Source organism: Oryx dammah, unplaced genomic scaffold (genome assembly GCF_014754425.2).
Source record: "Oryx dammah isolate SB20612 unplaced genomic scaffold, SCBI_Odam_1.1 HiC_scaffold_15, whole genome shotgun sequence".
Lineage (NCBI taxonomy): Eukaryota > Metazoa > Chordata > Mammalia > Artiodactyla > Bovidae > Oryx > Oryx dammah.
In genome coordinates, this window is record NW_024070199.1 from 26865944 (window position 1) to 26937761 (window position 71818).

At 42.8% G+C, this 71818-nt stretch overlaps 2 protein-coding genes across 6 annotated transcripts; one reads left to right on the top strand and one right to left on the bottom strand.

Annotated features, from left to right (window-relative positions):
• Positions 1-2332: 2332 nt before the first annotated feature.
• Positions 2333-40804, bottom strand: SIAE (sialic acid acetylesterase). Of its 3 annotated transcripts, none has more exons than XM_040255710.1 (10): positions 40690-40804; positions 36036-36197; positions 26848-27023; positions 17774-17912; positions 13756-13933; positions 12047-12156; positions 11166-11299; positions 7104-7261; positions 5956-6148; positions 2333-3541 (listed from the first exon to the last, which is right to left on the bottom strand). In XM_040255710.1, exons 1-10 carry the CDS (start codon positions 40754-40756, stop codon positions 3290-3292), a joined length of 1569 nt encoding a protein of 522 aa, XP_040111644.1. In that variant the 5' UTR covers positions 40757-40804; the 3' UTR covers positions 2333-3289. The 3 variants fall into 3 exon arrangements, with proteins under 3 accessions (XP_040111644.1, XP_040111645.1, XP_040111647.1); XM_040255711.1 differs by having other exon boundaries at positions 2876-3541; positions 26848-27020; XM_040255713.1 differs by having other exon boundaries at positions 3093-3541; positions 40700-40804.
• Positions 40805-40897: 93 nt separating this feature from the next.
• Positions 40898-53606, top strand: SPA17 (sperm autoantigenic protein 17). 3 transcript variants are annotated; one of them, XM_040255779.1, is made up of 5 exons: positions 40902-41020; positions 42105-42285; positions 47959-48029; positions 49804-49878; positions 53294-53606. In XM_040255779.1, the coding sequence occupies exons 2-5, from the start codon at positions 42132-42134 to the stop codon at positions 53435-53437; spliced, it is 444 nt and encodes a 147-aa protein (XP_040111713.1). In that variant the 5' UTR covers positions 40902-41020; positions 42105-42131; the 3' UTR covers positions 53438-53606. The 3 variants fall into 3 exon arrangements, with proteins under 3 accessions (XP_040111715.1, XP_040111713.1, XP_040111714.1); XM_040255780.1 differs by having other exon boundaries at positions 40908-41082; XM_040255781.1 differs by lacking the exon at positions 42105-42285 and having other exon boundaries at positions 40898-41020.
• Positions 53607-71818: the final 18212 nt, after the last annotated feature.

Genomic DNA, 71818 nt, shown 5'->3' on the forward strand with positions numbered 1-71818 from the left:
TGGGGAAGGAGTGGTGAGAACTGGGTTGTCACTGTGCTACAATCCATAGCCACTAATGGAGAAAACAAACAGGGGGCCTGGCATTTTAATGGACTGTATCTGGACAGCCGAGGGATGGATCACATGCAGCCTGTAGAGCACATTGCACTGGCTACCATAACGTATCAGAAGCTAAAGTGACCAATGTTGGTTTTATGACTTAATTATGGTCTTACAAGTCTGTATAACTTTTACAGTGCAAAAATATAGTAAAATATGGATAATAGCAAATCAGGGATAGAAAGGTCACTCAAAACTGTTGGATGTTTTTCATTTTTCTTATTTCTCTACATCAGATGCCAGAACCCATTTGCACTTAACACAGAAATGGTATCTGCTGCTTTTATCACATAACCTGTATCTTTTCATTCTGTTACAGCCCAAGTTAATTACAAGTTCACAGTGAGCTTCATTTTAAGAAAGATACTAAAAAGAGTTTTTATAAGGTAGTGCATGAAGTGAAGTCAAAGTCACTCAGTCGTGTCCAACTCTTTGCAACCCCACGGACTGTACAGTCCATGGGATTCTCCAGGCCAGAATACTGGAGTGGGTAGCCTTTCCCTTCTCCAGGGGATCTTCCCAACCCAGGGATGGAACTCAGGTCTCCCGCACTGCAGGCGGATTCTCTACCAGCTGAGCCACAGGGGAGCCCATAAGTCAGTGCATGGTTTACTTCAATAAGCATTCATTTGTAGCTTCCCCAGAAGTGTTTTTCAGACTACAAACCTCAGCCTTGTTTGTCGTTTTCAACTTTGGCAGTCAAGACCCACATCTTTTAAAATTAAGTTCAAAGACAGAACATACTGGGATGCATCCCATGCTGAAAGGTTGAATTCAACTATATTGTGTATATAGGTGTTTATCTCCCATTCACACAGTACACATGGGGATATGTGGAATGGTCCAAAGTGTTTTTACTATCAATTGTTGTTTTAAATAACTTGAAAAAATACTGTCCTAGCTATACACTTACATTTTTTTTTTCATCTATTGGATTGTTAAAGATTTCTTAACTTTGACAGTATTCAATGTTGGTGAGAATAGGGGGGATATATGGGACTCTACCTTGGTGGGAATGTCAACTGTTGAATCCTTTGGAAGGGTTAAGCTGTAGGTATTAAAATGTTAAACGTATTTATCCTTAAACCTGTTAGTTCACATTAAGGACCCTAAGAGATTAAGTGCAGAATGATGATGTCATGTAACAGTTATCACAGTTTAAAACCCTCTGTGTCCACTCATGGCAAATTGGTTAAAGTATGGGGCACCCACAGACTGAAGCAAATGAAATCTCTTTTCACTTTACCTAGGCAAATTATTTTGTTAGAATAAGTCAAAAACACCAATTACAGAATAATATATGGTGTAGTGGTATGTAAAATGTGACCCAAACAAATCAAGTGATGTTCACCAAAACACTGTGTCCAGATGATGAATTTCGGAGTGATTTTACTTGCCTACACTCTTCTTTAGCATCCAAGTCGTCTACAGTGATCATAAATTTCATTTTCAAACAGTATTATTTGCATTTGGGAAATAAACTGAGTTCCTACAGAATGTTTTAAATTATTCAACCATTAAAAATAAATTAATTTTCACATGACTTTGCATGAAGATATCCACTACCTAAACCTAACCAATTACACGGTGTGCCCTAGGTTACTAGGAGTGAAGGGAACATTGGCCTAGAGCCCTTGGCTGTCTCCTGCGCCTTCCAGGTTAGAACAGCTGCTGAGTGCCTGTATGCTGGGGGTAGACAGTAGACTGATTTTCTTCTCAGGAGTTGGTGCAGGGTTTGTGGTTTCTGTCAGGTCGAATGAATCAGAGGCCAACGTGCAGGAATGAGGAGTGAGTTGTACACTAGACGTCCTCAAAGGAGCCAAAGTTCCTTGCATGCTGCATAGCTGTTTTGGTTTTTGCTAACTAAAATCTTGGTACTGGGACTTCCCTGGTAGTCCAGTGCTTAAGACTGCACTGCGGAGGGCACAGATTCAATCCTTGGTCGGGGAATTAAGATTCTGCTTGCTGTGTGGCACAGCCAAAAAATTTAAAAATAAATAAAATTTTAAATAAAATCCTGGCACTAACAAAGCATTCCTGCTGTTCAGTTACACTAGGAACCCCCCTGGGGCAGGTGTGGCGAGTGATGAGTGTGCTTCTGTGCTTGTTTTTCACATTAAGACAATGGAAACTACTCGCAGATAAATCTCGCTCCTTTCTCAGCTTCAAAGGACAATTTCCAAGCCTGTTCCAAACCCAGTTTTGTGTAGAGATCAATGTGTATCCATGACTCAGGATGTTACTTTTATTTCCAGCTTCTTAATAGATGACAATTATCAAGTGCCTTCAGCTGTTTTTAATCAGCCAGTAAACACCATTATGATTCTCAACAGTATACACCAAAGCCCTCTTTCACATTTGTCCCATCTGGATTATTTTTCTAAATGCTTATCATGTAGCTTTACTTTCAGACTCTCTTTGATCTCCCATCTGGATTATTTTCGTTGTTAAACCTCTTACCTGTCAAGAGCCCAATAGCGCTATCTGCCCTCCGTGACCTCTGCGGTCGTGTGCTTCCTGCACAGGCTGCTCTACCTCGCCCTCTCCTGCCGCCTCAAGGCCGTCCCTTTGCCTCCCAAAATCCCTGCACATGGTTGTGGTTTCTTTGTTTTAAACGTTCACATTATCATTTAGACTGAAGGAACAGAATTAGTTTTGGCTGAGCACAAAACAGGGCCATCTTCACTTCTCTGAAAGACTGTTGTGTACCAGAAGAAACATTTCAGTTCCACATGAGGAAAAACTGTTGGGAAGCTTAGAATGGAAACTATAGAAATTTGATAACCACTTGTCAGATTTTATTAAAAAACAAACACGTAAATGCTAGTCCGCCTCCACGGCCTTGAAATCTCTTCCAATCCTGAGTTTCCACTGTCTAGAGGTAACACAAAAGTGTTAAAGACTGTTCACTCCAAATAAGGAAGTGAATGACACGGGTTCAACTTGTTTGTAGTTGGTAATTAGTCTACTATGGATACTTAGCCTGGCTGAGGGCAGAAGGCAAGCGTTCCATTCACCTACCAGTCCTGGCATCTCAGAATATGGAAACAGCCATGTGCTAGCCGGGTGCTCTCAATGAGGCAGTTTGATTAATTTCCATTAAAAATCAGTAGTTGTCATTTAAACTCCTAAATGCCCAAATCTAAAGGATCCACACTTGTGTCTAAGACGTGTTTACACTGCTGTGAAATCATTTAGCAGTCCTGCTGTGGTAGCCAGGGCTCAGGTTTGTAATGGGAGCAATGAAGGGAGGAGCTGGCAGGGTACTGGTGGGGTGGTACAGGGGACACTGCTTATATTCACAAGGCCATGGGGTCCAGGCATACCGAAGAGCAGCGGGGCTGTCATGACAAGACGTGATGCTCAGGGCCAGGGTCTGGGTGGAAAAGGTGTCCATGGGAGCTGGAAGCCACTTGCACTGGTGGTCACTGCAGCACGCGACCTAAACAGGAGCGTCACAGGAACGGGTTAGGATAGTTGAGAGGATGTGCCAAGAGGTGTCTGCTCTGCAGACAGCCTGAAGGGAGAGAGGGGGCTGCTCTTGGCCAAGGGACATGTTTTCTACAATAACCAAGACAAACTGGGTCTGGTTATCAGCCACAGATCGACAATAAAAGTTTACAAGATTAATAGCTGAGATCAAGAAATAAAACAGCAAATTACCGAGAGAGACAAGACAGCATGGAGACATGAAGCATTTAGGAAAGGCTCCCCTGAACAATCTTCCTGTGGTCCTCCCACCAATCAGGCAGGAATCTGGGTGACCAAGCCAACCTCTGGGCTGCTCTCTGGCTCCCAGTGGAGCTGGGGGAAGAGGAAGGGGCATACGGAACTGTGGATGGTAAGCTATTCTCAAGTCAGAAAGTGATTCTGGTGAAGGGAGTATTAAAATACCCAGTTCCCAAAGGTTCAAATCTGTCCAGGCCCCAACTCCGACTCCAGGATCAGGCAGTGGGCAGGTTGCCAGCAGCTGACTACAGAGGGGAACTCAGAATGCACAGATTCCCGGGAGCTGGGACTCACCTAAAACCCAGCATCCAAGGAAGCTAAGTGGAGTTAGGTGCTAAGTAAGCACCTGAGGCAGGAGGATTCCAGAGGAGGAACAGCCCCATGATCTCTTGTGTAATTACAGTTTGTCTTCGACATTCTTTCATTGTCCCTCCAATGCCCTCTTTTCACTCACCACCCCCCACTGCCTAAGGGCCTCAGGACTCCCAAAGACACTTATTTAAATATTCCATCTGGGGATGCCTCTAGTCACCACCCTGGCCTTGTTGATGTTGTTGACTTGCTCAGTTGTGTTCGACTCTTTGTGACCCAATGGACTGTAGCCCACCAGGCTCCTCTGTCTGTGGGATTTCCCAGGCAAGAATACTGGAAGTAAGTTGCTATTTCCTTCTCTTGAGGATCAGAATCCCTGACCTAGGGATTCAACCCGAGTCGCCTGCATTGGCAGGCAGATTCTTTACCATCGAGCCACCAAGGAAGGAAGCCTCAACCTAGGAGACTTCTAAATAAGCTGTTTCATCAACAGCCCCAATTCTGCAGTGAAATGATCCTCACCAGGTATTAGAAGCAAGTACAAAGTTCCATTACAGTGAAAATGAAAGTCACCCCGCCATATCTGACTCTTTGCGACCCCACAGACTACAGTCCACGGAATTCTCCAGGCCAGAATACTGGAGTGGGTAGCATTTCCCTTCTCCAAGGGATCTTCCCAACCCAGGGATGGATCCCAGGTCTCCCCATTGCAGGCGGATTCTTTACCAGCTGAGCTACCAGGGAAGCCCATTACAGTAATTCAAACTAAGCTGCAAATCACCACATTTAAATCTCTTAAAGGAGAGATTAAACTCAAAAGAAAATCAGAATTTAGGATAGTGTGACAAAAAGATGTCCAAGGATGAGGGAAATATTCTGCAGCCAGGATCCTTTCCTTTCAAATAGGTACCCACAAATAATGCTACCTGTCCTGAGCAAAAATGTTTGCTCTGGGAGGAAAAATACAAAAGGAATATCTTTTTAATAACCATTAAAAAGAATACATTTGAATGAGTTCTAATGAGGTGGATGAAACTGGAGGGAATTATACAGAGTGAAGTAAGCCATAAAGGAAAACACCAATACAGTATACTAACACATATATATGGAATTTAGAAAGATGGTAACGATAACCCCGTATGCGAGACAGCAAAAGAGACACAGATGTATAGAACAGTCTTTTGGACTCTGGGAGAGGGAGAAGGTGGGATGATTTGGGAGAATGGCATTGAAACATGTATAATGTCATATAAGAAACGAATCGCCAGTCCAGGTTTGATGCAGGATACAGGATGCTTGGGGCTGGTGCACTGGGATGACCCAGAGGGATAGTATGGGGAGGGTGGTGGGAGGGGGGTTCAGGATTGGGAACACGTGTACACCTGTGGCAGATTCATGTTGATGTATGACAAAACCAATACAATATTGTAAAGTAAAAAAAAATCTGAAAAAAAAAATGGACTCTTAAATTCATTTGTTAATTTTAATAATTTTTTATTTTTAATTACTTATTTAATTTAATTGTTCAGTTTATTTTATAAATTTTAAACAAAATTATATATTTTTATAAAATAAAAATATTTATAACATTTATATATTTTTTATTTAATATAGATTTAATTTTTAAATTAGCTTTTGTCCCATCAAAATTGCCTCTAAGTGAATGAATCAAGAGCTGCTTACCTGTCACTCTGAGTAAACTTAGCCCCTGACCAACCAAGACCCACCTCATATATAATTAGAGATGAGCCTCGGTGTGGAGGAAATCCTGATCCCCACGCAGGATGAACCCCTATTGTTTTCTGCAGCTCTCACCTCAAATATCTTGTCGTCACGCCTCTGCACCTTGATTGGCTGGGAATATGTGAGGTTGAGCAGCCCCGTGTCAGCCAGAAGTTCTATCTTCTGAGGCAGTGGTCCTTGAAAGATCAACTTCTCCCCATAAGCCAAGGCACGGGCCCCCAAATGCAGCCTGTAGGCCACCGTCTGCTTATCTCGAGGGTGAATACTACAGGACGAAGAACAGGGAGAGAACTTAGGGGCTCAACAATAGTCACTTTAAAAAAAAAAAAAAGGAAATCTTATACAAAGAACCCTTTAAGAAGGTGAGACTGAATCTAATAGCCAGTGGCCTGAGGCTAGTCAGCCTAAGAGAAATGGTGAATTGTAACCACAGACAGGTCTATGGGTCAACAACCCTGAGATAACTGATGGCCTGGAAGGAAGGAATAAGGGAAGAGGAGGGAGGGAGGGCAGACTTTGGAACTAACCTAGAAGAGCTCTCAGTCAAGCATTCAAAGTTCTCAAAGTGTTACATCTGAATCAGGTTTTCACTCCTTGGGGCCCTCCAGGTTTTATGTGTTCACTCAACAAACATTCATTCTTTCAAAAAACAAATATTCATTCAAGCTCCTACTGTAATCAGGACACTGCACTGGGCTCCAGGTCACACTGCCACTCCCTGGTATCCTAGTAGGCGGTAGTCATCGGGGCTGTCCACCAACGTCCTGCTAGTCCTCCTCTGAGTCTCTGGTGGAATTCCACTCCCTACTCTTACTAACAACAGACACGGCCATGGGACTCGCCGTGGCCAGTGCAACGTGAGCAGAAGAGACTTGTGTTGCTTCGGGTGGAAGCCTCCGGCTGCGAATATGAGACCGTCAGGCAGCTGTGGAAACACAGATCCCCCCAGAGCCTCTGTCACTGGATCTGTGAATGACAACGACAGCAAAGCCCCTCGGTGGACCTTCTTTGGACATGGGAGTGTCAACATGAAATAAGGTTCGGTGGCATCAAGGCCCTGGCGTGGGGAGGGGTTTTAGTTACTGCAGCACATCCAGGTGTGAATGATGGATTAACCATGCTTCTAGGGTCCATTCCTTAGGCCCCCTCACAAGTGAACATCAAGAGAAGGCCACAGAGAACACGTATTACTGTTCACGCAGAGCCCGAGAAGCACCCACCTGCCAAAAGGTGAGTTCCTATCACAGAGATCCACGGAGGCAGCCATGAAGGTGTTGGGCATCCTTTGGTTGGGGACGTAGCCAAAGTCGGCTGTCTGATGCCAACGGATCTGGGGAAGTCCATCATTCGGGGCTTCACCAAACAAATAGGAAGACAACTAGAAGGTAGACACTGTGCGTCAGAACTTCACTGCATCGGAAACCTACACTTCAAAAGAGCTAGAAAAACACTAAGAAGAAACCTACACTGGAGTCTTTCACAAGCAGACCCTGCTTCTGCTTCACTCACTCGCCCACGGGCTGATCCAACACGTAATCTTACCGAGTCTCTCACCCTCATGGCTGAACCGCTCATCCCACAAGCCGTGGTGGAACTCCACCCTCCAGCCCCCTCCTCGCAGCAACACCTGGAGTCTATTTCTCCTCGCACTGAACTTGGGCTAAGCCTGCGATTTGCTCTGACAAACAGCATGCAGCCAAGGTGATGGTGAGCAGCTACTGAGTCTCTGCCTCAGGAGTGCTTGCCTTCTGGTTTCATCTTCTCAGAACCATGAGATGGCCACGGAACAAAAGTGCTGCTACCCTGCTGAAGAAATGTGGAGACAGCGGCCTTGGGAACTGGAAGGTAATGAGGAGAGAGGCGTTCATGTCCCAGCCTTCCCAGCTGAGGGTCCAGTCACGTGAATTCTGGATCCTTCAGTTCCAGCTGCAGGCACACAAGCAAGCCTGGCTAATGTCCCAGAGCAGAAATGAGCCACTCCGGGGGACCACCTCTCCCTGCCTGGCCAACCCATGGAACGAGGAGCAAACGCAGTGGCTGCTGTTGTCGGCCCCAAAGTTCTGAAGTCGTCTGTTACAAAGTGGTAGGTCACTGACCTATTGTACATCTGTGTACAACACAGGGCAAAGCTCTGTAGGGAAGTGGAGAGGACTCTGCCCTTGTTGCTAAGTCGTGTCCGGCTCTTTGCAACCCCATGGACTGCAGCATACCAGGCTCCTCTGTCCTCCACTATCTCCCAGAGTTTGGTCAAATTCATGTCCATTGAGTCAGTGATGCTTTCTAACCATCTCATCCTCTATCGCCCCCTTCTCCTTTTGCCTTCAATCTTTTCCAGCATCAGGGTCTTTTCCAAAGAGCCAGCTCTTCCCATCAGGTGGCCAAAGTATTTGAGCTTCAACTTCAGCATCTGCCCCGAGCACATAGCAGACTTCATCAAAGACCCCAGTCCTTCGCACGTTCCAGCACCCATGCCCTGTTGCCACCTGGTCGTGAGGCTTCTCCCACTGAAAGAAAGAGTACATTTTCCCCACCACTGATTCTTATTAAACTCTTCTATGCAAATCAGCCTTAACACATGAAGTGATAAAAGGTGGTGGGGCTTCGCAATGAAATGTCATGAAAACTAGAAAATGGCAATAAAAAGATCCACTGAGTAACCCTGCTGCTTCCCACACAACACCCAGGAGAGAAGGCTGAAAGTGGGGCCATGTGCAATGGGCGCCATGACGCAGATCCCTGCAAGAACCCCCTGGAAGAGTCTAGGGGGAGTTCCAGCCTGAAGTGCTGAGGGAAAAATGCTACCAAGAGCCACTCAAGCCAAGGAAGTTGTTTGAAAATGGCAGTTGGCTGAGAATTTCTGCAGTCATTCCCCACTACTTCATCAGCTGTACTACTACAGATTGACCACATGGGGGCACCAGCAGACTCTACACCCACAGGAAATTCCTGCGTTTTTCCCCTGAGATATAAAGCAGGCCAGTAGCAGGGATTAGGAGAAACACTGCTGCTAAAGAAGGCATGTCACAGCCACAGAATATAAAAGTGGCTGCATTTGCAGGATTCTACAATAGTATCTGTGGTTTGTAGTCTGGTTCACTGTTTCTCCAAAATCCTTCTGAAAAAGCATATATTCCCTCGAGACTGGCAGTCATGTCCAGACGTGAGAGATGGACTATAAAGAAGTCTGGGTGCCGAAGAACTGATGCTTTTGAACTGTGGTGCCAGAGGAGATTCTTGAGAGCCCCTTAGACTGCAAGAAGATCAAACCAGGCAACCCTGTAAAAATCAACCCTGAATATTCACTGGAAGGGCTAATGCTAAAGCTGAAGCTCCAATACTCTGGCCACCTGAGGCGAAGAACTGACTCTAGAAAAGATCCTGATGCTGGGAAAGATTGAGAGCAGAAGGAGAAGAGAGCGACAGAGGATGAGATGCTGCTGCTGCTGCTGCTGCTAAGTTGCTTCAGTCGTGTCCAACTCTTTGAGACCCCATGGATGGCAGCCTACCAGGCTCCTCCGTCCATGGGATTTTCCAGGCAAGAGTACTGGAGTGGGTTGCCATTGCCTTCTCCAAGGATGAGATGGTTGGATGGCATAACCGACTCAATGGACCTGAATTTGAGCAAACTCTGGAAGACAGTGGCGGACAGAGGGGCCTGGCGTGCCGCAATCCATGTGGTCACAAAGAGTTGGACACACTTTAGCAACTGAACGACAACAATAATAGGGTCTCCAGTCCTGAACTCCGGCTCCTCTCTCTCTCCCCATGCCTCGGATCATACATCAGTATTAGACTTGCAGACACATGGGTATAGCCCTGCCCTCTCCACAGAGCTCACGTCCCCCATCTAACTGCGTGCTCCAGTTACTGCCACCACGGTTTCACACGCAGCCCTTTCATCAAGCCAATTCATCTTCCTTTACAGACCAACTGTCCCTCCAGATTTTCCGACTTCTCTCATTAATAATAATAAACACAGGCATTTTCTCACTTGTGCCAAGCTTTACATGGACTAGCTCATTTAATACTTAAAATAACAAAGAGGTTCGATGTCTTATTTGAAATCACACAGCTAAGGAAGTGCCAGAGCTGAGATTCAAATCCCCGGACTACGCTCGGAACCATTAAACTGTTGTATTTGACAGTTCCCTTTGAAGTTAAACATTTATGGTCCCCGTTTTTCACAAGCAACCAACATACTGTTGTTGATGATGATAAAGCTGGCGCCCGAGGCTAAGGCACTTCTGCTAAACCAGGGGTCCAGGACAAGGAGCAGGGCTCTGTGCTTCCTGCTATGTATTTCTAGTAGCTCACACAGTTGGTGGCATATAATAAACACTTAAACGTATTTTTGGCCTGAGTTGATTGAAGTCACATTCCAATCACCATGTACACAGGCTGAGAGGCAAAAAAAGTACCTCCAAGGACCAAATGTAGTTTCTACCAACAGTAATACAGAAGTGGTGACAGGCGTTGCTATTTTGAAAATAATGAGCAGAATATTCTCGTTCAAAGTCAAAACAAATGTTAAGAAAGGAGAAAGGAAATGATTGTAAAGTAATTATAAGTGGAAAGCAGGTCTATAAAAATCTTTTATCCAAAAAAAGGCCTGTGAACTAGGACAGAGTAGAGGAACGGGGTTGGGGGGAGGCAAGGGGGTTGGTGAGAGGGAAGTCTCTGTGGGCTACCAGATGCAGACGCCCACAGACAGGGGTGTCCAGCTCAAACACTAACGCCTGATTCGTGCCTATGTTGTGAGGCGGGTCTTCTTTTTGTCACACCTTACTTGTTTAATTCCTATGTTCCAGAAAAGTCAGAACTACCGCACCGCTAGGACATCTGGGCCCTGGAGGGGTCATGTGAACAGGCGAGGTGAAGCACTTAAGAACTTGGTTGTGTGCGTGCTAAGTTGCTTCAGTCATGTCTGACTCTTTGCAACGCCATGGACTGTAGCCCACCAGGCTCCTCTGTCCATGGGATTTCCCAGGCAAGAATACTCGAGTGGGTTGCCACTTCCTTCTCCAGGGGATCTTCCTGACCCAGGGACTGAACCAACATCTCCTGCACTGCAGGCGGATTCTTTACCACTGAGCCACCTGGGAAGCCCAAATACTGGTTACTTATTAATTTTTTTAAGATTTAATTGTCCTGTCAGTGAGCCAAGATGAACAGCAGGCAGGCTATGAGGGCAAAAAAAAAAAAGGAATACAGATTCCAGGGAAGAGATCTCAGCAGCATCTCCCCCACCAAAGCCCACAAACCCTCTTCCTTTTAGCACCTACCTGGACAAATCCGAATGGGAAGAGGCGCTCTGTCTGCCCCTGGGAGCCATCGTGGAAGGTCTGGCGCCAGTCATCAATGAGCAGAGGGAATGTACAATTGTACAGGTCCCTGTTAAAGTTTACATTGGACTCCCCTGAAAACAGTCCAAACTGTGAGAGGGAGTTGGGGTAGACGCAAGATGACCCCACATCGCTCCCTAGCCTCCATCCTGAGGTCTCGCTGGACTGGCCTCCAGTTTGCTCTGGCCGATGGGCCATCAGCAAACACGACTGCAAGAGCAAATCGGCTCTGGAGTTTGCTCTCTCCTGACACCCCTGGAAGCCTGACACTGCCATGCAAATGATAAATAAGGCTGAACTAGCTTGCTGAAGGTCTTCCGTGGTGGCTCAGACAGTAAAGAATCCACTTGCAATGCAGGAGACCAGGGTTCAATCCCCGGGTCGGGAAGACGCCCTGGAGGAGGAAATGGCAACCCACTCCAGTATTCTTGCCTGGAGAACCCCATGGACAGAGGAGGCTGGTGAGCAACAGTCCATGGAGTCACAAGGAGCCGGACACCACTGAGAAATAAACCATCACTATAACAGCTTGTTGAAGGACAAGAGGCCACATGAGAACCAGGAGCCCCAGTCAACAGACATGAGGTAGAGGCCATCCTAGGTCACCCAGCCACCAGACAACCTGCCAGGCTGCCAAAGACGCACAGGAGAGCCCAGCAGAAATGAGCCAAAGCAGCCCCGACAGAAACACTACCCTGCTAACCCAAAGAATAGTGAGCCAAATAGAATTACAATGGTTTGAAGTCACTGAGTTCCAGGGTGGCTTGTTATGTGGCAACAGCTAACTGATACAATGGAAAACCAGGAAAGTGAACACTCACCCTGGTACCATATTACCCCCTTCAGCGTCATGTTACGGAGTGGATGGATCATGGCGTTCCAGAGAACAGAGTGCGCACTAGGACCAGTTATAAGGTCAGATGGCATGGACCTAAAATGAGGAAGACACACAAGTGTCAGGAGAGTGCCAGGAACTGATCCCATGACAGGCCCTGAGCCAGGTACCCATCCAGCTTCACTTGGGGCAAACCCGTGATGAAAGCAGCTCAGAGTCCAATTCAACCACTCTGTTTCCATGAAAACATGTGTCAGTTGGCTCTCTGTGAGTTCAGTGCACCGTCCCCGGATTCATCTAGTGCCTGAGACCAGGGGCAGGGCGAAGGGCGCAGAGGGCAGGTGTTAATGAGTCTATCACAGAGGCGAAAAGTTTAGTTAACCAGCACTCGCTGAATGGACGCTTTTATAAGCAATGCCATGATTATCTTCCTGAGAGTTGAATCATTACATACAGTCTTCATTATTTCTTTAAGCTAAATTCCCAGAAATGAGATGGCCAGGTCAGAAGGCACGTTTTCTGATGACTTGGAACGTGGCCTTAAGTTGTCTCTGCAGAATACTTGTGTGGATTTCTCTTGGAGCGGCTGTGTGTGAGAACCCCCATGGCCCCTCGGTATGTCCCTGCCATGCCCCCTGAGGTCTGAGAAGCCTGGCTTTAGATTCTTCCACCTCTACTGAGAGTAAGTCTTTCTGTTCCAAAGCAGGATGACTTCACTCCCCAGCAGGGTGGCCTTTACCCAAGACACACTAAGAGCTCAAATCCATGCTCTTGCCAGAACTGATGAGACAAGTTCTGTGAAGGCAGCTCACAGAGTATCCATCTCTATGGAAACATCAGTGTCAAGAAGTTATCAGCTAGCCTCTTCTCTTCACTACTATTCTGATCCAGCTTGTCCTGAGTGTGCTTTCACCATCAGTCTTCCGATACCGTTTTCTGATGACATGGATACCGTGTTCTTCCAAACTGTGAGATTGGGTTTATTCTCATAGCAGTTAAGAGCACAGACACTGACACCAGACTTCATCACTTACTAGTCGTGTTCCCAAGCAAGTCACCAAACCCCTCTCCCAATTAGTCCCTTTATCCTCATGTGTTAATAGTACCCACATTTCAAGAGAGTGTTGCATTAAATGAGTTAATACTATATACAGTGCTCATGACAGTATCTGCCATTTAGAAAGCTTCTATTAAGTATTAACTTATCCCTACTGACAGTTCGGGAGTTTGGGATGGACATATATACACTGCTGTATTCAAAATGGATCACCAACAAAGTATAGCCAAGGAATTCAGCTCAATGTTATGAAGCAGCCTAGCCAGGACGGGAGTTTGGGGGAAAACGGATACATGTATACTGAGTCCCTTTTCTATCTACCTGAAACCATCACAACATTATCTGTTAACTGGCTATATCCTAATACAAAAAGTTAAAAATATCTGATTAAAAAAATAAATTTAAAAAATATATTAGCTCTCCTTATTATTAAGGAAAAGGGTCATAATTACTTCTTGACATAGTGTCAAATGACTGTCATCATGATGACAGTGAAAATAACACCTGAATAAGTCACATACATTTAACACATATTTGTACATTTGGCTCATATGTGACTTCCCCAAGGAGACTGTGATCCTGCTCTCTCACAGAATTTCCTGGCAGGCTTTCTCCTGGACCAGAGGACGCTTTCTTACCCTGACCTCGGGACCCCACAGGCTTCAAGGGACCTTCTAGACGACCACGCTTCAATGGGCGTCCCACTCCACGAGGAGGAGAGCAGCCCCACAGGATACCGCAGGGTGTCATACAGGAAACGCCCGAAGAGCCAGCACACTGCTGACATGTACGTGAAGTTGCCATGGCCTAAGTTTTCTGTTCAGAGAAACAGATAGAGACAGTCAGGGGGAAAGTAGGTGGGCATGGCCTGGAGCTCCTGGGTGGGCCTAGGTGAGAAGCTCGGGTGTTGGGTCAGGCCTTGCATTCCTTTCTAAGACTTTCCAAGGGCAGGAGAAGACAGAGAGGCAGCTGGCTGGCTAGCAGAAAGCCGAATATACATGTATATTCAGCCAGGCAAGGAGGTTTCCCTGCCACATGCAGGGCCCTGAGAACCTAGGAATATTGATAGCCCCCTGCAACAGGTGAGGAGCAGAAAGGCTGCCGGCCCCCAACGCCCCCCCCACCTACACTCCTACCCAACATCCATCCCATCCCCACTTAGCTCTGTGGAAGGAGACCAGAAAGCACAGAGAATGCCGAGAAGAAAGGTATATTTTTTTCTTTTCTAGGTGGTTTTATATCCAAGCTAATAGCCACAGTAATGAAGACAAGAATAAACAAGTGACGGGGAGTTTGGCTGAAAGGGAAAGCAACAGAAACCAAAACCAGCATTTCAGAGTTCAGCACCATCGAGCTCATTCGTCCATATAGTAGCCGAGGAACCAACACAGACCAGAAAGGGTGATTTCCACATCAAAAGAAGGCTGCTGAACGGGGGAACAGGCACACACACAACTGGTGGGATCAACCCAACCCAACAGCTGTGAAAGAACCACGAGGTGTAAGTCACTGCCTTGGCGTGTGAAAGATCCAAACAACACATTTCTGGCTCTGGAAACGTGAAAAGTGTGATAGCAGGAGTTGAAAATCAGTTTCAAATCAATTAAAATGGATTGAGCACCTACCAGGTGCCAGGGACTTCTAGATGATTGTGATACAGAAATGAAAAGGAAAAGGAAAGACAGGGAACCTCTCCTCAGAGGTCTTCTATCCTACAGAATGAGACAAATATTCAGCAAAGTCAAATATATTGCAAAATATGGTTTAGTGCTTTAAGAAGTGTGTTAAGGGGTTCTAACAGCAAAATAATGAATAGCAAACGAAAGGCAGACCGTAACATGCCCAGGAAAGGCGGCTCCTTCTCTGTGCTCCAGTCCGGCTCTGTGCCTGGGGTTTCCCTCACCTCGCTAAACCATTAGGATTTCTGTGTTCTCAGCATCTGGGACCCAGTGCAGAGTCAGTGAATGTTTGCTAGCTGGTGTTGGGTGGCAGTGGTGACTGGAATAAGGGTGGACTCGCTGATGGGGAGGTAGAGGGAGAAGGTAATTAAGAAGGGAGGGAGGGAGGTAGGGAGACCTTGGGAGACAGGAATGCAGTAAGCAGAGCTAGCATTCTGGGCAAAAGAAACAATATGTACAGACACATGCAGAACTGGAAAGCTTCTCAAGTATTTGAGTAGAGTATCAATTACAAAAGGAGAATAGTCTAAGAGACAACTGGAGGGGAGGCTGGAGTAAAGAAAATGGAAAGTCACTTGGAAAGGCGTGGGAATGAGAATGTGTGGTGAGCAGCAAAGGTGTCTGCAGTCTAAGGCCTGGACCCTGTGAGTGAACCGTATGTGGCTAAACGGACATCACAGATGTTTCAACAGGAAGGACCTGAAGAGAGGCAACTGTACTCAATTATCCAGAGAGGTCCAAGCTCAACACAAGAGTCTTTAAAATCAGAGGCCCTGGGGACTTCCCTGGTAGTCCAGTGGTTGAGAATCTACCTTGCAATGCAGGGGACGTGGGTTAGATCCCTGGGTTGGGGAACTGAGATCCCACGTGCCACAGAGCAGCTAAGCCCATGAGCCACGAGTAGAGAAGCCTGTGTACTGCAGTGAATACCCAGAACAGCCAAAAATAAAAAATAAAATAAAATCAAAGACCTTTCCCAACTGCAGTCAGAGATACGAGGACAGTAGAAGAGGCAGGAGAGACTAGAAATATGAGAGGCTCCTGACCTACCAGGCTCTTCCCCAGACACCTGCATGCCCTCACCTCTGTCAAGCCATTACAGAAATGCTGCCTTTCTCAGGCAGGACCTCCACGTCCACTCTGAATTGGAAACCACCAGCCCACCCCAGCCCCAGCAGTACTGCCCCCTGCTGTAACTTATTTCTCAGCACGTACCAGCATCTAGCCTATCCTTTGACGTTCAAACATTTGAGTCTCTGAGTTCAGAGACTGAAAGGGAACCGATAGCAAGGTATAATACCTTGTCCGAATCTAACTGATTCCTGAGTTTTGGAGGACATGCAGGAAGAGTTCATAGACCAAAGGATTCATTTAAAAAATTTTACCCAAATCTATTCAGTTCCTGAGTTCTTAAAGGGAAAGTTCAGACAGCATGATACTCAATAGTGTAATACTTTCATATATAACTTATTAATTTTCTTATTCATCGTCTGTACTCTCCCACTAGACTGTAAGCTCCATCCAGGAGACCAGGCATGCCTGCCTGCTTTATTCTCTGCTATCACCCTCAGGACTTAGAATAGTGCCGAGAACACAAAAGGCACCCAGATATTTGCTGAATGAATTAATACTTGAAAATGTAGGAGTAACTGAGGTTACCAAGGTAAAGCATGTACAGGTGAAAAGGGGGACTATAAAGAGCACAAGGGACCTCCCTTTGGGAGGAAGGGATTGGAGAAAGCCAAGAAACAGGCAGAGTGCAAACAGAGAGGGAGCATGACGGAGAGGAAGCACCTCTCAGGCTCAGAGGGAGGCGCCGCTTCTAGGAACAGCCGTCAGCAGAGCCGATGCCACGGGCTGTCCAGAGCACATCACAGAAGAACAGTAGAAACCCTGGGGGAACCAGCTGTCAACCTGGACACAGCAGCCAGATTATAAAGGGTTAAAGAGTGGGACCAACAGAGGACGAGATGGTTGGATGGCATCACGAACTCAATGGACATAAGTCTGAACAAACTCTGGGAGATGGTGAAGGACAGGGAAGCCAGGCATGCTGCAGTACATAGGGTCACAAAGAGTCAGACGCAACCTCGTGAACGAACAACAAGAAAGAGTACACACTCAGGATGGCAGTGAAAAGAATGGAAAGATGTCCTAAGAAGGTTTAACAAAGCGAAGGAGAGAGAAGCTGTTCCAGGAGAAAGGGGTGTGTTCCTTACAGATAAGTGAAGCCCTGAGGGTGGGGACTGGGTCCTGATCACAGCTGCACCCTGGGGACCCAGAACAGAGACCGGCACAGAGCAGCCTGGAGTAAAGGTTCCCTGCAGGCCGGAAGGTGGGGTGAAAGGAGAGAACCTGAGGGCTAAGAGGAGGCCCTGGAGAAGGTAAGAGCCCGAGTCAGAGGCAGCCGTGAGGGAAACAGTCAGCTGTGTTCAGACAGAAACGGAGGAAGAAAGAGGAGAGGAGAGCTTCCGGCACTGAGGAGATGCTGGATGAGTTTGTGCTGAGTGGCTTCCATGAGGCCGATGAAGCTGGAGGAAGTGCCATCTGCTCAGAGCAAGGGGGCAAATTCACTGTGGAGTCCTGGGAAGAAACGCATGAAATGAGTACCATCAGGAAGTGGGGGGTGGTGGCTCAGTTGCTCAGTCGTGTCTGACTCTTGCAACCCCATGGACTGTAGCCCATCAGGCTCCTCTGTCCATGGGATTTCCCAGCTAAGAATACTGGAGTGGGTTGTCATTTTCTACTCCAGGGGATCTTCCTGTCCCAGGGATCGACCCTGCATCTCCTAAATTGCAGGCAGATTCTTTACCACTGAGCCACCAGGAACCAGGGCAGGGCAGGGGGGTCAATAATAAATGAGTAAATGGATGGGCAAATTCTGACAGACACAACAGAATCCAATTCAGGCTCAAGGATGCCCACAGGGCACCAATCACTCACAGAGGAGTTGGCATGCGCTCCAGCCATCACTTACTCGAGGTGGGCTTGGACCATCGCAGGTCAACCTTGGCGAGGTCCTCCAGCTCCTGCTGAGCCTGGGTGGAAGACACGGAGAGGATGCGGACAGACTGATAGGCAGTCGTGTTCGACAGCTCACCTGTGGCGTTAAATACCTGGAAAAGAAGCAGGGACGTCGATTCTTACACCAACCAAGTGGACGGTTGATGATGCTGCTGCCCCCTCATAGACGCTACCACACCCCCTACACACACCTGCAGCTCCTTCTGCGCCTTCAGGATACAGAAACCGAATGCATAATCGAAACCCATGACGGGCTGGTCCAGACTGCCTGGATCCACCTTGACCCACAGACACCATGATAAGTCATATCCCCCAAGAAGGTGGGAACACCATGACATCTGCAATCTCAAGGACAAGTCTGTATTGGACGAGAGGATCTGTGGATGGGTTTGGGCTAAACAAGGTCAACACCTTGAAAGTAAAATACTTCCATTCAGGAAAAGTATCCATTAAAGCCATAGCATCATCTTCTTAAAAAAAAAAAAACAATGGAGCCAAAAAGGCCATGGAGAGGTAGGTTTATGTAATCCATACCCCATAAGAACTTCCCTGCTGGCTCAGACGGTAAAGCATCTGCCTACAATGCGGGAGACCCGGGTTCAGTCCCTGGGTCGGGAAGATCCCCTGGAGAAGGGAATGGCAACCCACTCCAGTATTCTTGCTGCCCTCCCCCACCCCACCAAAAAGTGACTCAAAGAAATATTTTGGGCTTCCCTGGTGGCTCAGACAATAAAGCGTCTGCCTGCAGTGCGGGAGACCCAGGTTCCATCCCTGGGTTGGGAAGATTCCCTGGAGAAGGAAATGGCAACCCACTCCAGTACTCTTGCCTGGAAAATTCCATGGACTGAGGAGCCTGGTAGGCTACAGTCCATGGGGTCGCAAAGAGTCGGCCACGACTGAGCGACTTCACTTTCACTTTTCACTTTCTTTCATACCCCATAAGAGATGTGTATTAAAAAGAAACACAATTGAGAAACGATTTCTGAACTCCTGAAACATCCTGAAATCAGTCTCAAAATGCTTATCTTCTCATCTCAGTCCTGGAAAATCTCCCAAAAAAAGCACAGAGGCCGGGAAGTTTGGAAGGCGGAGTCCAGGGTGATTGCTGAGATCAGTCCCAAGAAACCAGGCAAAGAGAAGGGTCTATCCAAAGGCACATCATTTTTTCCCAAACTACTGTATGAAACCTCACCATTTGCCAAGAACGTGACAGGACTGGCTTAGGGTTCCTCTGGACATGAATATGTGTGCTACACCTAATAGCTTCTTTGTTAACCTATCAAGCATCTTTCCTCTCAGGGCTCACACATAAGTGCTATTCCCTTCAATCCTGATGTTGAGTAGGCATGTTTTTATTTAAAAAAAAAAAATGGGGTGGAGGAGGATGAATTGAGAGAGTCGCATTTACACTGCTGCTGCTGCTGCTGCTAAGTCGCTTCAGTCGTGTCCGACTCTGTGCGACCCCGTAGACGGCAGCCCACCAGGCTCTGCCGTCCCTGGGATTCTCCAGGCAAGAACACTGGAGTGGGTTGCCATTTCCTTCTCCAATGCATGAAAGTGAAAAGTGAAAGTGAAGTCGCTCAGTCAAGTCCGACTCTTTGCGACTCCATGGACTGCAGCCTACCAGGCTCCTCCATCCCACGTGTAAAATAGGTATCTGGTGGGCAGCTGCTGTCCAGCACAGGGAGCTTAGCTCGGTGCCCTGTGATGGCCTAGCTGGGTGCGACGGCAGGGGCAGGCTCAACAGGGAGCGAATGTAAGTATACTTATAGGTGATTCTCCTTGTCGAACAGCAGAAACCAACACAACCTTGTAAAGCAATTATCCTCCAACTAAACATTTTTTTTTAAATAAAAAAGATTGTGTCATAAAAATATTGTTTTGCTTTTTCATGAGTGTTTGTTTTTTCTAGTCTCCTCTCCACCCCTCTGGACAGTCTGGTCGTCCCAAAACAAAAGCCTAATAGGAGCCTCAAGAAGGCCAGTTATCACTGGCCTCAGGGAACCAGAGCTCCAGCTGAGACAAGACTGTGGAGGCTGCAGGAGGCTGGGCCGCTCTCCACTGGCCGCTGGCCACGGGGTGTGCAGCTGGCTCGCCTTCCCTCCCACCCACCGCAGAGAATACAGCTGGCCCTGCGGCCCACCACGCAGGAGCAGCCGCAGTGCCCCCACAGAGCATGTCATTGAGATGCGCTGCCCCTGGAATCGCCTTTTGACTGCCACTGAGCCTGCTGTGGCCAATAAGCCGGCCAGATGCAAAGGCAATGGCGCTCTGGTCCCAGTGGGAGCCGCAGCTTGTAGTGCTCCCTGGGTGACGTGGCTCTGGGCTGCCAGGGTTACTGGGCTTCCACACATGGTCTCAGGAAAATTCCACAGGAAGTCCACACTTGCCCGTTCTGGATCTTGCCTGGCAAGTTTCATGCAGAATAAACACTGAAGACGAAGAACAGGCTAATGCACTCAGTATATTTTGGCAGGGAAGTTATTTTTCAGCGGCAAGTACCTGTAAAAAGTCACCTCCCTTGAAATTCAGTTCAGCACCGAGCGCTAAGGATCGTATGCTGCTTCCATGGAAACGGAGGATGAAACCGCTTTCGCTCCCTCCACCCACACCAGCTTCCGCACCGACTGAGAACTGCAGGGCCAGCTCGGGAGGTGGCGCGGTGACCCGTTGCTAACACTCCAGTGTATGGCAAGGCCAAATGAACTGGGGGAGGGGGTGGCATCGTCCTCTATTGTTACCAGCACACACGGAACTGAATCCAAAGCACTGGCTGAATCCAAAGCACTGGCTGGAAAACTTCCATTTTCAAGCTCACACGTGTGCAGTATTTCAAGCCAAAACTCAAAAGCCACAGAAAGTGTTAGCAAAAAATGGGGGTGCGGAGAATTCTTGCTGGACCTAATGACAATTACTTCTGAAATGGGAATCCTTTCCCAGAATCACCAAGCCTTTAAAAAAAAAAAAAAACTTTGTATTTTATATCAAGGTATAGCTGATTAAGGAACAATGTGGGTTAGCTTCAGGTGAAGCTACTCAGGGTGAAGGGACTCAGCCATACATATACATGTATCCATTCTCCCCCAGACTCCTCTCCCATCCAGGCAGCCTCATAACACTGAGCAGAGAGTTCCCTGTGCTTACAGTAGGTCTCACCAAGCCATTTTTGATGGAAGCATTTCCTCGGGGATATTGGCAGCAAACTTAGGAATAAAGAGATTTCAGGAAGATTTTCATTTAAATGACACTTGGTTTCCCTGCTGATGAAAGGGGAAGCCTTCCTCCATCTGCTGAGATCAAATTTCATCTCATCAAACACCTCGGTGTAATTATTTTTCTACCAAGTATTGAAATGAGGATGTAAATGAAGACCAAGGTATTTGAAGTCATTAAGGCTGCAGCGATGGGGAGAGCCCTCCACCTCTCTGGGGACCCACGGTTCACCATCAAAGCAGCTGCTCGCCGATGTTCATTTTGTAACCTTTACACCACATTCTTGAATTAATGAAGAAACGTCAAGAATCTATTTCCTCAGAGAGTCATAGTATGGGGTCTGCACAGGGGAGCAAGGCACGTGTGTGTGTGGGGGGGGTGTGCTCAGTTGCTCAGTTGTGTCCGAAGGGCAGTGATGGACTGTGTAATTATTGTGTATAATAATAGTTTACAAAATAATATCAGCTTTTGAAGTAAGGGTGTTAGTCACTCAGTCGTGTCTAACTCTTTGTGACCCCATGGACTGGTAGACCACACCAGGTTGCCCTGTCCCTGGGATTTCCTAGGCAAGAATACTGGAGTGGGTTGTTATTTCCTTCTCCAGGAGATCTTTCCGACCTAGGGACTGAATCCGTGTCTCCTACACTGGCAGGTGGGTTCTTTACCATGGAGCCGCCAGGGAAGCGCCACTTTACCTTCTACCACATTACAATATGGCAGATTTAAAGATGAGAGAATAACTATAAATAAGCCAGTCATCATACCTCTGGGGAATCTTTTATTGTACTGTGGCACCAGCCCTTCTCGATTTGTAAAGCAGGAACGTGGGGACTGCTGAGATATGGAAAACCGGGTTTCCCATCGAACACTGGCCATCTTCTTCTGAGCCTAACTAGAAATAGCCAAGTCTTAAGATGTACCCTGACTTAGAAGGTGACAGATGAGCATTTAGACTTTCCTCCATTTATAAACATCTCACTCGGTGTTAAAAATAACACTCGATTTTAAAATTCCACTTTACCCTAACAACAAGATGGGCACACAATCTGCCATTTCCTTCATTCGACTGTGAAGAGTGGTTGGTTATGGTGGAAATTTTGTCTCCCCAGAAATGTCACACGCAGGGAGAGAAGGGGAAAGAGAGAGGCACTGTGCGCATGTGTGTGAGTGTGTGTGTGTGTGTGTGCGCATGTGTGTGAGTGAGTGTGTGTGTGTGAGTGTGTGTGTGTGTGTGTGTGTGTGTGTGTGTGTTGGGAGTCTTCAGGGGAAGGGAGGAAAATGAATAAAGGAGGAGTCATGTCAAGCATCTTTATGATCCAAAAACAAAGTTCTACAGAGTGTTAAGAGACTAGAAAATTTGGCTTTTGGTACTGTCAGCACCTAAAATGCTGTCTTGCAGACTAAGCGCGTGATTTTAAAACAAACAAAATTAACATTTGGCTTTTTCAGATGGAATCTTTTTTCTATTTTCTTGTATCTCAGAGCTTGTATAGCCTTAGTTCGATATAGAAGATGCTTAAGAGTAAATTCCAGGCAGGAAAAAATGTGTTCGGTCTTAACAATCAAACTGTGACTTAGCTTTTGACAGAAAATGGGATGAGATTCCCTGGCACAGAGTGCAGCTGAGAACCTGACTGTGCAGATACAAACAGATCTGGTCCATGCCTCTCTGTGCAAACAGGGAACTGCAATTAAAGCATTAAGGAAAATACTGTTTTCCTTAATGAGTTAACAGCAATCCCACTTCTATATAAAACCATGCTTTCTATCAAGAGATGAAACTTCAATTTTGCTTCTATTCACTGATCTTAAAATGGAGCCCAGTTAAGTCCAATTTAATAAACATTTAAATTTAAAAGGTTTCCATATATTTAAGTAGGGCAGAAAGCAAGACTAAGTAAAATATTGGTTAGGAAGACATAAATGCAAGAATTTAGACTTTTAAATTAGAAAACTAATAATGAAAGGAAATAGGTATGTCCAAAGTAGAATATTTTTAAAAGCATTATTTATTAACTGGTTTTTTTTTTAAAAAAAAAGAAAGAGAGAAAAAAAGAAGCCAGAAGGGGCAGAAGCTATAGAAGCAAAACAAGAGACCTTAAGTATGTGAAAGGGCTCAATTTTATACATTTTTTTTAAAAGATTAATTGAGATCATGGTCTAGTTGTAGAGTTTTTTTAAAACTCAAACTTAAATATCTCTCAACAATGAAGAAGTAGATAATGAAAAAAAGGCAAGAAAATAAAAATCAATTTAAGGAACTGAGTTTTAGAGAAAGAGCGACTAGGGAAGATCATAATCTTTTCAAGATCTTAACCTATTAACAGGAACAAATAAAAGTATATGTCAAAGTATAAACATTAGTTCTGATCCCTAATGCAAGTTAAATCATTTACTCCTATTTATATAATGTGCCTCTTTATTGTAAATTGAGCCTTTGATAGATATTTAATATTTGATAGATATTTAAGGTATCAGTTAAGTGAATATCAATTTCTTGTTTTTATAACTTTGTCTTAAAAACCATAGTTATTTCATGCTCATTATAGAAAAATCAGATAATAAAGACAAGCAACGAAAATCAACCCTAATTTCAAATGTGTCAAAGGACTTAATTCACATGAATTTCTCTGGAGGTCTGAGAGTGAGTAAAAAAAATATTTTCTAATCTCTCAGCAATGTTTTAAGCTGACAAACTTTAAACATAACTATGAACTTGCTACTGTCCAGCCCTGATCCTAATATAATTGAAACAGCAATGATTCCCTTACTTTTATTTTTAAATCAAATAGCTTGCACTAAACAAACAAAGGAAGGACAATTCTGAGGCCCCAAAGCAAAACCCCATCCCACTCTATCCAGAAATCCACTCCCTTTATTCTAGACTGTTTTTGTGTTCAACCAGAAAGCAGAGTTGTTTCAGAAAGAAATCTCAGAGCCCCAAGGCTTTTGTTCTACCACTGTTGTTTTGCTAGAGTACCAGTAAACAATTAAGAAGTTTGCTTCTTTGATGACCTTCTTTGATGTCCTTTTCTTTAAAAAAAAAATTGTTTGTAAATGTATGTTTGGCTGCACTTGGTCTTCACTGCTGTGCATAGGCTTTCTCTAGTTGTGGTGAGCAGGGGCTACTCTCTAGCTGTGCTGTGCGGGCTTGTCATTGTGGTGGCTTCCCTTGAGAATGGGCTTTAGGGCAAGTGGCTAAAGTTAGCTGCAGCTCTTGGGATCTAGAGTACAAGCTCAATTCTTGTGGCTCATGGGCTTAGCTGCTGTGCAGCATGTGATATCTTCCCAGACCAGGGATCAAACTTGTGTCCCCTGCGCTGGCAAGCAGATCCTCAACCACTGGACCACCAGGGAAGCCCTTTTGATGTCCTCTTTATCCTGCTTCACTTAAGAGACTCACTCATTATGTGTCGGACTCACTCATTGCTCTAACAGCAATGGAGGTAGGAATACTTCAAGTTGAGTTTCCTCACTGACAACATTTCAACAGGCTGGCATTCCGTCTGTTTGCACTGGGCTTTCTGTTTACTGAGTATGCCCATCTCTACCTGGGAGCCCTTGTAGTACTCTTCCTCCTGATCTCCTATCAGGTTTAAACAGACCTCAGTGAAGCCTCTGGGAGAAAAAAATGCTAGTTTTCAAAATTTAAGAAAAATTTATCTACAAGGCCATGACTAAAACAGAGAAAAACTGACACTAACAAAAGAAATTCTTGCTGGAGACTTACATGTCCCAACTTTGAAACTTACTACAAAGCTACCATAATTCAACCAGTATGGTACTGCCATAAGGAGAGATATATAGACCAATGGCATAGACTAAAAAGCCAAGAAATAAATCCTCATATATACAGCCAATGAATTTCTGAAAAAAAGTGCTATGACCATTAAATAGAGGAAGAACCATTTTTTCAACAATTGGTGCTGAGAGAACTGGATATCCACTTGCAAAAGAGTGAAGTTAGACCCTCACCTTACACTACATATAAAAAAGTGATCAAAAAGACTCAAAGACCTAGAGTTAAAACTAAAATATTCTCAGAAGAAACACTGGAAAAATCTTCACGTCACTGGACTTGGCAAGAGTATCAAGAAGATGATACCAAAAGTATAGACAACAACAAAAGAAAACACAGATAAACTGAACTTCATAAAAATTGACAACTTTTATGTATCAAAGGACACCCTCAAAAAACGAAACTGACAAACTAGAGAATGAGACAAAATAGTTACAAATCATGCATCTGACAAGCGATTAATACCTAGAAGATATTTAAAAATTTCTACAATTTAACAATAAGCAACCCATTTCAAAAATGGGCAAAAGGCCTAAATAAACATTTTTCCAAATAAGACATACAAATGGCTAATAAGTACATGAAGTAATACACAACATCACTAGTTGTTAGAGAAATGCAAATCAAAACCACATTAGGATACCACTTCTCACCTACTAACGTGGCTATAATCAGAGAATGAAACCCAACACCTGTCAGTGAGGATGCAGTGAAATTAGAACCTTTGTGTATTGCTAGCAGGAATGTAAAATGGTACAGCCATTGTGGAAAATGGTTTGATGGGTCCTCAAAAGTTAAATATAGAACTAACCCAGCAATTCCAGTCATAGGCATATATCCAAAAGAACTGAAAGCAGGAACTGAAACAGATTATCTGTAAATCAATGTTCACAGCATTGATTTAATATTGCCATGAACATTGCTCACAATAGCCAAAAGGTGGAAACAACCCAGGTGTTCATCCACAGGTGAATGGATAAACAAAATGTGGCCTATACAATGGAATACAATTCGGCCATTAAAAGGGACAAAAGTTTGATACATGCTACATGCATGGGCCTTGAAAGCATGGTCCGTAGAAAGACAAGTCAGACACAGAAGAACAACTACTGAATGATTCCACTTCTAGGAGGTACCAAGAAGAGGCAAATTCATAGAGAGAAAGCAAGATAGAGGTTACCAGTGGCAGGAGGAAGGAGAAAGGGGGATTTATTGTTTAATGGGTACAGAGTAAACGTTAGAGATGATGATAAAGTTCTGGGGACAGATAGTGGTGACTGGGTACACAAAGCACTGTGAATATATTTAATGCTGCTGAACTGTACACTTACCAACAGTTAAAATGATAAACATTATGTTATATTCATTTTAACCACAGTTTTTAAAAGCATGTTTTAAAAACAAAGTTTCATAAACACCAAGTGATTTGCTCCAAGCCATACAACTAGTAAGAGGCAAAGCCAACATTCAGTCTCAATTTTTAAATCTCCATGGCAACAAAAGACAGAGTGTGTTAGCTGCTCAGCATCAAAACAAAATCTAATTGTTTTGATCTCCTAGGCTGTCTCCAGAAGCTCATCTTCTAAGACCATTCAAAAAGAAGAGTAACCTACATGGCCCTCAATTTGCTATTAAATCTCCACTACCATCAGATACTGCCTAGCCTCTGCCTTTAGCCCAGGAAAGTGAGAAAGTAGTGCCCCACACACTGACAGCACACTGGTCATGACAAGCAAAGCAGGATTTGGGGTCACATTCACATCCTGGCTCCACAGTTATGCTGTGATCTTAAGCAGGAGCTTAAACTCAGCTGGGCCAGTGTCCTCGTCTGTGAGATATCAATGTCTTATAAGTTTTCACCCTATGAAGTTGTTCAACTGAATTAATTAGCACATGCAGAGAAAGCACTTAGAACAGATCTGGGCTTCTACCTCCTTCTCCTCTTCGCCCCTTTCCTCTTCCTTCTTTTTCTTCTTCATGATCAACGTTATTATCACTGAGACTTTGCAAATTACCTGTGAAACTGTCATCTTCATGTTACTTTGCCCACTGCAAAGCCAAACATCTCCAAACAAGACATCATGAACTCTCAGAGTGAAGTTTATCTTCCCGAGACTCTGCTGTGCCATCACTTCATAAGGTCCACCAGGCTTCATAGGATCCAGTACCACTGTCCAGGTGTTAGAGTCTGCTGAAATAATAACAAGGCTCCAAGGAATTAATGAATCAATCCACCAAAATGAAACTGAAGCCCAGAGTCATGCATCAGACTTATTTGTGGCAATTCCCCTCTTCTGTGATGAACTGGATCCAAAGCTATGAAGACCAGCCAAATTTGGGACATGTCAACAGAAATAACAAAAGCAGTAGTGTGGCTCTCTTTAATCTGTACCAATCCCTCCTTACTTTTAACTGAAGCATTTATAAGAAAAGTAAATCACCCAGTTATAATCCTAAACGAGGACAGACAAAAATACAGATATTAAATGCAAGGGAGTTTAATACAAAAATGCGAGATGGAAATTCTTACTATACCACCAAACTGTCAGAATCAACATAATCATAATCTAATAGATTTACAGTGCCCCAAACTAGTAACTATCCAATCAAATATGAGCACAGGTTAGAGAAAACCATTCATCATCTGAAACTTACATTGACGGTACCATCCTTGTCATCAACACCCCCACCTCCTCCCCATGTTGCTCTTGGGGATTAAAAACACCAGGGGTTCTGGGCTCTTCTATCTACAGTTAAACAGGTGAGTAGACAAATGGACACAAAGAAGTAGTAGGAGGCAAATAAATTCATCTCTCTTTGAAGAAGATATTTAGACTTGCCCAGTTAATTATTTTCACAGAGTTATTTACCAGTCTTAATGTTTTCGGACTCAATTAAGGAGATGAAAAGCCATCCAAGGCCCTATTTCAGAAATTCATAGCATAGGAACCACCCCCCCACCACCTTCCCACCTCTCACCCACTCAAACCACCACCACTGCCAACATCATACTCAGAAACCTAAGAAGAATATCTTCCAAGTGGCAAAATTATGCCTAGGAGAACCAAACCACACGAACAAAGTTGAAGAAGTGGAAGGAGAAAATAGATAAAACAGAGAGATGACCATTTTAAAAGAAATATTCTTGGCATAATGTTAAAGAATATGGACTGATTGATAATTTGTGCCCATCAGATCAATGTCAATTCAAAGGGAAGGAATGGCAAGAACTGCAAATGAAGCATCCTAAGGTTATCGTTGTCGTTGTTGAGTCCACTATGTCCAACTCTTTTTCGACCCCATGGACCCACCAGGCTCCTATGTCCATGGAATTCTCCAGGCAAGAATACTGAAGAAAAAAAAAAGAATACTGGAATGTGTCGCCATTCCTTCTCTTGCCATTCCTTCTCAGGGGATCTTCCTGACCCAGGGATTGAACCCACTTCTCCTGCTTGGCAGGATTCTTTACCATCTGAGCCACCTGGGAAGCCAAGGTTATTGTACCAACCAGAAAAAAAATATCAATTATAAAAATACTAAAAAACAAAAATACTAGCCAAGTGCCTACTCTGTACCACATGCTAAGATCCTCCTAGTCAGTAAGAGCTAAAGGGAGAAGTCCAGACATGGCAGGAGATGGGTAAAGGCTGAAATGGTAAAGGATTACTCAGAGTCTGGGAGAAATATCCAAAACCCTTAGGCAACAGTGAAAGGGCTCACGGTCACTCCTCTTAGAGGCAGAGCCAACTGAGTCTGCTATTCCCACCTGTGAGAGGTCAACTGAGCTCAGGACCAAATGTCTGCTACTGTTTTTACACCACCAATCACCACAGACATCAACACATTAAATGCGGAATGCACCTAAAGCACAAAAACCACTGTTTTGGAAATAGTGGGCAGTGAGCACAGATTGCACCACACAGGTGTGAGGTGATCCGTATGGCGCTCTCGTCTGAGCAGGCAGACTCTCCAATCTGTCCCAACCACAGCCTTGCCAAGGTCTTCCCAGGCTTCTTATCGGAGCTCTGTCCTCCTGCCATCAACGTTACTCATTTGTGATGAGGTCAATCCCTGGAAAACCCAAGACAGGGTTATTTTTTAAGGCTTCTACTACAGTACATGCTATTCTGAGTCACTGCTATTAATTAGGTGTTTGCACTTAGTCTCCATCCAAGCAATATGGCTGGTGTTGAAAACCACCTTCCCCAGAGTTCTGAAAAGCTCTGCTGCCCAGCAATAAAAAGGCAAAGAAGGAAAAGGGGAGGAAGCTGGGCAAAACACAGCACCACCCCCCTACCTCAGCCAGAGGAGGCACTCAGCCTAGAGCCCAAAGCATCTGAAGAGAACCAGGCATCAAGATCTGAGCCTTGTTCTCCAGAACCACTCCCTCTAGGAAACCTCTCAACTTCCTCAAAGACCTTGAGAACTTCCTTCTGTTCTAGTTCCCGAGTCTTTTAGTTTCTAGCTCTTTTCCTCTCCCAATTCATAAAAGAAAAACTCTGACACAATGAGGGTCAAGTAAAGTTAACTGCCACACAAGGCAGGAGAAACCAGCTCCACTACAGAGAGGTTATTAATGGTCAAACTAACTCAGAAACAAGCAGTTTCAAACAATGCAGATTTACTTCCATGGGCGGGAGAAGACTCTTGAGAGTCCCTTGGACTGCAAGGAGATCAAACGGGTCAATCCTAAAGGAAATCAGCTCTGAATATTCACTGGAAGGACTGATGCTAAAGCTGAAGCTCTAACCCTTTGGCCACCTGATGCCAAGAACTGACTCACTGGAAAAGACCCTGATGCTGGGAAATACTGAAGGCAGGAGGAGAAGGCGGTGACAGAAGATAAGAAGGTTGGATGACATCACTGACTCAATGGACATAAGTTTGAGCAAACTCTGGGAGACCATGAAGGACAGGGAAGCCTGGCGTGCTGCAGTCCATGGGGTCACGGAGTCAGACATGACTGAGCACCTGAACAACAAAGTGTATGCAAAGGAGAGCAGCCCTCGTGAAGACCGTTTCTTAGACTGAAAGCAAGGGTGGGATGGTCCATGGGGAGCACTGATTCGGCCTTGGCCCATCCATTTAGGACTGCCTGTTTAAGTGGAGCTGACCAGAGGCCGGTGAAGTCCAGTTGTAGATTTCAGAAACCACTGACCCACCAAGTCCATTAGGTTGAGTCCAAGTGATAAAACTGAGTGACTGACCACCAAGAGTTGAAGCTCACTATTCAGCCGGCATTTGCTGACCCCAGTGGGCTTTCTGAGCAACAGCTGTTCTGGGTCCTTCCTCTAGGCCCCCATCACTTGCCGTCTTGTAATATCTCTTACCAATCCAGCCCCAGGTTTCTGTAAATGCTCATTTTTGCTGCAATCAAACATCTGCTTCCTCCATTCTTTCTTCTTCCACACAGGAGGATACATGTCCTTCCTTTATCGTGCTCACCATGTGCCAGGAGCGTCACCAAGTGAAGGCATAGAGCAAACCCCAGTGCTGGGTTATACTGACAAGAAAGCCACGCAAACTGACTGGGGCTCTGCGTCTTCCTGCCCAACCACTAGCATGTCTGGTGGCCTATTTCTCACTGTCCCTCTTCTCTTCATTTTCCAGCCAGAGGCATAAGGAAAGAACTCTCCCCATGTTTTCTCCAAGGAAATAGCAATCCACTCCAGTACTATTGCCTGGAAAGTCCCATGGACAGAGGAGCCTGGCAGGCTACAGTCCATGGGGTCGCAAAGAGTCTGACACGACTGAGCGACTTCGCTTCACTTCACTTCCGGACCAGCCCCCACCTCAAAATGGGAAGAATCAACAAATCAAAGGCAAAAAAAAAGGAAAGAAAATAATGGGTCTAGAGACATGATTAGTCATAAAGCACATGTTGCTTTTTTCCTCTTTGCCATTCACATCAGATGTTAATTATTTTTCAGGTTATTGTGCCAAATCTCAGCAGCCAAGAAGAGAAAAAGGAAAATTATCCAACAACTCTTCCCTTTCCAAGAGGAAAAACCTAGATCAGAAAGAAGCCCCCAGTCACTGTTCCCCCACAGAACCCTGGCACCCCACCAACCGCAGACAGGCTCACTGGTTTGCGGAAGTGACCTGGAGGTAAAGGAGGCCTTACTGCCCAAACTACCCCTTCCAGACCTGCATTATTCTGTATAAAGATCATCTCTACCGCCACCATGAATGAAAAAAAAAAAAAAAAAACCTTAAATATTTTCTTTCAATAAAACTTTTCCTATAAATTCCTTAATCTATAGCCTGCTATGGCAGACACAGCCAAAGATGACCCCCAATAAGTCACACCCTTGCAGAGTTCCTCAAGTGCTGGCAGAATTCATGATTTGCTTCTAATCAACAGAAAATGGCAGAGGGGATTCGATGCCATCCACATGATTAGGTTATGTTACCTGGGAAGGATGAAGGGGGTTTGCAGGTATAATGAAAAATCCCTTCATCAGTTGACTTGAAATTAACTCAAAAGGGAGATTGTCCTGGGTGGGCCTGACCTAAAGAAGGTGAGCCCTTTAAGTAGGGTCTAGAGGTCAGAGATGTGAAGCTTCAGAGATAGGGCCATGAATTCTACAGGCACAAGGACAGGACTCTGCCAGCAACCTAACAGAGCCTGGAAGTTAAGCACTCCCTAGGCGAGCCTCCAGATGAGAACTCAGCCCAGCCAGCACCTTGATTTCAACCTTCTGAAACTCTGAGTAGAGAACCCAGCTAAACGATGGCCAAGTTTCAGATCGACAGAGATAGTAAAAGTAAGTTGTTTTAAGCACCTAAGTTGCCGATAACTTACTATGTGACACAGAAAACTAGTGCCGGAGATTTTTGACTTTCTAAGAGGCTTAGGCTTTTTGTGTTTTCCTGTTTACCTCAATCATGATGACAAATTCAAGTAGATACACTTTCATTTTATCACCTGTAGGTGCATCCCCCACGTGTGTCAAAGTGAGAGGATACAGACTCCACGCCCCAAGTTTACGCCTTGGGTCTGAAAGAAGCATTATGCGTCACCAGACGACATACCTTGAACAGGCCCAGAACCTTACCAAATTCCCAGCCATCCCTCAGGTCTCAATTTTCCCAAAGCTCAAGTGTCAGTCTACTGGACAAAACCCTTTATGTCATTAAATTCCGCTTTGCTGTGGGCACTTAGGGGATTATAGGTAATTAGTTAAATATCAACAGAGATGGACAGAGTGGCCAAATGAGGTAGTCTGGCTGAAAATCCAGGGTCGTCATCAGAATCTAAATAGAAGTCAACCCTTCAAAATGCCCCAGAGTATTTTCTTGGAGACACATTTTCTTCACTGCCCAGTGAAATTTGCTACATGTCTATCTTTTTTATTCCAAATATTACTTTATCCATGTTGCTTCATGGGCAGAACAGAGCAAGCTGTCCACTGAAGTTATTTTATGCATCTGTATAAACTATTGTACCTTTTTTTTTCTACCAAGCCAGTGTGGAGAGCCTACCAAATAGATCTGCCCCCTTCCCGACCCCATCAATAACAACAATCCCTTTTCCCGTGCAATTCCCATCAACAGTCCATGAATCACTTGGTTCCCTTCGCTTGCTGCTATACATCCAAACTCCAAATGATGCGTCACTTTTCAGTGATGTGACTGAAGCTGAACCTAAACTGCTAAATGGGAAAGGAAAGGACAGCATGAGCGAGTGGGTTCCTGGAGGGTGGACACGACTTACATTCTTCTTTGAATTCTCTAGGGTTTCTAGCTTATTATAAATAATAAGCACTGACTCGATGGACGTGAGTCTGAGTGAACTCCGGGAGTTGGTGATGGACAGGGAGGCCTGGCGTGCTGCGATTCATGGGGTCGCAGAGTCGGACACGACTGAGCGACTGAACTGAACTGAACTGAACTGGCGTTTACAGAATTGAACTCAAGATAAGTGAACAGGTTCGCTAAAGAAGGAGAGGGGCTCATCTCCTCATTATCAGCTTTTATTTCTTCTTGTCACCACCTACTCTCCTGCGTTGTCTCTGTCTCCAAATAGTGGTCCTGCAACAGCCATGAAAGGGTAAAAAAACTAAAAATAATGCATAAGGACATTTTTAAGACTGAAAAGCTACATAGTATGTGCTTTCTCTATTTCTACAGTAGTATGCAATCTCTGTCTCCTAAGTATTAATTGGTAATGTTAATTATTAGCACCAAAGAAATCCTATTTCTTATTTTTAAACTACATCAATTCTTGGGACTTCCCTGGGGGTCCAGCAGTTAAGACTCTGTGCATCCAATGCTAGGGGTGCAGGGGTTGGGGGGTGTGCAGGTTCAGTCCCTGGTTGGGGAACTAAGATCCCACATGCTGTGGGGCACGGTCAGAAAAATTTAAATAATGGTTTTAAATTGTTTTAATTATTAAAATTAATTAAAAATAATCCTGACCCAGGGATCAAACCTGCATCTCCTGCATCCCCTGCACTGGCAGGCGGATTCTTGACCACTGAAGCACCTGGGAAGCCAAAACTTAATTAAACTGCATCAATCCTTTAGCTCCTTTAAGTCAACATCATTTCACTGAGAGTACCACTACCTGTACTCCATATTGCTTATTTCTGAGATGACACAACACGAAAAGAAAGCACTACTAGTCTCCCAACTTCTTCACTTTCAGTATATCCTACAAGTCACCAACAGCATTTATATCTAACGGAGAACAACTTCTCAGTCAGCTTAAGCTTCCCTTTCAGCTCTCTGAATTTCACCCAGTAAGCTTCTTCTGCTAGAAAGTCTTGTTAAAACCCAAGAACCAGAAGCACTTACCTTGCATCTATGCCTAGTACTTAGTACATACTTTCTTTATGTTTGTTGAAAGAAATGCATTATTTTTTTTATCCTTGGCTGTCCTGTGTCTTCGTTGCTGCGCGGGCTTTCTCTGCTTGCGGCAAATGGGGGCTACTCTCCAGCTGTGGTGTGTACACTTCTCGTGGTGGAGGCTTCTCTTGGTGCAGAGCACAGGCTCTAGGGCACAGGCTCAATAGTTGTGGTGCGCAGGCTTAGCTGCTCCATCGCATGTGGGATCTCCTCTGCTCAGGGACTGAACCCGTGTCTCCTGCATCAACAGGCAATTCTTTACCAGAGCCACCAGGGAAGGCCCTGGAAATGAATTCTTAAAAGTCTGCACCAGCGTCTGCATCACTCTGGTTGAATATTGGTCCTGTACATTGACAAAACTAATCAGGTAATCTTTGTTTTCAGGGACCAATAAAATTTTCACAAGCTTTGCTGTCACATGTATATTCAAGTCCCTTATCAAGCCACCAACCCCCACATTAACACCACCCACCCCAGAGAAGCCTCCTCACCTGTCTGACTCTCACCTCAACATCCCACAGCTGTAGAGAGACGTCTAACTGAGATATAGTACAACCAGGTCTCCACTTGACCCAGCCCTGAACCTGCCTTCCTGCATCCTGAAACTTCAAGCTTCTCCACACACTACCTAATACATCCTTATCTCTTCTAGGCAGAGACACCTCTGCATGACCTCTCTGCTCATGAAGTCTGCTAACTGCTAATTCTCACCTTGTTGAACATCCCCTCACAGCCACTACTTGGGGTCAGGCCTTCCCTGTCTATCACCTGAATATTGTAACAGCCTACTAACAGGCCCCACCTACCTCTCGTTTCATCCATCTCCAATTCTTCTTCCCCAGTGGAGCCAGAGTAATCTTTCTAAAATACAGATCTGGTTGTGTTCTTTTGCTGCTTAAAAGCCATCTATCCAAAGTAGTGTATATACTCCCTGGCAACGACAAACAAGCCTCCCTCCATTTCCAGCCTTATCTCCTGCCATCCACCATCACACACCCTAGTGGTCCAGATAAAGCAACCTGCCTGTCGCTCCTCCAGTGACCAAGCTCACTCATACCTCCATGCCTTTGCCCAGGTTGCTCCCTCTAAGTGGTCTGCCCTGCTCAGCTTTCAAAACAAGCCTTGGTGGTGGTGGTGTAGTCACCAACTTGGGCACAGCTCTTGAGACCCCACGGACTGTAGCCTGCCAAGCTCCTCTATGCATGGGATTCTCCGGGCAAGAACACTGGAGTGGGTTGTCATTTCGTTCTCAAGGGGATCTTCCTGACCCTGGATAGTTGGACTAAGTTTACTATCCCTCCTAAGCACTCCCACGGCACTCTATAGTTCCCTACTGTGGCATCACGCTTCACTGTAATTGATTATTATTTTTCTGTTTCCTCCCCTCACCTCCAGGCTTTTCTGTTTTGCTCATCACTAGATAACCAATACCTAACCCTGTATCTGACACCTAGTAGTGACTCAGGAAATACCCGAGTGACTGACTAAATAACATAATAATAATAATGACAGCAGTAACAATGTTGTTGCTGTTTAGTCACTAGGTTATGACTGATATTTGTGACCTCGTGGACTGTAGCCCACCGGGCTCCTCTGTCCATGGGATTTCCTAGGCAAGAATACAGGAGCAGGTTGCCATTTCCTTCTCCAGGGGATCTTCTTGACCCAAGGATCGAACCTGCGTTTCCTGGAGTGGCAGGCAGATTCTTTACCACTGAGCCAGTGGGAAGCCCAGAAATAACAACAGCTAACACTTACTCAGTACTTACTATGCACCAGGCACTGTTTGAAGTACTTGATATGTGCTAATTCATTTAATCTTCAAAATAATCCTAAATATTATTTTTATCACTGTTTTAAAGTAAAGAAATTGTGACGCAGAGATGTTAAATAAAATGTCCGAGGGCATATAGCCATTAAGAAACAGTTAGGATCTGAACACGAACGGTGAATCCCAGGGCTTAGGTTCTTAACCCTCCCCGTACGACGACCTCTCCTTTACACATGATTCCGTTCAAATGTCACTTCCAGTGGAAACCTTCCCTTACCATCCAACCTGAGTGAGGTGTTTCTCTTCTGCATCCCATGACACTCCATATCCACCTCCCATCAGCACTGACCACACTCACTGTGTGCCTTTATGTCTATTCCCATTACCGCACGAGATCCTGGAGGACAGGGGCTTTGACTTGGTCTTATTTTTCTTTGTATCTCAGTGCACATGGTAAACATTCAAGTAACTTGGATGGATGGATGGATGGGTAGCCTGAGCTGGACTATTAGCATTCATTTTCACATCATCCAGCAGGTGGCAGAAGAAGACAAAAGCTGAACAGAGGCTGACCTGTCTTACCTTTCACACTGGTCACTTTCTTCATGATGGGTTCCTGCTGTCGGCACAGCGTCACTGTCACTGTGGCTCTGGGTGCGCCATAACCCCAGATCACCGCCCCTGCAGGCTCCCGCTGCAGCACCATGTAGTCATCGATGTACGAAGCAAAGCGAAAACCAACATCTGAAAAATCCAGCAAACATTCAGAAGAGCATCATTGGACAGATTCAGAGCCAGACTGAATCTGGTGAAACAGCGAGGAACACACAGTCTTAATACGTGAGAATTCCAAGTTACCCTGTCCTTTCAGTTTTCTAAAACGAGATCTTATTCCTCCTAATTAGGTAAGCAGCATTACAAGGACAGTTTCCAGCAGTATGCATCATAGAACAAGATGACCAGTAAGGAAAATTCAAAGAGCCTGGGACAACCCATTTAATACATGCCTCCTCCCCTTCAAAGCTCCTCATGTTCCTTTGCTCTCAGACCTGGCCCCAACGCTTGACTCCCTCCCCCCAAAATCACCAAACATGCTCTTTTTATGCATCTCACAGATGGTATTTATGAGAAAAATAAACCACTTCCTTTCCCTACTTTCCATTACCACTCGCACTCCTCATAGCTTGGAATAAAGAGGCTGCCTCTCTCCATCACAGCCCTTTCTAATCTTTTCCCTCCACTCTTTATCTCCCCTCTTCCATTCTCTGTGTCAATTTCCCTCAAATAACTCTCCTTATTGTGTTTCTTTGACAACCCACTGAAAATTCTAAATAAACCTTTATGAGTATATGTGACAAGTCTGACTCCTTCTAAGGTAAATTCAAATCAATTAAGATGCATGAGAGAGAGAAGGTCAAAGTATCTGAACCAAAGGTCTTTCCTTGCAATTTGCCCATTTTGCAAGCTAAATTATATGAAAAGAGAAAGAGCCTTTGAAACTGTGGATTCTATTCTAGACAGTCACTAACAAGGCTGAATAAGAATTCACTTTAACGAGATCATTCCTATTTTTAACCTCCAGCCTATATTGAAGTATTTTATTAATAACAAGTATCTATCCAAATTATCTCAGTGAATTCATCAAAACTTAATAAGGAAAAAAAAAAACATTTTCACTTACATCCCACTTTATCTCAAGAAAACAAACCAAAACCCCCTAGAAGAAAATAATTAACAAAATTAAGATTTTTTTTTTCAAGTGTTTTAAATAAAAATGATAGGCAGGAAAGAGAATCAGAACTAACAAAGTTGACATTTTTTTCTCCCTGGAAGCTCCAAATGATGACAGCCCCTCAGGCTATACTTAACAGGGCAGCAACACTAATGGTCTCCTACACAGACTTGGTGGCCTATTTGTCCTGCACTTCAAATAACAGCCCAGTCCCTAGACATCCTCAGCTCTCTCTTAGGAGTTTGTTCCATCATAAATCTACATGACAATCAAAGATCATCCAGAAGACCCACTGGGCTGGAGACGCACAGCTACCAGAAGCAAAATGCTCTAAGATGAGACTACAACAGTCTAGAATTGCATAAGCACTTTTGGCAGCCTGCTGGAGGGAAGGGAAGAGGCGCATGTGTGGGAAGACCTAGTCTTGGGTAAGTAAGTACTTCAAATGGAACAAAACCTGAAAACCCAAGGCCTAAGAGCTAAGCAGAAAGAGGATGGGGTAGGGAAGAGATTGAAGAAAACTGGCTGCTGCAGGCGTTATTGTTGTTTAGTCAGTAAGTCGTGTCAGACTCTTTTGTGACCCCGTGGATCATAGCCCACCAGGCTCCTCTGTCCACAGGATTTCCCAGACAAGAATACTGGAGGGGGCTGGCTGCAGGCATGAGACCATGCAAATGAGGGGTTCTGGGTGTGTGCAGCCACCTGCTCAAACATTGGGGGGAAATACCTTCTCCCACCCCCTCAGTTAGTCTGTTGTTGACCACATACATCCGTTGAACCTGTTTGTGCACAACTCTGTTCTGAATTATAGAATTTTAGACATGGAAAGGATCTTTTACACCCTAGGGTAGAATCACGTTATTTACTCAACAGACTGAGACCCAAGTAGATTAGGTAATTTTTAAAAATAATTTGCATATTATTTATTTCAACAAATATTTTAAGTTGCCCACTATGTTCACTTCATGGCAAACAGATGGGGAGACAGTTGAAACAGTGGCAGACTTTATTTTTCTGGACTCCAAAATCACTGCAGATGGTGACTGCAGCCATGAAATTAAAAGACGCTTACTCCTCGCAAGGAAAGTTATGACCAACCTAGACAGCATATTAAAAAGCAGAGACATTACTTTGTCAACAAAGATCCATCTAGTCAAGGCTACAGGTTTTCCAGTGGTCATGTATGATGTGAGAGTTGGACTATAAAGAAAGCTGAGAGCACTGAAGAATTGATGCTTTTGAACTGTGGTGTTGGAGAAGACTCTTGAGAGTCCCTTGGACTGCAAGTCCATCCTAAAGGAGATCAGTCCTGGGTGTTCATTGGCAGGACTGATGTTGAAGCTGAAACTCCAATATTTTGGCCACCTGATGCAGAGAGCTGACTCATTTGAAAAGACCCTGATGCTGGGAAAGATTAAGGGCAGGAGAAGAAGGGGACAACAGAGGATAAGATGGTTGGATGGCATCACCAACTCAATGGACATGGGTTTGGGTAGACTCCAGGAGTTGGTGATGGACAGGGAGGCCTGATGTGCTGCGGTTCACGGGGTCGCAAAGAGTCGGACACAACTGAGCGGCTGAACTGACTATGTGCCGTGGAGAAGGAAATGGCAACCCACTCCAGCATTCTTACCTGGAAAATCCCTTGGACAGAGGAGCCTGGCGGGCTACAGCCCATGGAGTTGTAAAGAGTCAGACACGACTGAAGCAACTTAGCATGCACTATGTGCCAGGCACAATTTTAGGCACTGAGGATACAACAGGGAAAGAAGTAGGGGCAGGGGAGGCAGACAAAATTTCTTGCCAGCAGGAAGCTTACATGCTACTGGGGAGCTTAACTGTGGCAGGCAGAGAACTAGACACGTGACAGATGTTAAACTTCTTTGGCTCCAAATCACACAGGGAGTTCAGGACAGGAAAGGAAATCAAGCCACCCAATTCGAAGATTACTGCAATCACTACTCTGCCACAGTTAGATACTGGTGGTAAAGCAAAGAAACGTCATATTCCTTGTCGTTATAAAGCTCACATTCCAAGCTGACAACAGTAGACAGTGGTCCATTACCAAGGAACGGAGCAATGGACAAAACAGAACGAGAAAGGTGGTGGGACTGGTCAGTGTTTTTGTCAACTACAAGACCCTTAAGATTTGAATTTTTTGTTTTAGGTCTTCAATTTTTTCTTCATTTTGGTGTCAGAGTAGAAAAACAGGAATTAGTGTTCTGGGATGGTAAAAGTAGTCATTAAAAGACTGACAACATGAGGGCAGTGGTTACTTCTGGCTCCCTTGAGAAGGAATATCCTTGGAGTCTCAATAAAACTGCAACAGTCTAGCTCTTAAAATGTGTGTAAAGCCCTTGGGTGTTCATTTTATTGCTTCACTGCTACATTTGTTCATGTACATTTCAAATATTACATGATAAACATGGGAAGAGAGGGAATGATTTGAAGAAGTCCAGATACGCAACCAAATACCAAGGAAAGAACATTTTGAGCATCAATGAATAAAAAAATAAAGTCATTGTTAATGAAGGTTATGTTACAATATGACCCAAAGGCAAAGATAAATAAAATACTGATGTTAAAGTTAACAGCCTTTAACATAAAAACTAATAATGGCCCTCTTTCCCTTCTCCCCACTTCATATACTGGACTCCAACGTCACTGTGTGGGGATGAATCAGGAAATGATACACAGAGGCTAGTTTATGCCTTTGTTAAACCCCGAAAACCCCTCATGAGCTGCAGTTTGTCTTCATCTATGTACTTGGCGGATTCATACACAGAGCAAGACTCCTTTTTCTGCACGCAGTCTGTTCTCCAACTTAAACTTTCTTCTCTGTGACCCAGCGTCCAACCCGGGGTCAAACGACACGATATGACCAGGACAATAGTCAAAATGAGTCATCCTCCTCCCCAAGAAAACTGCTATTATCCCACTATCAACGCCCGCGAGCAGGAATCAAAGCTGAGTCTTAAATACTCCGAGCTGGTGTGGGGGCTGTCTGTCTTAGCCATCATCACCACTTAAACTAGTAAAGTTAATTCCCCCAAGGAATCCAGCCCGGGGCAAACCCTCCCCAACGGTACCACTGAGGGGGCAGCACTGAAACGTTTTGGATGACTCAGTCACCCGTTTCCAAATATTATCTAACTAGCTGCGCCCCCTACCCTTCGAGTTCCCCCGCAGTTCTTTAAAGACCCTGAGAGCCTCGGTCTGGGCACACCTGGGCCTCCCCTCCTGAGATAAACCCAACTCTCTCGCTGCCCCACGCTAGGCGTCATAAGGGCGCTGGAAGGGAGTGGAGGAAGCAGACGGGCCGGAGTTCCGGCCTAGCAGACACCTGCAACCTAGGCCTGTGCCGTAAAACCCGGTTCCTGCCCGGGGATCCTTGCCCGACCTAGAGAAGCAGGCGCCGGGGGCGGTCCTGCGGAGGACGCGGAATCTCGGAGTCCTCGCAGGCCGACGGATGGGCAGGGGTCGGGCCGAGCGCGGCCTCCTCACCTGCACTTACGTGGGCCTGCAGGAATAACCGCAGCACCAGACCCAAGACAAATTCCGACGCAATCATGTTGGCAAGAAGCCGTCCCCGCCGCGCAGGCCTCGGGGCATGGACGCCAGCGAGGGCGGGGCCGCGGGGCGGGGCGGAAAAAGCCTGACTCCGCCCTTCCCAGGCCAGTCAGTTCGCGAAGCCGTCCGCGGCCGCTGGGCGGGCCCGTGCCTCTCTTCGGCCACCGTAGTGGAATGAGGGCGTGGGGACGAGGGAGGAAACGGTTTCCCGGCAACGAGAAAAAACAACCGGAACCATCGGCTCCAGCTCTGAGAGAACGGAGAGGTGAGGCGGTTTACCCCATTTCCTCTTCGAAATAGAGACCTCGCCTTTTCCCTTCGTCTCAGGTATTTTCTCAGGATCCGCTCCCGCAATCTGGGAAGCCGAGGTCAGGCTGGGAACCCAGTAGCCCATTCTGCGAGTCTGAAATCCGAGATCCTCGACGACCCGCCCCCCAGGAGACCTGTGGTCCCTCTCCGACCTCCCTCCACTCCTCACGTCGGTCTAGGGTTTCTTCCTCTTCACAACCAGTGATCCAATGCTTCAACTCTTGTTCCGTCAAAAAAGAAAAAAGAAGAAGAAGAAGAAAGTCCACAGATTCGGCATTAAGCTTTCTAGACCCTCACCGAGACCCCTACCGCGACTTCCGGGCTTATTCGGCAGTGACGGTGTCACAAACAGGCCAGGTCCCTGAGTGTTGTTTGCAGACTCAGTAGCCCAACCCGCTGCTTAGCAGCTATCCTTATCTGGCCCTTGTATACTAAGAGAGAAAACAAAACAAACAAAAAAGTAAAAATCCCAAACCTTTTGAGGCTGGAATTGCTATGTCGTGACCTCGCCCCCAGCTCTCTCGACCCACTGCCTCTTTCACAAATATAGAGATGCTTCGACGAGGCATCCTAGGTCATACTTCAGAAGTGAAAACCAGGGGAACGACTTAAGTCCGAAACATATTCTTTCGACAACTTAGAGTAGTTTCAGTGACTTACTTTTTTTTTTTTTAAGACCTTAAACGGAGTTTTTTTTCGGCAATTTAAGATGAATTTTTAGCAATCATTCTCTAAATTCCTGTGGGATAAGAAAAATTACCCTTTTAAAGGGAGAGAGGAGAAAGTACTTAGTATCATAGTGAAAATTTGTGATTTTTGTAATTTTTAAAAAATTATTTCACCTATTAAATATTTTTAATGTTCTAATAATGGAAAATTTCAAAAACTCTTTGGAAGAAATTGACGGACTTGGATTGTACTGGGGGGAAGGATTGAAATCCAGAAATTTGGGGGTCTCAGAAATAATTTGTGGTCTTAATTGTGATTATCTGAGTGAAATGAGACAAATTTAAAGACAGAACTCTTTCATGCATCTCTAGGTACAGTAGACAGTTCCTCCCAAGGAGATGTCGATTCCATTTTCCAACACCCACTACCGAATTCCACAAGGATTTGGAAATCTTCTTGAAGGGCTCACACGCGAGATTCTGAGGGAGCAACCGGACAATATACCAGCTTTTGCCGCAGCATATTTTGAGAATCTTCTAGAGAAAAGAGAAAGTAAGCTTTTTAAAAATAGGCTTTAAAAAAAAACAAGAGAGTGCGACTAAACGTTTGATTATGGTGAGACTTTTTAAGACCAGCAACGTTCCACAGAAATCCTTTATGAGGCAGGGAGCTTTCAACTAACAGTTCTTGTTATTTGAAACAGCCTTTGAGGGGCTTCCCAGGTGGCACTAGTGGTAAATTACCCAACTTTATACAGTAATACAGGAGAGTTAAAAGACACGGATTCGATCCCTGATTTGGGAAGATCTCCTGGAAGAGGGCATGGCAACCCACTCTAGTAGTATCTCATGGACAGAGGAACCTGGCAGGCTACAGTCCATGGGGTCGCAAAGAGTCTGACACGACTGAAGTTGCTTAGAACACACGTGGGTGCCTTGAATCACATTATTCACATTATTGAAGATTACCAGTTTATCACCCAGACCTGCTTTGTATTTCTCATGGACAGGTAGGGTGGAAGGGCAGCTCTTGAAAACACCCAGCCTAGCTCTTTTCCTGCATACTGTGCCTATGCCTCCCAGGCAGTTGACAGTCTCTTCTTCCCGGGAGGAGGGTTTGTGGTTTTCTTTATATTTTGACTCTCCTTACTTGAAAGTATTATCAAGTGTTGTAAAAAAAAAATTTTTATACTCCTTAGATTAAATAAGTTGGTATTCGCAGGGGTATATGAAACTATTCCTCAATAAAAGTACAGAGGAAAAACTGCTTTGAAAAGTGAACTTCCAGCTTGGGAAAGTAATTTATATTCTTTTTCTGTATTTCCAAGGTCCCATACTGTCCAAAGACCAAGATTCATGCTAACTCTTAAGCTGAGAGCCAAAGCAGAGTTTCTTCACTTCCATAAGTAAAATTTCCAAATTCTCAGCTATTAAGTTTCTATTAAAAACCCTGACTAGAACAACCATTTTGTTTAAGCTGTTATCATTACATTTGATAACAGTATTCCAACAGAGTAGTAAAGGTGTCCCGGGTGTGGCTCAAAGGCAAAGAATCCTGCTTATGCAGGAGATGCTGGTTTGGATTCCTGCATCAGGAAGATCACCTGGAGAAGGAAATGGCTCCCACTCCAGTATTATTGCCTGGGAAATCCTTTGGACAGAGGAGTCTGGCAGGCTACAGTTCATGGGGTCGCAAAGAGACACAACTTAGTGGCTAAACAACAACAAGAATGTCAATGTATGGCAAAACCAATACAGAATTGTAAAGTAAAATAAATAAGTTTTTAAAAAATAAAAATCCATTGCATCAAAATAAATAAATAAATAAATTACTGAGCAAAAAAAAAACAACAAGAAACAAATAGTCAAAGCAAATAAACATTCCATTTTAATCGTTTTGCAGAGGGAGGAAACCTGCCATGAGGCTTGAACTGAAATAACACCCATACAGCCTACATGGCTCCACCTCCTTCCCTTCTTTGCTCTACCTTAACCAAGCTCAGAATCTCTGCCAATTTTCTGAATTGCTGGTCTTTTCCATTTCCGGTCAGTGTGAATATTTGTTACCCAATCTGAAACTTAATGCCACTAAAAAAATCTATTAAGAGAAATCATTTAGAGTAATAGGTGAATTGCAATGAACATTAATTTTCTTATTATAACAATTTTACAAACACGTGACTAAAAAGTCTTTGTTTATTTGATTTTGGACCTCAGAAACATCCCATTACAAAACCATGAGAGTCATTTGTCACCAGATCATGATAATTAAAGTAACTGGTGATTCAGATTGATGGTCTCAGAATACAAACTTTCTAACTAATAAAAAATGGGTAAAACTATTTTGAAAAATGTAAGTACCACACCCATTTCCACTCATATAAATGAGGTGATACAAGGATCAGAAGTTAGCCTTTCCAAAAAGACAGAAAAGAGTCCTCTAGCCTAGTCTCTCACAGAGTGCAAGAATTCCCTTGCCAGCATTCCTCATACGTAATTACTCATCTTAATCTTGAAGATTTCTTTGTGACAGGAAATGTTTTAGTATATGACATAAAGTGGTATCAAACCTCTAGGGAAAAGGTGGGCTTTTATTAAATGATCTTGAGATAAAGATGTTAAAAGATTAAATTGGATCTATTTCTTACATCCTATACCAGGATAAAGTTTCAAATTGATCAGAGATTTAAATATTTTAAAAAATGAAACCATACAAATACTGGAAGAAAGCATGGATGAATTTCTCTGTAACATAAGAGGAAAAATTTTTGCTAGCTAAGTTACTATACTTTAAAAATCCAAAAGCAATTAAAGAAAATATTGATAAAATTGGCAACATAGAAATAGATTTTTACTTTTACAAAAATCACCACATGGAAAATAAAACTACAAATGACAGGAAAACAATTTGCAAATTCTATTACAGTGGGTTAATAAATGTACTGAATAAAAAGCTTGTCAAAATCATGAGAGGGAAACAACAACCACCTTATATTAAAAATGGGCAAGTGATATGTACAGACAATTTGCACAAAAATAAGTGCAAATGACTCACCCTCAACATATCAAAATGTATTCAAAATAACCCATGATAACAGAATAACAGAAGCCTAAACCAAAACTACAATGAAGTTCCACCACCCACCAACAGGACTCCACTCATCAAGTTGACAAAAAGCCAAAAGTGTGTCAGTTAATTGTAGGCAACACTAGAGAGGAAATAAGCACTCATATACATTGCTGGAGGAGTTGCAAAATGATAACAACCACAAGGAAGGGACTTAGCAATATCTACCAAATTACATCTATTTTTACCTTTGACCTGTATTTTATACACTTTTCATTGTATTGTTACTTGAGGAAGCAACCCAAATATTCATCATAGGGGATTTTTAAAAATAAACTTAAGTCTACACTTAATAAATGTGCAGCTGTAAAAAACAAGCAAAAATGAAATGAGGATGATCTCTATGATGCTATAGAGTGACCTTCAGGGCATATTAAGTGAAAAAAGTAAGATAGAAGAAAATATGTTTAGTATGTACCAATTATCTAACAGAGGTATTGATATGAAGATATAACTCTTCACTTATATTTTTAAATGGAGAATAAATCTTTCTAAAAATTAGTTTTTACCCCTACCCGGGTAAAAACTCTTCTTCCTACCAGGAGAAGGAAGAGTGGAGGGAATAGCATAGAAGCTAGACTTCTCTGACTATATCTTAAATCAAATCATGTATGTTTAACATAGTTATAAAAATAGAATTAAAATTGTACAGCAATTTCTAATTTTAGAAGTAAAATGAAATAAATGAACCTAACTGGTATTAAATGGGTAATATGACCACAGAAAAAAGAAATTATTCATGTTACTTTATAACACAGTGCTTTGTGCATTCCTGATGGATATAGCCTAAAAACAAAATGATGTTTAAAAAAATATATTAAATTGTTTTCATCACTGTTAATAATATTACAGTATAGTTATTTCAAAGTTTTTATACATTGTAGGACATAGCAAATAATTAACTATCCTATTGGTATTAGGAATAGGATTTTTAGTGTAAGAAAAAGTATATACAAATACAAAAATGAAAGAAGTTAATAAACTCCCATAATTCTAAATTTGAGTTGAAAAGTGGTAATGTGACTTCATGGAGTATTTTCTCTTTAAAAAATGACAATATTATTTTCTAGCTCTATACAGTTTTTTAAAGGCCTCAAAACAATGACCAGCCCAGTACCAGTGAGCCCTTGGTCCCTAGACTGTGGCTTCTAACTACCATTTTCCAAAAACCAGGGCTTCCTGGAGAACTAACCAATCCGGTGAATTGAACAGAAAGTATGCAAGATTAGCCTCATCACCTTGTTGTGCCAGAAAGTAAGAAAACGATCAAAAATTATTAGAGTTGTTTCCATAGGACTCAGGAACATCTGAACACCTGAATAAGCTCATACTGGCCAATTTTGGACAACTAGAACATCAGTAAGATGAATAAATGCAGGGGATTGAAATTCACTCCATTTCTTAAATGTTCATTAGTTCATAATTATTTACTGGGAAACAAAACAAACAACAACAAAAAACTCCTTGAGAGGATCCTAAGGAACTTACTTACTAATCTAAAAATTGGTAAATAGTCAAATCTCTATCCTGCCTTTACTCTAAGAACTGTATTTCAGAGTAATCAAATAGGTAAAGTATTTTTTGTTGCATACTCCAGAAACAGAGAAGTAATAATCAAATTAGAACACTGCCATTTTGCTATCCCTAGAGAAATTATCTAAGTGAGTCATCATCAACAGGCCCATAAAAACTGTGAAAAAGAGAAACAACCAGATATATATTTCCTAACAGAATTATACCATGCTACCTATAAAGTATTCTTGAAAAAAAAAAAAAAAAACCCTGAATCAGATCAAACCTGTAGATCTAACTGGAAATATACAGGAAATTCAAAGGCAGATGAACTTGTTAAAAAACCATAATGGGAATGGAATTAGAAATATCCAAACTGTGGAAAACTCCAAAGGAAAAATGACTTAATTTCCTCAATAAATAAATGGCAAGGAAAAAATGTGGGGTGGGAGATAGGGAAGTTTCAGTTAAAAGGGATTTAAAAGACATTACAAAAAGCTTGTGCGTTTGGGTCCTGATTTGAACAAATCAACAGTAAAAATAATAAAAATACACTAGATAATGGAGCTTCCTAGGTGGCTCAGTAGTAAAGAATACAACTGTCCATGCAGAGATGCAGGAGATATGGGTTTGATCCCTGGGTTGGGAAGATCCCCTAGAGTAGGAAGTGGTAACCCACTACGGTCGCTTTGGCTGGAAAATTCCCTGGACTGTGGCGCCTGGCTACAGTCAATGGGGCTGCGAAGAGTGGGACACGACTGAGCAGCTGAGCACAAGCAATACTAGATAATGGGAGGAATTTGGATATTTGATGGTACTAAAGAATTATTGCTATTATTTTTAGGCGTGATAATGGCATTATGGCTTTATATCTCAGAGATGCATGCTGATGCAAGTATTTATAAATTAAATAGTAAGATGCTTGGGGTTGGCTTAAAAATAATCAGAAGAAAGGGCAGGAAAATGAATGAAGTTACTAATAAAATAAGAACAATCACGAGCTTGTAATTATTGAATCTGAGTAATGTGCACTTGGAAATTTGTTATATTATTCTATTTTCTAAGTCTGAAATACTTCATAATGAAAAGTTAAAGAAAAATTCTATTTAAATATAAATTCTTCTGTCTACCTGACTACATAATATGCCTACTTTTTTTTTTAAGAAAAAACTTCTCCCATCTTTCATTTTTCCAAATTTCCTCACTATTCAACATTTATTTTTATACATTTTTCTTATGTTTACTAATACATAAAAAGTTTCTATAAGTATATAATAATACATTTCTATACTGATATTTAAGTATTGGCATTTGTTCTCTACCACTCCCATTTTATTATAACTTCTATGAAAGCATCAAGTAGGTTTTTTAACTGCCTGCATTTCTAAATATCCTCAAGGGTTCATCTCATGTTTAATTCATCATCATCACTGGTTATTTCTGCAGCACTAGGCTCTGTACAATGTCAATAAAATTTTCAAGGGTCAGTAAAGGACCTATAATTTGAAAAAGAAAGCAGTTTATGTTACTAGTCTGCATTTACTTTAATGAACTTCAAAGTAAGTCTGGAATTATATTTTTGTTTAGAAACCAGCTTTGATCCAGCAGAATGGGGGGCTAAGGTTGATGACCGCTTCTATAACAACCATGCATTCAAGGTATGGTCCTGATAAGCTTTTGGATTTGGATTTAATACTTCTCTCTGTCTCCAGTACAGAGATGAATATTGTGAAAGGCATTACAAATATCTTATGAAATCTTTTTAATTGTTCTATTCTTAATGGAAATATATTCTTTTCTAAGGTATCTGAATTGTGTACCATACTTAGCTTAAATTCACAGATGATCAACAGGAAAAATGTACTTGAAAGAGATAGAATAATTACTTTCACTTATTGTGCAAATGTTATTGAGTATCACAGTGCTTATCAATAGCAGATGTGCAATAAACAGTGGTTGAACTAATGAATGCTATTTCATAAAATAAAACAATTAAAATTCATAAAATAAAACAATTATTCATTATTGTCGATATCTTACAAAAGACTGATTAGAATTAAAGATGGTATAGAGCCTTCCCTATTAAGCCAATCTATTCAGAGTCTGAACCCATCTTCTTCTCAGTAGCATTCTCAGAACCAGTCTTTCTCAACCAAGGCTCCTCGAAATAATTAAGCCCTAAGCCTAAGGCATCCATTGCATGTCAGGAATCAATGTCTCTCCTTTGTATCTAGAATGATTATGTTTATATACCATCCTTGGGAAAATTGAGAAAATAATCACGTAAAGCATTCTATGTTCTATAACTCCAATGAGAAACACTGGTTGAGAAAGGCCATGTGTGATCCAGCATCTTTGACACCAACTTGGAACTTGGTGGAAATTCAATCTCAAGCTCTACCCCGGGTCTACCAAATCAGAAGTTAAATTTTAACAAGATCCACAAAGTAACTTGTAGGTATGCCAGAATCTGGATGTAGCCTGAGAAGCACTACTTTAGACGACTATGATAATACATTAGCCATGAAGCATCAGCAGGTACTAGAATTAGTAAACAAAAGTCAAATTTTGATGATATTACAGAGTAGATTTGGGGGATTTTCTGGGCAAATCCCACTGAGACTTATTCTGTGAGTTCAAAAGTGAAGTTCCATCCATTTGTGCCTGCCAGACATGGAGGTGTTCTTTTTATTTCCATCTAACTAGATTCTCTGTGTTCCTTTTTTATTGAAAACAAGGAATAATGTTGAAAATTTTTAAATCTTAAGTCACATAGCAATTTTAGATTATTTTTTCTTCTCTTTTGAATTCTAAAGGCTTTATTTGATTAGCTTATAAGTCCTTAAATTTATGTTTTATGAATTAAAGAAGCTCTTCCCATAGAGCTTGGGAACAATGCTGCTCTTCTGGAGGAAGATTTCGGTAACCATGTCAAGATAGAACTGGTTTCCTTTTTTTCTATTTAAATCCTTCCCCACAGCAAAACTTACCTCTTTGACTTAGTTTTTAATTTACAAACTTCATTAAAAAGTCAACTTGACTTCACATTATGGAACAAAATAGGATTTATTTCATTCCTATTTGAGGAACTATTGGCATCTCTTTTTTATTCTTTGTTCAAGGTTCGTTACAGCATCATATGAAGTTTTAGTATAAGACAATGGCTTGTTTTTAATATAAAACAATATTACACACATTCCAAAAGCAGAAGGTCAAACTTTTTTTAACCAGTTCCTTGGTCTTTAATATTTGTTTATGCTATTCCCTTGAGAGTTTTCTTTTTTTATCCAACCAGCTTTCTTTGTTTAAAAATATGTATTTAATTTCTAGTACTTATCAATAATTTAATCTTTAATCACCTTTTAAAGAGTTTGATCCAAGACTTTATTGTTTTGGAAACATTACCTATTTGGACCTCTCCCCTTTCTCCAGGAGCAAGAATCACCTGAAAAACATGAGCCTGGAAAAGAAAATTCTCAGACATCTGTGAAAGAGAAGACAGCCTTAGTAAGTTATATTTTCCATGTACTGTTGGGTTCCTACAAAAAAAATGACTTCACTCAATTTAAAATTATACTTCAAATATGAATCCAATCTCTTATCCATATTGCTAAAATAATGAGAAACCTGTATGCAGGTCAGGAAGCAACAGTTAGAACTGGACATGGAACAACACACTGGTTCCAAATAGGAAAAGGAGTACGTCAAGACTATATATTGTCATCCTGCTTATTTAACTTATATGCAGAGTACATCATGAGAAATGCTGGGCTGGATGAAGCACAAGCTGGAATCAAGATTGCTGGGAGAAATATCAATAACCTCAGATATGCAGATGACACCACCCTTATGGCAGAAAGTGAAGAACTAAAAAGCCTCTTGATGAAAGTGAAAGAGGAAAGTGAAAAAGTTGGCTTAAAGCTCAACATTTAGAAAACTAAGATCATGGCATCCAGTCCAATCACTTCATGGCAAATAGATGGGGAGACAGTGGAAACGGTGGCTGACTTTATTTTGGGGGGCTCCGAAATCACTGCAGATGGTGATTGCAGCCATGAAATTAAAAGACACTTGCACCTTGAAAGGAAAGTTATGACCAACCTAGACAGCATATTAAAAAGCAGAGACATTACTTTGTCAACAAAGATCCGCCTAGTCAAGGCTATGGTTTTTCCAGTGGTCATGTATGGATGTGAGAGTTGGAGAAAGCTGAGTGCCGAAGAATTGATGCTTTTGAAGTGTGGTGTTGGAGAAGACTCTTGAGAGTCTCTTGGACTGCAAGGAGATCCAACCAGTCCATCCTTAAGAAGATCAGTCCTGGGTGTTCATTGGCAGGACTAATGTTGAAGCTGAAACTCCAATACTTTGGCCACCTGATGAGAAGAGCTGACTCATTTGAAAAGACCCTGATGCTAGGAAAGATTGAGGGCAGGAGGAGAAGGGGACGATAGAGGATGAGATGGTTGGATGATATCACCGACACAGTGGACATGGGTTTGTGTGGACTCCGGGAGTTGGTGATGAACCGGGAGGCCTGGGGTGCTGCAATTCATGGGGTCGCAAAGAGTCGGACATGACTGAGTGACTGAACTGAACTGAACTGAAAATAATGATTTTGCTTTCTAGATAACTAGCAACGGTGATGTACTAACTGCTGGATCATTTTTAGCCCTGCCTCTTAAAAAGAAAACTATTCTTCCCCTTATAAAGAAAATCTTATTTTCCAAGATTGTCAACAGATGGGAAAAATCTCCCCAAGAAGAAGAACAGACTGAAATCACAGTCTCAGCCTTGATCCTTCAGATTCCTCTTCCACCGGGGGAACTTTTCACTAATCGAGGCTGCCCCCACAACACAGTGGTAAAGGCTCAGACATAACAAAGGAAATTTGTTATGGGGAAATTATTCTCATGGGAATTACTTATTACAGTCAAATTAAATGGCTTCACTCAGTGAGTCCTACCCATTTTCCATACATTTCACTCTACAAAATTCTGCCTAATGGCCTACATCCAAGCCATGGTGGATTAGGCTCTATCCACCCTCAAAATGCTTATATTCAGTGGTGTGCTAAAGCTAGCTCTTAAGAAACAGTTGTGCACATATCTACACCACCCCAAATATCACTTTGATATTTGAAATCAGCTATAGTGGGAGTATTAAGATCATCATAAATATTACAGATCAGGACTGTTTTTTTCTGAAGAGGCAGTTGTTAAACATTTACTATAAACATACCACTGTCTATATGCTTCATTGTCCAGATCCAAGAGGACCAAGCCTATTGAGAAGAACTCACTGTCTATAGTGTTAAAGGCCAGACTTCTGAGTTTCTTTTCATATATTAATGTCCCAGTTAATTACCCAATAATTGAAACCCAAAATGGGCATCCCCCTCCCCAGTGGGCTGAGAGTTTTCCTTATAACCTTTATAATTCATTTCAGTGCAACTCCATCTGCTTAACATGAGCATAAGATACACTGGGAGGTCAGGAAATAAGGGAGGGAGTATCCTTTCCTTACATCTCTAATAGATGCTCTTACAGAGGTTTTTTGACTTTGAATTTTGGTCCCATTGATTTCTGACTTCAGCATAATTCATTTGTCCATGTTAGGGTATCATCTCAGAGAATTTTATACCAATCTGTTTGTATTTTAATAAATTTCAAGGGCTGGATTTGCCCGTTTGTCATGGGGGGAGAAGGGATTTAAATTAACCCAAAGGTCCTTTAGTAGGAAAATGAGTAATCAAAGTACATCAATGCAATGGAATACAATAGTGCCATTAAAAAGTGGGCAGGATTATGTAGTGAATAACATAGAAAAAGAGAGGCAAGATTCATTGTCACATGGAAAAAGTAGTTGCAGAACATTGTGATTAGCATGATCTCATTTCTTTAAATAAAAAGGCAAATATATACCCATATGATTACATTTGATATATAGAAAATTTTTATAAGGTTATATTTACTTCACCTATAATAAGTTACCTCTTAGGTGTAGAACTTTGTAAGACAGAGAAACCTTCACTCCTACTGTACTTAAGTTTTTAAATGTATATGTATCACTTTTAAAATTTTAAAAATATATTAAAAGCTGTATGTCTATTGACCTGTACACTGAAGATGTGTGCATTTCACTATCTGTAAATTATACTTGTTTTTTTTAAAGAAGGAAACTATATGTAAAAATTCAACAAATCATGTTAAAACTGATTTTGTCACATTAAATGGATTCCTCTGTGGCATTTCATTTTAAATGTATGGTTCTGATTAGCTAATCATTGAGAATTTAAGAATACTTTAATCCGTTTTGTGTAATCACCATTCTTTTGAACAGCACACTTACTATTCTTCTTGGCATTTTTACCCTGCTTCAAGGATTCTGAGTTATTTCCCCCCCCAAAAAAAATGTTAAATAAGAAGCTGTTAAATAGGAGCTATTTCAGGGGGGAAGAAATTGACAGCAATCTTTTATTGCAGAGACGCATCAAAAATTGACAAAACAAAATGCCTACTATTTTGGCGTTCACTATTTGGTACCCCTATGGGCTTCCCTGGTGGCTCAGCAGTAAAGAATCTGCCTGCCAATGGGAGACAAGGGTTCAGTCCCTAAGTTGGGAAGATCCCCTGGAGAAGGAAATGGCAACCACTCCAGTATTCTTGCCTAGGAAATCCCATGGACAGAGGAGCCTGGAGGGCTATAGTCCGTGGGGTCGCAAAGAGTCGGACACAACTTAGTGACTAAACAACAAGGACAGCATTTGGTACATATACCATGTGATGATATGTAAAATTCCTTCAGGAAGCAACCCATCTCAACTGTTACATCCCTAAATTGATTAAATTTAGGCATTTATTTTTATGGCATCAAAATATGGGGGATGTTTAAAAGTCTCTTACTTGTTCTCCTTTCCGGGAAGGAATCTCCTGAAGAAGACACGGACATGGAAGAGAATGCTGCTCTCAAAATCCAAGCAGCCTTCCGGGGACACTTAGCCAGAGAGGAGGTAAAGAAAATGAAATCGACTGATCTTGAAGAAGAGAAAACAGAGGAAAACGAGTGAGGAGACTGGCTTTACCCCACAGAAAACAAGAAAAAAATCCAAATCCATCAACCTTGTTGTGATTGTCTTTTTTTCTTAGTGAGATTTGATGTCATGAAATAACATTTGTTGCTGTTGTGAAAAATCTGTCGTGAGCATTTGTTTAATAAACATGCCATTGAACACATGCCTCTTGAAGATTTCTCTGATATCATGAGTCTTATTTATACTTCTCCCAAGTGTATGTCTAGAGGCCCTTGGATTTAGAGTTACAAAGCTGGATTTAGAGTGTCTGGCCTAACCATTATCTAATGAATAAATATTCTCTATCACATCCCTGAAAATTAGTCCTTTGTCTCTTGTTTCACTCCCAGTAGTAGAGAATTTCACTTTCTAGAATAGTCCACTTTGTTTTGGAGTAACTCAAATTTATTAAAAAGATAAACTAAGTCAAAAACCTATCTCCCTGGAAGTTTCACTCATTGGTTTTCATTTGTCGTGCATGCAGACAATCTTTTATTGAAAAAATGTATTGAGCACAATTCATGGGCTGGGATTTAGTAGTAAACATCTGCTCTTACACTCGTGCAGCTGGCAGTTTGTTGTGGTTTTGTTTTTTTTTTTTTCTTTTGTCTTGCTCTCCAGAACTGCACAGAACTAGACTAATGTATAATATTTGCAAAAAAACAAAACCTATCTTAACGTCATAGATGCTCTGTTCTTCAGCTAAAATGTCCCAAGTTTCTTTAAATTGTAAATGATAATACATGTTTCACAAACTCAGGAGCCCATGCCTTTTATTTTTCAGTGAACCACTCAGGCTCTCAGGGCCTTATTTTCAGAAAGTTTAGTTTTCCTTTTTTGAGGCTTCCCCACCCTTGAATATCAAAAAGACTGCAGGGTTCATGTCTTAGGCCAAAAGTTCCAGTTCCCTTCCCAGAATAAAACGGAGAGAAAATGGAGTCTTATCTTTTCATTAGTGCTGTTGCCATCTACCAGCAGACTAAGGTAATGTTCTGCCTGATTTAAGAGACAAAGACTTTTTCCCTAGTGAATATATAACAGGGCAAAATAAGATGCCAGTTAACTTTTTCAATAATTCTGTTATACATGGGAAGTGATTAAAACTGTGTCTTCCATGTAGTCAGTGTACACGCAGACACACACACGTATACACAGACACATCTAGGGATGGTAGTATTTTTGGTAAAGGAGGAAAAGAAAGAAATGGTGGTGGCGTTAGGACAAGGCATATGAATTAACTTTTATTAGCATGTGTTTGATTTTCTTCTTATCTCTCTGGCTGCTCCTTTTCAATCTTCTCTGCTGCTAATTCTTCAACTCCTCAACCACCAAATACAAAATGCCCCCAGCCTTAGTCCTTGGACCTCTTTTCAAGTGATCACACTTACTTGTGGATCCTGTCCAGTCTTGGCTTTATTATTTTTTTTTTAGTGTGTTATTTACTTATCTATGGCTGCATCAGGTCTTGGGTGTGGCACAGGAGTCCTCATTTACAATCTGTCAGCAAAATCTGTAGATTCTATGGCTAAAATTACCCGGCATCTAACCACTTCTGTTGTTGCCACCCTGGTTCTAGTTCCCATCATCTCTCCCATGAAGCATCGCAGTTCCCTCTATCTTGGTCATTGACACACTAATGCTGTACAACCCACTCCAAATTCAGTGATTTCAAACATTTTTTTCTCATGCTCAGTCATGTCCAACTCTTCGTGACCCCATGGACTATAGCCTGCCAGGCTCTTCTGTCCATGGGATTCTCCAAGTAAGAATATTGGAATGGGTTGCCATGCCCTCCTCCAGGGGATCTTCCCAACCCAGGGATGGAACCCATGTCTCTTACATCTCCTGCACTGGCAGGCAGATTCTTTACCTCTAGAGCCACCTGGGAAGCGAGCTGGGCTGGACTTAGGCTCAAGAGCAGGTTCAGGTGCACTGTAAGCTAAGGCTTTGTGGGTTGGCTGTGGAAGGTCTGCTTCAGGCTGTGAGCCCAAGAGTCATCTGCAGTCCCTTTGTTTCATGTCTCCTATTCAGAGCCTAGGCTGAAAACACTACCTGGGGCATGTTCTTCTCATGGTGGTCACAGAAGCACAAGCAGGAAAAACCAACAGAGGAGAATATTCCAGGCTTTTGCTCATAACATTTCCCTGGAATAAGAGGTCACCTGGCTGAATTTCAAGGCAATTTGAAGTCCCTTACAGGAAATAGTATAATATTATCAGGGGAAAGGAAGAGTGGGTGCTGGGCAGCAAACAATACCCTTCACAATATTTGAATCCACAGGGCTTCTCACTATGCTTGTACTGCCTGTTAAATCTTCTGTCACAAGCAAAGGCTGGGGAAGTATCGAGAAAAAAAGGAAATAGTTAAAACAGTGAATGAGAGCTTAACAAACACAGACCTGCAGGGATTTAAATCGCTTGCCACAGAAATTGCGATCTGAACGGGTGTTCCTTGGAGCTGTGCGATGCAGAAAGGGGAACCTCCCAAAAGAAAGAGTTTTGGATTCTAGAAGAAGATGAAGATCATGTGAGAGAGAAAAAACAGTTTTTTTAAAAAACATTCGTAAAATGTTGCTCTGTGGGATGCTGCATGTGAGAGTCTGTGAACATGCATTTTTCATGAAACGTTCATATGAACGTTTCATATAAACACTGTATCTAGAGAAAAAGTCTTCTGTCAAGATCATCAGTCTGTCCTTTTCAGTAAATTGAAGTCCAGTATCATCTGGAGGGACATGTCCTCTGTTGTGCTGTGTACAGAGCTCGATCAGTGTTTCTGTGAGTGAGAAATGAGGCCCAGATTAACAATCTGATTGTTGCTATGATTCTGTGTCTAAACAGGTATCATTCATATTTTTTTAAGTCAGATTAGATTTTGTATAACAAAATATGTTTGCCTTTTCATACAGTTATTCTAGTCCAAGATACTTTAATTTTTTAATTAAAAAAAAAAAAATTTGGCCCTGCCATGGCATGCAGGATCTTAGTTCCCAAACCAGGGATTGAGTTCATTCCTCCTGTAGTGGAAGCCTGTAGTCAACCATTAGACCTCCAGGGAATTTCCCAGAACACTTGAGTTTAAAATAATCTTCATTTTAAAGTGCTGCATTATAAAAAAATATTTTAGAACATGCATCAATGTCAAAATTTGCTATTTAAACCAACATTTCTTTCAATGTTTAATAATTTTCCACACTCAGTAATATCATTCACTTCTGTCATTTTTCTAAAGCAAAATAAATAAATACTTCCCTAATTTCTCAATAAAATCCACCCATTCATTCCTCTCTGTACCTCAAAGCAACTTGAGTTTGAGTTTCTTAACATTTGAAAACATTTCAGCAGGTACTATATTTTCTCCAAACTGTGGGTTTTCTCCTGTGAAATTTTCCCATGATCTTATTTTATGGGAAGGAGGAGAGGCCATACAGGAGCCAGCTACTAATTTCCCACATGCAGCTCTCTTGACATGAGGATATTTCTAAAGAGCAGTTTACAAACATAGGACAAGCACTTTCACTCTTCATTTCTAATCCTGTTTTTCCCATCTGTCTCTGAGGAGTGTATAATCATGACCCAATTTGTATCAATTTATGATGTTGATAAACATTTCAAATCTGAAGTACTTTAGACAAATATAGCTACTGGGATTGACAGTTATTTATGCCCATGAGGCTCTCAGAAGAGACTTAACATGCAAAATACAGTATTACACAACATGAAATTATTTTCATGAATGAACCATGCTTGGGAGTAACCAGTCTCTGTTGTGTGGAGCAGAAAAAGAGAATGCCCGCCAGGTGGTGATGTCATAGTAACTAAACTCTGAACAGCCATCATACTCATTACCACATACCTTGGCAAAGGATGGTCAACACTCCAAAACCAAGAGATCACCAGAGGAAGTATGTCAACACTACCAGAAAGGGGGTCATATATAAGGAAAAGGTGTCAACACTGGCCATCATTCTCTCCCTGAAGGCTCCTGTCTCAGAGGATTCTGAACAAGAACTAAGGCATTTTATTCCATTGAAATGATATTACTAAGAAGTAGGGCTCAGGGCTTCCCTGGTGGTTCAGTGGTAAAAGATCTGCCTGCAAATGTAGGAGACACAGGTTCGATTCCTGGTCCAGGAAAATCTCACATGCAGTGAAGCAATGAAGCCAAAGATCCACAACTATTGAACCCGCACTCTAGAGACTGGGAGCCGCATCTACTGCAGCTGGTGTGCCCTAGAGCCTGTGCGCTGCAATGAAAGAAGCCCCCGCAATGAGAAGCCCACGCATCGCGAGAAAGAGTAGCCCCCACTCACTGCAACTAGAAAAAAGCCCGCGGAACAACGATAAACCCAGCACAGCCAGGAATCTATAAATACAATTATTTTTTTTTAAAGTAGGGCTCAGTTTGATAAATCAGGCATTAAACCCATTTTGGAAGCTATCAGAAAACTTGCTTTTGAGAAAATAGCATGCTTACCTGGAGACCTAACAATACTGTAAACAATCTTGATGGTGAGTTTAGATTGCTTGCTTTCAGATTGCTTCACTAACTTAAGCCTACAGCAGTAAGTACGAGCTACTTCAGTCCAGGTTACACTCTCCCTCAAGGCAGCTTGTGTCTACTGACTAGTCACCACAGTGGTACAAGGGCTTGGCCTTTTGCCTCAAAATGAGGCAACCCTGCAGGGCCATCCCAGCTCTCAGTTACAGTATTGACTGAGCTTGTGTTGCAATTTTATCACAGTCCTATCCAGTCCTGCATCCCTACCATCCTAACAGATATCAGTCCTGAATGTTCAGTTCAGTTCCGTCACTCAGTCATGTCCGACTCTTTGCGACCCCATGAATTGCAGCACGCCAGGCCTCCCTGTCCATCACCAACTCCCAGAGTTCACTCAAATTCACGTCCATCAAGTCAGTGATGCCATCCAGCCATCTCATCCTCTGTCATCCCCTTCTCCTCCTGCCCCCAATCCCTCCCAGCATCAGAGTCTTTTCCAGTGAGTCAACTCTTTGCATGAGGTGGCCAGAGTATTGGAGTTTCAGCTTTAGCATCATTCTTTCCAAAGAACACCCAGGTCTGATCTCCTTTAGGATGGACTGGTTGGATCTCCTTGCAGTCCAAGAGACTCTCAACAGTCTTCTCCAACACCATACTTCAAAAGCATCAATTCTTCAGTGCTCAGCTTTCTTCACAGTCCAACTCTCACATCCATACATGACTGGAAAAACTATAGCCTTGACTAGATGGACCTTTGTTGGCAAAGTAATGTCTCTGCTTTTGAATATGCTATCTAGGTTGGTCATAATGAATGTACTCTCCTATAAATGCCCTCCACGCCAACTCTCCAAACCATTGGTCTCAAAAACCATTCCCAGGGCACCTAACCTGTAAGGTGAAAATCTCTGATATATCTGCACATGTCAAAAGTCTTTTCTTCCTCTAATGTCATCTGTATCAAAATTCAGTGATGGAGATGGAATGAAACGGGAGATTGGGATCGACATATATACACTATTGATGCTATGTATGAAATAGATAACTAGTGAGAACCTACTGTAAAGTACAGGGAACTCTACTCAGTGCTCTGTGCTGACCTAAATGAGAGAGAAATCCAAGAAAGAGGGGATATATGTATACGTATGGCCGATTGACTTTGCAGTACAGTAGAAACTAACACAACATTGTAAGTCAACTATAGGCCAATAAAGATTCATTTTAAAAATAAATAAAACTTCTTTAACTGTTAAAAAATTCTGTGATGGGCACACCTGCTGATCAGAGGCTAATCTGTAACAGAAGAATATACGTTTCTATCTATTATCTAAATCAATTCTAAGGGCCGAAATTCCAAACAGTAACACTACATACTGAATTGTGTCCCCTCCAAAATTCATATGTTGAAGCCCTAACGGGCAATGTGATGTATTTGGGGGCTTTGGGGAGATAATTATGTTTAGATGAGGTAATGAAGGGCTTACCTCATGATGGAATTAGTACTTTTATCAAAAGTAATTCCAGATATCTCTCCCTCCCTCCTTTCAACCCTCCCTCTCCTTCTTGAACCATGGATTTATACAGATAAATAGCTATAAGCAGCTTTATTGACATCCAGTTGGTATATAAATACCTGTACATATTTAACATGTACTATTTGAATAGTTTGGACATATGCAAACACCTGAGGCACCATCATCATCACAACCGCAGTAATAGACATAACCAACACCTTCCAGAGTTTTCTGTCTCTTTAAAAAAAAAAAACCACATTTATTTCTTATCAATTTGTGTAATACCACTTAACATGAGATTTACCCCTTTTAAATTTTGACATGCACAGTACTGTACTGCTACCTGTAGGCATTGTGGTGTAGAGCAGATCCCTCAAACTTGCACATCTAGTTTAATGGAAATTTTATAACAATTAAACAACTTCTGGTTTATCCCCTTCTCCCAGCACCTGGCAATGACTATTGCATTCTCTGCTCCGTACGTTTATTTATTAATACCTCACACCAATGGAATCACGTAGTATTTTTCCTTCTGTGATTGCCTTATTTCCCTTTGCATAATGTCCTCCAGATTTACCCATGCTGTTGCAAATTTCCTTCTGAAAATCCTGAGGCTGAATAATATTCCATTGTTATGTATGCACCAGTTTCTCTATCCCTCTGTCACGCGAGTGTATGTTCCTCGGTTCTTTGTCTCGTCACAACAAAGATTTGGAGTGACGGACATTAAAGCCCCCTTGGCGTATCACAGCTCTCAGGTCTTGGATAGACCATGTTATAGCTCTCAGGTCTCGAATGGACCATGTTATAGCGCTTAGACAAATCAGTGTTACAGCTCAGTGTTACAGCTCTATTTTATTTAGAAGATAGCAGGAAAATCCATCTTCGAGGCGTGAGGGCACATGAAGACACGAGGAGAAGAGCGCCCCAGCTGAGATAGAGAGAGAGAGAGAGAGCTGGCTTTGGCTCCTCTATTTATACGTTTTTCTCTCCCTGGGCCTGTCCTATGTAAATTGGGCCAGCCAGGAGTGTTGTTGGTTTTACCTGAGGTCCTCACTCCGGTCCTCGGACCTTTCTATTTTTGCAGGCTATTCCCTTCCTTGTCTTTTAGCCACCGCCATTTTGGACTCCTTTTCCCTATTCTACCTACCTAACACATCCATCTTCCCTCTCTTTCTATTACAGTGGAAGAGCTAATGGTGAAGGCTTACCTTTAATTGACAATTGAATATTAAAGTGGGAAAGAGTAGCAAAGGTTGCTCAGCTGTCACTTTGGACTTCAGATCAGATTGTTTGGGGGAGCCGTTTAACTGTTCACCATCGTCTCCACCGTCCTCCTTCCTGCTCTCACCTAGATCTTCTTTTCAGTGTCTACCTGTTGTCAACACAGACCAAAGGCTGAGCCTGCTCTAGAAATAAATCCAGATCCGCTTAAGCCAGTTAGTACCTTCATCCCTTCAGGCGACTCTCATTATTCCAAGACCAGACATGTGATGCGATTTTAGCCTATCTAATTAGGCGAGAAGCTCTCAACCAGAGGTGATTTTGGCCCAGGAGACATCGGACAATGTCTGGAGACTTTTGGTTGTCACAGAGTGGGGAGGATTTCTGCTGTTTGTACCTAATGGGTAGAGCCCAGAATGCTTCTTGTTAGTGTTAGAGTTAGTCGCTCAGTCCTGTCTGACCTTTTGTGACCCCATGGACTGTAGCCCACCAGGCTCCTCTCTCCACATACTTCTTACCATCCTACAATGTTCAAGACAGACCCCCACATCCCCAAATTAGACAACACAAATGTCACTAGTGTCAGATTCAAGAAATCCTAAATTAGGCATTAAAAATGCCATGCGCTTGAGAGGGAAAACAAGTTTAGAATAAAACTGACCTGGTAGGAAGTAGAGCAAAAAGGTGGAAAGACGCAGTATCTGTCCTTTTACTGATGGTGTTACGTCAATGACCTGCTGAATCAAAGCTGAAGTCCAAAGACTTTCTACTTGTTTGAGCCAATTAATCCCCTTTACTTGTTTATTCCATTTTAAACTTTTATTTTATATTGAGGTATAGCTGATTAGGGCTTGCTTGGTGGCTCAGCTGGTAAAGAATCCACCTGGAGTGCAGGAGACCTGGGTTCAATCCCCGGATTGGGAAGATCCCCTGGAGAAGGGAATGACTGCCCACTCCAGTATACAGGCCAGAATTCCATGGACTGTATAGTCCACAGGGTCACAAAGAGCTGGACACAACCTAGCACCTTTCACTTTATAGCTGATTAACAGTGTTGTGATAGTTTCAGGTCGACAGCGAAGGGACTCAGCCACATATTTACATGTATTCATTCTCCCTCAAACTCCCCTTCCATCCAGGCTTTCACCTAACAGTGAGAAGAATTCCCTGTGCTCTACAGTAGGTATTTTTGTTAGTTATCCATGTTGAATATTGCAGTGTGTACATGTCCATCCCAACACCCAAACTCCCTATCCTTTCCGCCATCCTTCCCCCTGGCCACCGTAAATTCATTCTTTGAGTCTATTTCTGTTTTGTAAATAAGTTCATTTGTATCACTTCTTTTTAGAGTCTGCATATAAGGGGTGTTTATTTCTCCTCCTCTGTCTGACTCACTTCACTCAATTCGACAGTCTCTAGGTTCACCATGTTGCTGTAAATGGCATTATTTTATTCTTTTTAATGTCTGAGTAATATTTCCTTGTATATATGTACCATATCTTCTTTATCCATTCCTCTGTCAATAGACGTTTAAGTTGCTTCCATGTCTTGGCTATTGTAAACAGTGCTGCAATGAACACTGGGACACATGTGTCCTTTGGGACCATGTTTTTCTCCAGATACCTGCTCAGGAGTGGGAGTGCAGGGTCATATGGTAGCTCTATGTTTTAAGGAGCCTCCATACTGTCCTTCATAGTGGCTGTACCACTTTACATTCCCTTCAACAGTGTAGGAGGGTTCCCTTCTCTCCACACCCTCTCTAGCATTTACTGTTTATGGTAAATCCCCTTTATTTTTAGCAGCTGCAACTGATGTTCTTCTAAACTTTTGAGTACTGTGTAAAAGAATGGGAAGGAGAAATATAAATATAAAAAAAAATGGAAAGAGAGGAAAGAATCTAAGATAGTGACTAAAGAGAACAGCAGCTGCAGCCCAATCTGCAGAGAAAGACAACAAGCAACTGTCCACCAATCTGGCCTTCCCCACCTACCATTTGGAAGTCACTGGAGTTATTAACAATGTAGAGGATGAAAGACATACATAATCATAGTTTTGTCTTTCCTCAAGGAACCACAGACATTCATCAAGGAAATGAAACAAAACATCCACCAAAAAAGAGTACAGGAGAGAGAAGAGAAAGGATTTTTTAAAAATATGACACAAAAAGCACAAACCATAAAGGAAACTGCTGATAAATATGATCACATTGAAATTTAAAACTTTCAAATATCAAAAAAAAAACACCATAAGCAAAGTGAAAAAAAAAAAACAGCGCAGAACGAGAGGAGATATTTGCAATTCAAAATGCATAAAATTAACAAAAGATTAGTATCCAGAATATAACTCCCACTCAGTATAAAAGCTGTGCATGAGAATGGTAAACACTAAATCCATGATAGAGATGACTGTGGAAGGATCAGAGAAGAGTAAGAACAGAGAAGGGAACCAAAGGGACCTCAAGAGTGTATAGTCATCCTTTGGGAGCCATGGGGGATTGGTTGCAGCAGCCTCCATGGATACAGAGTGTCCGCTGTGTTTCTCTGCTTTCTTTAATCTGAAGCAAATTAAGACCATGAATGAAAACCAATACAACAATTTAATGAAGCTGGGTGAGGGAAACATGAGAGTATTTTTTAATATTATCTTCTATTCAAAGCTATGGTTTTTCTGTACTCATGTACAGATGTGAGAGTTGGACCATAAAGAAGACTGAGCATGGAATAATTAATGCTTTTGAATTGTGGTGCTGGAGAAGATGCATGAGAGTCCCTTGGACAGCAAGAGATCAAACTAGTCAATCCTAAAGGAAATGAACCCTGGATATTCGTTGGAAGGACGGATGCTGACACTGAAGCTCCCTCCTTTGGCCCCTGATATGAAAAGCCAACTCATTGGAAAAGAGTCTAATGCTGGGAAGGACTGAGGGCAGGAAGAGAAGAGGGTGACAGAGGATGAGATGGTTGGATGGCATCACAGACACAATGGACCTGAGTTTGAGCAAACTCCAGGAGATGATGAGGGACAGGGAAGCCTGGTGTGCTGCAGAGATCACAGGGTTAGACATGACCTAGCGACTGAACAACAACAGCAGACCCTCTATTCTAATTTCTATCTTTCATATCAGTCAGTTCAGTCACTCAGCTGTGTCTGACTCTTTGCAACCCATGAACTACAGCACAACAGGCCTCCCTATCCATCACCAACTCCTGGAGCTTACCCAAACCCATGACCACTGAGTCAAAGATGTCATCCAACGATCTCATCCTCTGTCGTCCCCTTCTCTTCCACTCTCAATCTTCCCCAGCATCAGGGTCTTTTTAAATGAGTCAGCTTTTTGCATCAGGTGGCCAAAGTATTGGAGTTTCAGCTTCAACATCTGTCCCTCCAATGAACACCCAGGACTGATCTCCTTTAGGAAGGACTGGTTGGATCTCCTTGCAGTCCAAGGGACTCTCAAGAGTCTTCTCCTACACCACCCTTCAAAGCCATCAATTCTTCGGTTCTCAGCTTTCTTTATAGTCCAACTCTCACATCCATACATGACTACTGGAAAAACCATAGCCTTGACTAGACAGACCTTTGTTGACAAAGTAATGTCTCTGCTTTTTAATATGCTGTCTAGGTTGGTCATAATTTTCCTTCCGAGGAGCAAGCATCTTTTAATTTCTGGCTGCAATCACCATCCACAGTGATTTTGGAGCCCAGAAAAATAAAGTCTCTCACTGTTTCCACTGTTTCCTCATCTATTTGCCATGAAGTGATGGGACCAGATGCCATGATCGTAGGTTTCTGAATGTTGAGGTTTAAGCCAACTTTTTCACTCTCCTCTTTCACTTTCATCAAGAGGCTCTTTAGTTCTTCTTTACTTTCTGCTATAAGGGTGGTCTCATCTGCATATCTGAGGTTATTGATATTTCTCCCAACAATTGTGATTCCAGCTTGTGCTCCATCCAGCCCAGCATTTTACATGATGTACTCTGCATATAAGTTAAATAAGCAGGGTGATAATATACAGCCTTGATGTACTCCTTTCCCTATTTGGAACCAGTCTGTTGTTCCGTGTTCAGTTCTAACTGTTGCTTCTTGACCTGCATACAGATTTCTCAAGAGGCAGGTCAGGTGGTCTGGGATTCCCATCTCTTTAAGAATTTTCCACAGTTTGTTGTGATCCATACAATCAAAGGCTTTGGCATAGTCAATAAAGCAGAAGTAGACGGTTTTCTGGAACTCTCTTGCTTTTTTGATGATCCAACAGATGTTGGCAATTTGATCTCTGGTTCCTCTGCTTTTTCTAAATCCAGCTTGACATTTGGAAGTTCATGGTTCACATACTCTTCAAGCCTGGCTTGCAGAATTTTGAGCATTATTTTGCTAACGTGTGAGATGAGTGCAATTGTGCAATAGTTTGAACATTCTTTGGCATTGCCTTTCTTTGGGACTGGAATGAAAACTGACCTTTTCTGGTCCTGTGGCCACTGCTGAGTTTTCCAAATTTGCTGGCATATTGAGTGCAGCACTTCCACAGCATCATCTTTTAGGATTTGAAATAGCTCAACTGGAATTCCATCACCTCCACTAGCTTTGTTCGTAGTGATGCTTCCTAAGGCCCACTTGACTTCATTTTCAAAGACGTCTGGCTCTAGGTGAGTGATCACAGCATCGTGATTATCTGGGTCATGAAGATCTTTTTTGTACAGTCCTTCTGTGTATTCTTGCCACCTCTTCTTAATATCTTCTGCTTCTTTTAGGTGCATACCATTTCTGTCCTTTATTGAGCCCATCTTTGCATGAAATGTTGCCTTGGTGTCTCTAATTTTCTTGAAGAGATCCCTAGTCTTTCCCATTTTATTTTTTTCCTCAATTTCTTTGCACTGATCACTGAGAAAGGCTTTCTTATCTCTCTTTTTTATTCTTTGGAACTCTGCATTCAAATGGGTGTATTTTCCTTTTCTCCTTTGCTTTTCACTTCTCTTCTTTTCACAGCTATTTGTAAGGCCTCCCCAGACAGCCATTTTGCTTTTTGGCTTTTCTTTTTCCTGGGGATGGTCTTGCTCCCTGTCTCCTGTACAATATCACAAACCTCTGTCCATTCCCTTGGTATCTCTCACTTTCTTGAAGAGATCTCTAGTGTTTCCTGATCTATTGTTTTCTTCTATTTCTTTGCATTGATCACCGAGGAAGGCTTTCTTATCTCTCCTTGCTATTCTTTGGAACTCTGCATTCAAATGGGTATATCTCTCTTTTTCTCCTTTGTCTTTCTCTTCTCTTGTTTTCATAGCTATTTGTAAGGCCTCCTCAGACAACCATTTTGCCTTTTTGCATTTCTTTTTCTTGGGGATGGTCTTGATCACTGCCTCCTGTATAATGTCAGAAACCTCAGTCCATAGTTCTTCAGGCACTCTATCAGATCTAATCCCTTGAATCTATTTGTCACTTCCACTGTACAATCGTAAGGGATTTGATTTAGGGCATACCTGAATGGTCTAGTGGTTTTCCCTACTTTCAATTTAAGTCTGAATTTGGCAATAAGGAATTCATGATCTGGGCCACAGTCAGCTTCCGGTCTTGTTTTTGCTGACTCTATAGAGCTTCTTTATCGTTGGCTGCAAAGAATATAATCAGTCTGATTTCAATATTGACCATCTGGAGATGTCCATGTGTAGTCTTCTCTTGTGTTGTTGGAAGAGAGTGTTTGCTATGACCAGTGTGTTCTCTTTGCAAAACTCTATTAGGCTTTGCCCTGCTTCATTCTGTACTCCAAGGCCAAATTTGCCTGTTACCCCAGGTATTTCTTGGCTTCCTACTTTTGCATTCCAGTCCCCTATAATGAAAAGTATATCTTTTTTGGGTATTAGTTCTAGCAGGTCTTGTAGATCTTCATAGAACTGTTCAATTTCAGTTTCTTCAGCAATACTGGTTGGGGCATAGACTTGGATTACTGTGATATTGAATGGTTTGCCTTGGAAACGAACAAAGATCATTCTGTTGTTTTTGAGATTGCATTCAAGTACTGCATTTTGGACTGACTGTGAAGGCTACTTCATTTCTTCTAAGGGATTCTTGACCACAGTAGTAGATATAATGGTCATCTGAGTTAAATCCACACATTCCAGTCCATTTTAGTTTGCTGATTCCTAAAATGTCAGTGTTTACTCTTGCCATCTCCTGTTTTGGTTTTGGCTCCATCTCTTCATTCTTTCTGGAGTTATATCTCTGCTGATCTCCAGTAGCATATTGGGCACCTACCAACCTGGGGAGTTCATCTTTCAGTGTCCTGGTTTTTTTGCCTTTTCATACTGTTCATGGGGTTCTCAAGGCAAGAATACTGAAGTGGCTTGCCATTCCCTTCTCCAGTGGACCACGTTTTGTCAGAACTCTCCACCATGACCAGTCCATCTTGGGTGGCCCTAGATAGTTAGAGCTAGGGATGGCTCATAGTTTCATTGAGTTAGACAAGGCTGTGGTCCATGTAATCAGACTGGTTAGTGTTCTGTGATTGTGGTTTTCAGTCTGTGTGCCCTCTGGTAGAGAAGGATAAGAGGATTATGGAAGCTTCCTGATGGGAGAGACTGACTGAGAGGGAAATTGGGTCTTGTTCTGATGAGCAGGGTCATGCTCAGTAAATCTTTAGTCCAATTTTCTGTTGAAGGACAGGGCTGTGTTCGCTCCCTGGTATTTGACCTGAGGCCAAACTATGGTGGAGGTAATGAAGAAAATGGCAACCTCCTACAAAAGGTCCCATGCACGCACGGCTACACTCAGGGCCCCCAACCCTGTAGTAGGCCACCACTGACCCACACCTCCTGGGTCATGCACCGGCAAGTCTGGGTCAGTCTCTTGGGTTACTGCTCCTTTCTCCTGGGTCCTGGTGCACACAAGGTTCTGTCTGTGCCCTTCAAGAGTCTGTCTCCCAGTCCTGTGTAAGTTCCGGTGGCTCTGTGGCACGGATAATGGCGCCCTCCTCCCCAAGTCTGCTGCACCCAGAGCCCCTGCCCCTGCAGCGGGCCACTGCCGACCTGTCCCTCCTCAGGAGACACTCAGACACAGTTCTGTCTCACTCTCTGGGTCCTGGTGGCCTCAAGGTATGTTTGAGTGTCTCTGGTGGGTATGGGGTTTGATTCTAAATGTGATTTCGCCCCTCCTACCGTCTTGCTGGGGCTTCTCCCTTACCCTTGGACGTGAGGTATCTCCTCAAAATCACTCCAGCACCACGCAGCCGCCACTCTAGCGCCTACCATCTTGCTGGGGCTTCTCTGCCCTTGGATGTAGGGTATCTCCTCACAGTCAACATGGATCAGCCATATGTATATATGTTTCATATACATTTTACCAAAAAAAATTTATGAATTCTTACAATTCATTAAGAAGAAAAAATTAGACAATTGGGCAAAAAATATGAGTAGAAACCTGAGTCCAAAAAGCAAATGGGAAAAACATGTTCACCCTCCCCATTAAGGAAAATGTAAATTAAACAATAATGGGATACAATTTCTCATTCATAAATTGGCAAAATTTAAGTCTGACAGTAATAGGTGGATGCTGTTAAACAGTTGAAACTCACTTACATTGCTCTTGGGAATGAATGTAAATTGGCACAGAAACTGGTAAATGTGTTGACAATAAACACACCCATTAGTGGGGAAGAAGGTCAGTATATAATACCCCTCTCTTCCCACCCCAAATTCTGAACCAGCTGAGAAAAAGGAGGAATACTGGGATCAAAAGACATTGTTTAGAAACAGAGTATTTGGGTGGAACTGTGGCTGAATTTGATCAGCAATTAATATAGCTCAGAATAGATAGTGAAACCATCTCCCATGTATCAATACAACTGCTGTTTGGACTTGGCGTCTTCTCATTTGGGGAGAGAGTAAGAATGGTTTTGTGAGAAGATGGAGACACAATGTGGATTTTGTTGTAATGAAAGCTCACAAAAGGCTCAGCAGGATACATAGGCATTCAAGTTCCCGAAAGAATAGACTATACTAGTTGGTAAGCAGCTGTCCCTCAGCTTCAAGCCCGCCTTCCAGTTGGCTCTGTGATGCTGGGACTGGGCGCCGCACGCCACGCCTCACTCCTGTCTTTTGCAAGCTGGACTCTTTTGTTGTTGTTTAGTTGCTAAGTTGTGTCTGACTCTTTTGCAGCCCCATGGGCTGTAGCCCACTAGGCTCCTCTTCATGGGATTTTCAAGGCAAGAATACTGGAGTGGGTTGCCATGCCCTCCTCCAGGGGATCTTCCCAACTCAGGGATCAAACCCATGTCTCCTTCATTGGCAGGAGGATGCTATAACCACTGAGCCACCAGGGAAGCCTTGGACCTCTTTTAGGCTCCTAAAGTAAGGCGACGAGGGAGATTGCAAGGCTGAAGGAGAAAGTGACATGTGCTCATTTCTGTCCACTTCCTGTTAGCTTCCTCTGCCCGTCAGTTTCGCTGTGCTTCTCACCCCAGGGCAGCGTCCAGTCCTGAAGCAGTTGAGCCCAGCTTTCCAACAGTCACAGCCGGCCTCAGCATGCCCCCTCGGAGGTGCCAGCCCTGGCCGAGATATGTTCCTCCTCAGAGATCTGACTTTCAGCTCCGTGAGCCCCCTTTCACTATGTTTCTAGGTTTGGTTGTTTGTTTTTAACTTTTAAATTGTAGTACAGCTGACGAACAACGTTGTGGTAGTTTCTGGTGCACAGTGAAGGGACTCAGCCATACATACTCGTGTATCCATTCTCCCCCAAACTCCCTTCCCATCCCAACTGCCACAGAACATTGAGCAGAGTTCCCTGTGCTCTACAGTAGATCCTTGTTGGTTATCCATTTTTAATATAGCGCTGTGTACTTGTCCATCCCAAACTCCCTAACTATCCCTTCCCCTTCTCCTTCCCACTGGCCACCATAAGTTTTTTCTCTAAGTCTGTGAGTCTCTTCTATGTTTTAAAAACCCCAGCTTCTTCTCTTTGTTCCTCCAGGCCTAACAGTTAGTAGCTGCTTCCTGCAATTTCTATCTCCTTAATAGCTGAGTTTCCTCTATTAACTTTTTCAGTCACCGTGTTAACAGTTCTTTACACCTGATTAACAATTCTTCATGTTACATTCTATCTATTAAGATAACTATAGAGGGTTTTGTTCCGTGATTACATGGTGTCTAATTCAGATGGGAATCAAAATATCAGGTTTTTTTTTTTTTTTCATTAAGAAGAGTGGGACGCAGACTTCTGGATGAAGTTGGAAGACTGAACATGTGCATCTAATTCTGTATCCTCCAGTAACCCCACAAAAACAACAGCAAATGGATTTTTGTTTGTTTGTTTTTTACGTTCTAGCATGGTTAGTGCAATAGGAAATGAGGCAAAAATCAACAAATTTTAGAAGCTGGAAACTAGATTCAGCTGAACTGAGAGCTCCAAATCCCAAGCCTAATGTGAGGAAGGCTGAGCATCAACACAATTCGCACCACCGCATTGGCAGGAATATGCAGGACTCATTAGTTAAAGGGGGAGGTGGCAGGCGATGTAAAAGAAAATGGCTTAAAAGCTGCTTGAGCAGCAGTCAGATCCTTAGATTCTTTTCTCCATTTCATGCCACTGGGAACCTGCCCCAACACACTAGCAGAAATCTGGAGGTTTGCAATCCAGAGAAAATAGCATAGTCCCTAGACTGGGAGATACAGGCCCCCTTGAGGGCAGAACCACCTCACCCAAAGAAGAGTATGGCATGACCACGAGCACACTGACTCATGAGTCCAGAGGCATCCAACCCTTTTTCCCATTCCTCCCCCACAGCACAGGGAGAAGAATCCTAACCTTCCAGATGAGAGACTGGAAGGTCCTTCTCTGAAGACTGTCATGGAAATAACTGACATTAGGGGTTCTCCACAAACAGCCCATCAAATCACTTTGAAACTCAAAGTCGACAAGATGACCCATGTGATAGCAAATGTGATCCTGTCAGTTTTCTGGTTCTTTATTCTTGAATAAAATCACTCTTGATCGGCCAAGGATTATGAGATATACGGACAGCTGGTCAAAGCTACTAACACAGAAAACAGACTGTTGTGGGTTTTTTGGGGGGGGGGCGTTTATTGCTTTTTTGCTGTGCTGGGTCTTCCTTGCTGCATACAGGCTTTCTCTAGTTGCGCTGAGCACGTGTGAGGGCTTGTCGCTGCGGTGGCCTCCCTTGTTGCAGAGTACAGGCTCGAGGGCACTCAGGCTCAGCAGTTGTGGCTCATGGACTCAGTAGCTGCAGCACACGGGTGTAGTTGCCTCGCGGCACGTGGGATCTCCTCGGACCAGCGGTGGAATCCGTGTCCCCTGCATTGGCAGGCAGATTCTTAACCACTGGACCACCAAGGAGCCCTAGAAAGCAGAGATTTTTAAAAATTAAATTAGCTTTACAAGATAGGCTATCCAGGGAGAAGAAATCTTTTTTTTTTTAATTCCATTGATATCCTCAGAGAGGAGAGATATTACAATCAATTTTTTTCAAAGGATAAACACTGAGGAAATGAAAAGAAAAGCTCAGAAATGTCAAGCTTGGTTACAGAATTTTAAAACTCAATGAAGTTGGCAGTTCCTCAAAAAGTTAAACATAGGATTGCCATATGACCTAGCAATTCCACATCTAGGTGCATACCCAAGAAAGCTGAAAACATGTTTGTACAAAATTTGTACATGAATGTTCACAGCAGCATTATTCATAATAACCAAAAAGTGGAAATAAACCAAATGTTCATAAACTGATGTCTGAGTAAATGAGATGTGGTATATCTATACGTTTGACTTTTGAAAAACAGAGGTTTGAATTTCTGGGATCCACTTACACCTGGATTTTTTTTTTTTTTTCAATAAATGCAGTCAACCTTTTCTATTTATGGATTTCACATCCTCAGATATGGAAGGTTGACTGTGTTCTATGCCATGTTATATAAAGGACTTGAGCAGCCATGGATTTGGATTGATTCTGGAAATCCCCACGGATAGTGAGGGACCACTCTACAATGGAATATTCTTCTGCCCTAAAAAGGAAAGAAATATTGTCAAATGCTAGAACATGGATGAACCAGGTGAAAGAAGCCAGACACAAAAGTCTACATATTGTATGATTCCATTTATATGAAATGTTCAGAATAGGTAAATCCATAGGAGACAGGAAATAGAT

Excerpts from the sequence above, each read along its gene's own strand:
- SIAE (XM_040255710.1), bottom strand. The coding sequence starts at position 40,756 with ATGATTGCGTCGGAATTTGTCTTGGGTCTGGTGCTGCGGTTATTCCTG. Across the intron at positions 13,934-17,773 it reads ATGGTCCAAGCCCACCTCGA|AAAACTTAGGCCATGGCAAC; the intron begins GTAAGTGATGGC and ends TTCTCTGAACAG. Across the intron at positions 6,149-7,103 it reads AGGAACTCACCTTTTGGCAG|TATTCACCCTCGAGATAAGC; the intron begins GTGGGTGCTTCT and ends TTCGTCCTGTAG.
- SPA17 (XM_040255779.1), top strand. The coding sequence starts at position 42,132 with ATGTCGATTCCATTTTCCAACACCCACTACCGAATTCCACAAGGATTT. Across the intron at positions 48,030-49,803 it reads ATAACAACCATGCATTCAAG|GAGCAAGAATCACCTGAAAA; the intron begins GTATGGTCCTGA and ends CCCTTTCTCCAG. Across the intron at positions 49,879-53,293 it reads TGAAAGAGAAGACAGCCTTA|GAATCTCCTGAAGAAGACAC; the intron begins GTAAGTTATATT and ends CTTTCCGGGAAG.